The sequence below is a fragment of the Apodemus sylvaticus genome, chromosome 1, assembly GCF_947179515.1.
Source record: "Apodemus sylvaticus chromosome 1, mApoSyl1.1, whole genome shotgun sequence".
Taxonomy (NCBI): domain Eukaryota; kingdom Metazoa; phylum Chordata; class Mammalia; order Rodentia; family Muridae; genus Apodemus; species Apodemus sylvaticus.
The window spans coordinates 167,613,706-167,685,794 of NC_067472.1; the positions used below are offsets into that span (position 1 = coordinate 167,613,706).

Below are 72,089 nucleotides of genomic sequence, written 5' to 3' on the forward strand. Positions count from 1 at the left end.
TCCTTCTGTTTCTATTTTGTGAAATAATTTGAGAAATACTTGCATTAATTCTTCTTTGAAAGTCTGGTAGAGTTCTGTGATAAAACCATCTGTCCCTGGGCTTTGTTGATTGGGAGACTTTTAATGATTGATTCTAATTCATTAGGGGTTATAGAACTGTTTAGATTGCTTATCTGATCTCAATTTAACTTTGATAAGTGATATGTATGGAGAAAATTATCCACTTATTTCCGATTTTTCAATTTAGTGGAGCACATGTTTTATTTTTTTATAGTGTTATTATACAGTCGTGCATATCTTGGAATTATAATTGAGTTTTGCCCATTAACACAATAGATCTCTTTGAAGTCCCTTTATCCACAGACTTCTCTTAGATTTTTTAAAATGGTACCTTTCATTAGGTAGGAGAACTTAAATTATTAGTCTATAGAGTTTCTCTAGTCTGCACTTTGCTGACTGGTCCTCTGTGTGGACTTCAGTTTGTTCCTCTGACATTAGAATGCCCTGAAAATTGGCATCAGAATCCAGGACTGGGTCAGACGGAGGTTCCACACCTTTGCCAAGGCTAAAGTGATCTTTGTATATACTGATATTCCTTCTGCCTTACAATCATTTTTTACAAGGATGTTTGTCTAGACTTTATAAAACATACACTATCTCATGTCTCACTTTATGCCCATTGATACCCTACTGTGTAGCTAACTCCTATCACACAGTAGACCCTATTCATCTAAATTTCCAGGTTGCGGGAGTCAGTAGGGAGCACACGTTTTTAAAGCATGTTCTTATGATTCTCTGGATTTCCTCGGGGTCCATTGCTATATCCCCTTTCTCATCTCTGATTTTGTTCATTAATGTTGATATTCTCTCTCTGCCTTTTAATTCATTTGGATAAGAGTTTGTTGATCTTATTGGTTTTCTCGAAGAACCCACTCTTTGTTTCACTGACTCTGTGCATTGGTGTTTTGTTTCTATTTTATTGACTTCAGCCAAGTTTGATTATTTCTTGCTAGAGTTAGATTTTGTTTTATTTTACTTTATTATCCCTTAGAAATGTGTCTGTTTTCTAATGAGAGAGAGAAAGGAAGTGAAGGGGAGAGGAAAAGAAGTGAGAGAAATGGAGGGGAAATAATAATTAAGATATTATATGTAAAAAATATCTATTTTCAGTAAAATGAAAAAAGAAAGAAATTAAAATAATCCCAGCATATATATGAATAGAGCTAATTACTGGTGTAAGAAGCAATGTCTGTCTTGCTATAAATAATATATATAAAAGTATACATGAGCCAGGCGGTGGTGGCGCACACCTGTAATCCCAGCACTTTGGAAGGCAGAGGCAGACTGATTTCTGAGTTTGAGGCCAGTCTGGTCTACAGAGTGAGTTCCAGGACAGCCAGGGCTATACAGAGAAACCCTGTCTCAAAAAAAAAGAAAGAAAAAATCCAAAACAAAAGAAAACAAAAACAAAAATATAAAAGTATACTTTTTTTTTTTTTGCAGAGCATTTTATTTTATTTTTTTTATTCGATGTATTCTTTATTTACATTTCAAATGATTTCCCCTTTTCTGGCTGCCCTCTCCCTGAAAGTCCCATAAGCCCTCGTCTCTCCCTATTCCCTCATCTACCCCTTCCCAGTTCCCTGTTCTGGTATTCCCCTATACTGTTGCACTGAGTCTTTCCAGAACCAGGGGCCACTCCTCTGTTCTTTTTGGACATCATTTAATATGTGGATTATTTCTTGGGTATTCCAAGTTTCTAGGTTAATATCCACTTATCAGTGAATGCATACCATGATTGATCTTTTAAAACTGGGTTACCTCACTTAGTATGATGTTCTCCAGCTCCATCCATTTGTCTAAGAATTTCATGAATTCATTGTTTCTAATGGCTGAATAGTACTCCATTGTGTCAATATACCACATTTTTTGTATCCATTGCTCCACTGAGGGACACCTGGGTTCTTTCCAGCTTCTGGCTACTACAAATAGGGCTGCTATGAAGATAGTGGAGCATGTGTCCTTATTGCATGCTGGGGAATCCTCTGGGTATATGCCCAGGAGTGGTATAGCAGGCTCCTCTGGAAGTGTCATGCACAGTTTTCTGAGGAACCTCCAGACTGATTTCCAAAGTGGTTGCACCATCTTACAATCCCACCAGCAGTGGAGGAATGTTCCTCTTTCTCCACATCCTCGCCAGCACCTGCTGCCTCCTGAGTTTTTTACCTTAGCCATTCTGACTGGTATGAGGTGAAATCTCAGGGTTGTTTTGATTTGCATTTCCCTAATGATTAATGATTTCTTAAAGTGTTTCTCAGCCCTCCAAAGTTCTTCACGTGAAAATTCTTTGTTTAGCTCAGTACCCCACTTTTAATGGAATTATTTGGTTCTCTGGGTTCTACCTTCTTGAGTTCTTTGTATATATTAGATATTAGCCCTCTGTCAGATTTAGGATTGGGGAAGATCCTTTCCCAATCTGTTGGTTGACATTTTGTCCTTTTGACAGTGTCCTTTGTCTTACAGAAACTTTGGAGTTTTATGAGGTCCCATTTGTCAATTCTTGATCTTAGAGCATAAGCTATTTGTGTTCTATTCTGGAACTTTTCCCCTGTGCCCATGTCCTCAAGGGTCTTCCCCAGTTTCTTTTCTATTAGTTTCAGTGTGTCAGGTTTTATGTGGATGTCCTTGATCCATTTGGAGTTGAGCTTAGTACAAGAAGATAAGAATGGATCGGTTCACATTCTTCTGCATGTTGACCTCCAATTGAACCAGCACCTTTTGTTGAAAAGACTATCTTTTTTCCACTGGATGATTTCAGCTCCTTTGTCAAAGATCAAGTGACCATAGGTGTATGGGTTCATTTCTGGGTCTTCAGTCCTATTCCATTGATCTGCTTGCCTGACATTGTACCAATACCATGCAGTTTTTATCACTATTGCTCTGTAGTAAAGTTTGAGGTCTGGGATACTGAATCCCCCTGAAGTTCACTGTTGAGAATAGTTTTAGCTATTCTGCATTTTTTGTTATTCCAGATGAATTTGAGAATTGCTCTTTCTAGCTCTATGAAGAACTGGGTTGGGATTTTGATGGGGATTGCATTGAATCTGTAGATTGCCTTTGGCAAGATGACCATTTTAACTATATTAATCCTGCCAATCCACGAGCATGGAAGATATTTCCATTTTCTGAGATCTTCTTCGATTTCCTTCTTTAGAGATCTGAAGTTCTTGTCATATAGGTCTTTTACTTGTTTGGTTAGAGTCACCCCAAGATACTTTATGCTGTTTATGGCTATTGTGAAAGGTGTCATTTCCCTAATTTCTTTCTCGGTCTGCTTATCCTTTGAGTATATAAAGACTACTGATTTGCTTGAGTTGATTTTGTAGCCAGTCACTTTGCTGAAGTTGTTTATCAGCTGTAGGAGTTCTCTGGTAGAGTTTTTGGGTCACTTAAGTATAGTATCATATCATCTGCAAATAGTGATAGTTTGACTTCTTCCTTTCCAATTTGTATCCCTTTGACCTCCTTATGTTGTCCAATTGCTCTAGCTAGGACTTCAAGAACTATATTGAAAAGATATGGAGAGAGGGGGCAGCCTTGTCTAGTCCCTAATTTTAGTCGGATTGCTTCAAGTGTGTCTCTCCATTTAGTTTGATGTTGGCTACCAGATTGCTGTATATTGCTTTTACTATGTTTACATATGGGCCTTGAATTCCTGTCCTTTCCAAGACTTTTAGCATGAAAGGATGCTGAATTTTGTCAAATGCTTTTTCAGCATCCAATGAAATGACCATGTGGTTTTTTTCTTTGAGTTTGTTTATGTAGTGGATAGCATTTATGGATTTCCTTATATTGAACCATCCCTGCTTCCCTGGGATGAAGCCTACTTGATCCTGGTGGATGATCATTTTGATATGTTCTTGGATTCGGTGGGCAAGAATTTTATTGACTATTTTGGCATCGATATTCATAAGGGAAATTGGCCTGAAATTCTCTTTCTTAGTTGGATCTTTGTGTGGTTTTGGTATCAGCGTAATTTTGGCTTCGTAGAAGGAGTTGGGTAGTGTTCCGTCTGTTTCTATTTGGTGGAATAGTTTGAAGAGTATTGGTGTTAAGTCTTCTTTGAAGGTCTGATAGAATTCTGCACTGAAACCATCTGGTCCTGTGCTTTTTTTGGTCGGAAGGCTATCTATAACCCCTTCTAGGGGTTATGGGTCTTTTTAGATGATCTATTTGATCCTGGTTTAATTTTGGTAATTGGTATCTGTCTAAGAAATTGTCCATTTCCTCCAGATTCTCCAGTTGTGTTGAGTACAGGCTTTTGTAGTAGGATCTGATGATTTTTTTGAATTTCCTCAGTTTCTGTTGTAATATCTCCCTTTTCATTTCTAATTTTGTTAATTTGGATAATTTCTCTGTGCCGTTTGGTTAGTCTGGCTAAGGGTTTATTTATCATGTTGATTTTTTTCAAAGAACCAGCTCCTGGTTTTTTTGATTCTTTATATGGTTCTCTTGGTTTCTACTGGATTGATTTCAGCCCTGAGTTTGATGATTTCCTGTCTTCTCCTCCTCCTGGGTGAATTAGCTTCTTTTTGTTCCAGGGCTTTCAGTTGTGCCGTTAATCTTCTTGTGTATGCTTTCTCGAATTTCTTTTTGGAGGCACTCAAAGATATGAGTTTTCCTCTTAACACTGCTTTCATTGTGTCCCATAGATTTGTGTTATGTTGTGCCTTCATTTTCGTTAAATTCTAAAAAAAATCTTTGATTTCTTACTTTATTTCTTCCTTGACCAAGGTATCATTGAGTAGAGTATTGTTCAGTTGCCATGTGTATGTGGGCTTTCTGTTGTTTTTATTGTTATTAAATACCACTTTTACTCCATAGTAATGTGATAGGAGGCATGGGATTATTTCAATCTTCTTATATTTGTTGAGGTCTGTCTTGTGACCAACTATATGATTGATTTTGGAGAAGGTACCATGAGGTGCTGAGAAAAAGGTACATTCTTTTGGTTTGGGATGAAAAGTTTTATATATATATATATATCTGTTAAATCCAATTGGTCCAAAGCTTCAATTAGTTTCACTGTCTCCCTGTTTAGATTCTGTTTTCCTGATCGGTCCATTGATGAGAGTGGAGTGTTGAAGTCACCCACAATTATTGTGTTAGGTGCAATGTGTGCTTTAAGCTTTAGTAAAGTTTCTTTTATGAATGAGGGCGCCCTTGTATTTGGAGCATAGATGTTCAGGATTGAGAGTTCTTTTTATTGGATTTTTCCTTTGACCAGCAAGAAGTGACCTTCCATGTCTCTTTTGATGACATTAGGTTGAAAGTCAATTTTATCTGATATTAGAATGGCAACTCCAGCTTGTTTCCTGAGACCATTTGCTTGTAGAATTGTCTTCCAGCCTTTTACTCTAAGGTCATTTTTTGTCTTTGACACTGAGGTGTGTTTCCTGTATGCAGCAAAATGTAGGGTCCTGTTTATGTAACCAGTCTGTTAGTCTATGTCTTTTTATTGGGGAATTGAGTCCATTGATGTTAAGAGATATTAAAGAGTAGTGGTTATTGCTTCCTATCATATTTGATCTTAATTTTATACTTGTGTGGTTATCTTCTTTTGGGTTTGATGAAAGAAGTTTAATATCCTGCTTTTTCCAGAGTATAGTTTCCCTCCTTGTATTGGTGTTTTCCCCCTATTATCCTTTGTAGGGCTGGGTTTGTGAAAAGATATTGTGTAAATTTGGTTTTGCCATGGAATATCTTGGTTTCTCCATCTATAGTGATTGAAAGTTTCGCTGAGTATAGTAGTCTTTGCTAGCATTTGTGTTCTCTTAGAGTCTGCATGAGCTCTGCCCAGGATCTTCTAGCTTTCATGGTCTCTGGTGAGAAGTCTGGTGTAATTCTGATAGGTCTTCCTTTATATGTTACTTGCCCTTTTTCTCTTACTGCCCTAAGTATTCTCTCTTTGTTTAGTACATTTGGGGTTTTGATTATTATGTGACAGGAGATAGTTCTGTTCTGGTCCAGTCTGTTTGGAGTTTTGTAGGCTTCTTGTATATTCATGGACATCTCTCTCTCTTTAGGTTAGAGAAGTTTTCTTCCATAATTTTGTTGAAGATATCAGCTGGCCCTTTAAGTTGTAAGTCTTCACTCTCATCAATGCTTATAATCCTTAGATTTGGCTTTCTCATTTTGTCCTGGATTTCCTGGATGTCTTGGGTTACAAGCTTTTTGTATTTTGCATTTTCTTTGACTGTTGAGTCCATGGTTTCTATGGTATCTTCGGCATCTGAGATTCTTTCTTCTATCTCTTGTATTCTGTTGTTTATATTTGCATCTAATGCCCCTGATTTCTTCCCAAGGTTTTCTATCTCCAAAGTTGTCTCCCTTTGTGCTTTCTTAGTTATTTCTACTTCTGTTTTTAGATCCTGGAAGTTTTTGCTCAGTTCCATCATTTGCTTGTTTGTGTTTTCCTCTAATTCTTTGAGAGATTTTTGTGTTTCATCATTCATGACTTCTGCCTGTTGATCAAAGTTCTCCTGTATTTTTTTAAAGTGTTTTTTGCATTTCTTCTTTATTGGCTACAAACTTCTGACCCATATTGTCCTGAATTTCTTTAAATAATTTTTGTGTTTCCCTTGTAAGGGCTTCTAGCTTTTGATCACTTTTCTCCTGAATTTCTTTAAGAGATTTATTTATGTCCTTCATGCGTTCCTCTAACAGCATCCTTACCAGTGCTTTTAAATCCAACTCTTTGTTTTTCTGGTGTGTTGGGGTATCCAGGACTTGCTATTGTTGGAGAATTGGGTCCAGATGCTGCCATATTGCCTTGGTTTCTGTTAGTAACATTCCTATGCTTGCCTTTAGCCATCTAGTTCTCACTGGTATTAGATGGTCTTATTGTCACTGGCTGGTGCTTCAACCTACTGTGGACCTTTAGGGCTATTTCTGTGACACTGGATGACTGGGTTTCCTCTGGCACAGATTAGTGATATGCTGCCTTTCTCTTTTGTGCCTTTGGAGCCCTGCTCAGTCTTGCCTCAAGAAATGTTATACTTTGGTTGTCAAGGTGATCCAGGTGTTCTCAGACTGTTCTGTTATGGAGCAAAGATGGTGTGTGGGGAGTCACTCCCTCTGTTGATTCTCACGTAGGACACAGGCCCCACAACCGACCGGCTTGCAGATAAACTGCCTATGTTCTCAGGTCCTGGGCACAGGCAGACCCCTGGAGATTTGCACCCCAGAGATCTTAAGCTCAGGATAATACAGTACCTAGTGATGTTTTTCTGCCCTGGCAGGCCACAAAGATGGCCACGGGGAGTTGCTCCCTCTGCTGCTCTCCGTGCAGGACACAGGCCCCACAACCTACCAGCTGGGAGATGAACCACCTATGTGCTCAGGTCCTGGGCGCAAGCACACCTGCACCGCCAGAGATCTAAAGCTCAAGGTGATACAATACCTAGTGACGCTCTTCTGCTCCAGCAGGCAGCGAATATGGCCGCGGGGATTCTCTCCCTCTGCTGTTCTCCAGGCAGGACACAGACCCCACACCTGGAGGTCTGGCAGATGAACTGCCTATGTGCTCAGTTCTTGGGTGCAGACAGACCCCTGGGGGTTTGCACCCCCAGAGATCTAAAGCTCGGGTGCTAGAGTACCTAGTGAAGCTCTTCTGCCCTGGCAGGCTGCAAATATGGCCACGGGGATTCTCTCCCTTTGCTCAAAAGTATACATGTTTAGTAACATCAATTTTCTTCTGTTTGGATAGGGACATTACACCTTACCCAAAGCTCTTTCTTTATGACAAAGCAATAAAGATTTGAATTGTGCCATGTCAAATATTCAAAGATTGGCTCATGGAAAGGAAGAGAATGAAGGGAAGAGGAGAGGAGGAAAGAGGAGGAGAGGGGAGGGGAGGGGAGAGAAGGGGAGGGGAGAAATAAGCTGGAGAGGTTACTCAGTGGCTAGCATTAGTAGTTAGCAGCATTTCCCGTGCTTACGAAGGACCCAGCACCTACACCAGCTGATCCACAACCATCTGTTATTCCAGCTCTAGGGTACTACACACCTGTGGTGCACTTACATATATGCAGGTAAAACACTCGTGTACATGAGATGCTTTTTAAAGAAAAGGAAAAGGATATGTTACATATTTGCTCTTCTTTGAAAACTGCATCAAATCTAAGATTAATTAAAAGTTTGAAGATGGAACTAAGAACACAATAGAGAGCAAATCTTTCTGGGGCTATAGTTAGCACTTTAGAACAGACATGAACTGCTTACATAAACAAAGAGTAAATTAAACTGAAAAATGCCAAAAGAAAACTCTAAAATAAAGAACGAACTTGGAACATGAGTAACAAATTATTCAAAATAAGAAACTATTTCTCAAAAAACTATCAGATTAATTTAGTTCATGGAACTTTATATATCTTCAGCAGGATATATGCGTAGCAAAGCAATCTACAACTTTATTTAGAATTTTGCCAGAAGTAGCACCACCACTGTATATTTATTTTATACATTATAAAATAATGTAAATCAACCATTTCTAATGTTGTTAAGCAAGGTATACAAATATAAAATCAAGGGGGTTAAGAAAAAACATAAATTTAAATATAACAGAATTATCAATATAAACTCCTGATTTTTTTTTTTGTTTTCATTTTTGGGGTTTTGTTTTGTTTGGTTTTTTGGTTTTTTTTGGCTTTTTTTTTTTTATTTGTTTTTTTTTTTGTTGTTGTTGTTTTGTTTTTTTGTTTTTTTGTTTTTTTGTTTTTTTTGAGACAGGGTTTCTCTGTGTAGCCCTGGCTGTCCTGGAACTCACTCTGTAGACCAGGCTGGCCTCAAACTCAGAAATCCCCCTGCCTCTGCCTCCCAGAGTGCTGGGATTATAGGTGTGTGCCACCACTGCCTGACTAAACTCATGATTTTTAAATATACTTTTTTTAGTTCTAAGACTCAGTTCTTAAAAGCAATGATATTCTAGTAAAAATTTTGGTTATCTAATAATATTCTCCAATTTTAAGAATTGAAAATCACGTGTATTTGAGTTCTCCATAAAAACCAATCATGTCTGTGTGTGTGTGTGTGTGTGTGTGTGAGAGAGAGAGAGAGAGAGAGAGAGAGAGAGAGAGAGAGAGAGGCAGGCATGAAGACAGACAGACAGACAGAGTCTGAGAGACAGCAAGGGAGTCTTTCTCTTAAAGCCTTATTGAATAAGGTTAAGGTTTGATGGGAAGGTAATGTGGTTTGTTTGTTTTTTTTGGTTTTTTGTTTTTGTTTTTTTTTTTTTTTTTTTGGTTTTTTCGAGACAGGGTTCTCTGTATAGCCCTGGCTGTCCTAGAACTCACTCTGTAGACCAGGCTGGCCTCAAACTCAGAAATCTACCTGCCTCTGCCTCCCAGAGTGCAGGGATTACAGGCGTGTGCCACCACCACCCGACTGGGTTTTTTTTTTTTTTTCAGTCTACTGATTTGAAATGTTAATCACTTCTAGAAAGCAGCACCTAGACAAGTGTTTAGCTAACACAACTACACAACATAGCCTAACCATGTTGACACATAAAATTACCCATTATAGCACATCTCTGACAGTTTAAATCCAGAATACAAAAAAATAAATTAGCACATGAAGGATATTCAGTATCAATGAATATACTTTATATATTTATGAAGTAAATTATCTCACAAAAGATGTTCAATATCATTAAAATATAGAAAGCACAGTTGCATGCCTAGTATCACAAAGCCTAGGTTTGATCCTCAGCAGTAAAAAGAGGAGGAGGAGGAGGAGGAGGAGGAAGAAGAGGAAGAGGAGGGTACAAGGGAGAAGTTTAAGAGATAAAAGAGGAAGGAAAGGAGGGGAAGAGGAAAAGAAGGAAGAGAACAGCTAAAGTCATAGATGACAACTAAATTCATGGCAAGACATCACTGCACACCTATATAGCAACCTAGAACGGAATTACTAGCAGCAGCAAAGACTCCTAGAAATGCAGAATGAGTTTATATAAAGAACTTCCATGTGTTATCGGCCATGATGCTAAATAGTACAGCAACTGTGGTAAAAATTATTGTCATAAAGTCAGATACAGAGGGGCTGGAGAAATGGTTCAGTGGTTAAGACTGCATGCTGCTCTTTCTAGAGGTGATTAACATTTAAAATCAGTAGACTTTGAGTAAAGACAGATTACCCTCCCAACGTGAGTGAGCCTCATGTTGGTTCCATATCAGGAAGCTCAGAACTGCCCATAACTCCAACTTCAGGGGTACGCAAAGTTTCTAGGCTCTTTGAGAACCTGCTTACATGTGTGCATATCACACACAGGCATATACTTAAAATAAATAATAATTTTAAGTTTTATATGTATATATATATATATACTCACCATATAACCTAATAATCTTAAAGTTGAGTGTTTGCTCCAGAGAAATTAAAATTTATGTTCACACAATCATTGTACAAGTGGCTTTCCTCATAAAAACTCGCTCGGAAATGCTGACATGGAACTAATAAAATGGAAACAAAACATTGAGTAGAACATTAGGCAATGATTAGGGCAAGGATCAGGACAATAGCAAGGTAAGTATGGGGTCAGCAAGTGGCTGATCTCTCAGCAAAATCTGAGTCTGAGCAAGGCAAAGATAGAAGCTGAATCCTGTAAACAACGGGAGGAAACAGCAGATGTTCAGAGGGTGTGAAGAGTAACAGCGAGGCCATTGTGGCTGCAGTGGATTGAGCGAAGGAACCGTGAGAAAGGACAGCAGGAAGATAACGGAGCCTGACAAGTGAGACTTCTGGAAAGTCTGGCTGTAAGTCCAGAGACACTCGACTGTTGTCTTTAAGGATCAGGGGGCTATGTTGTGAAGTGGACTAGGTTCTGATGACAGCCAGTAAGCTAGTAAAAGACCCTAAGACTAAAATGAGACACACAGTCCCAGCCAACTCCTTGACTATATCCTTGTAAACCCTTGAGCAGAAGCTCTCATTAAGATGGAACCTGACTCCTGACATACAGAAACCATAGACAATAACTGTGTCATTTGAGCTCCTGCATTCCTAGTAACTGATTATGAAAGAATTGAAAAGCAAATACAACCAGGTAGCAACAAGCTAGTCTGGGACTAAAGTGTCCTGCTAGGGATAAAATTTGGAGATCATCATTGTGGGTCATCTTTGTGGTCCTCATTGTCTGCTCTCTCCAATCCCATCTTTGTGTACTTGTTTCTCTGTGTGTGTCCAGGAAACACCTTTTGCTGAATACCTGCATATGCTTCCTTGGACCAGCAAATGGAAGGTAACAGCAGAAACCAGGAAATGAGATGAGTACTCAAACGCTAATTCTTTCCAAAGTGTCAAGTGCTACAGCACTTTCATGTGGGCAACTGTGACCTGTGCCAAACCTGCAATATACCCTGAATGTGGCTTCAGGCTCCAGTGTCCTGCTATCTTCTAAGAATGGCCTTAATGGAAGCCATGATGCTTCAGGCAGAGTAGCAGGAGCTAAGGCAGAGAACATAATAAAAGATACTGTGGGACACTGTAGAGAGAAGTGGGGCTCTAAGACATTTACCTTTCCCCCAGCAGTTTCTGTTGTCTTACTGAAGATGGTCAGATGCAACGAGACTGATGGAAAATGTACCAGAGACCTGAAAGTACAGTAGTGATGGATCAGAAAACCAGGAGAACCAGAGATGGACAAGCTGGAGAGGCATGCAGTAGTTGCCAGTTTCCCTCCAATAGAATGTAGCCTCTTAAGACTGTTTGGTTCACAGCTGTGCACTGTATCACTGAGAACACTTTGTGGAGCACAGCAGGTACTCAGTGAATAGCTGTCACTTAGAGAGTGCATCCAACCTTATCCCTCCATTTTAGAGCACTCTTGAGAATCCATGAGTCATCTGTTTCTGACTCTCTAGCCACAAAGGTCTGATTGACAGTTGATTGCTCACTGAAACAGCAGTCTGTTGTTTCACTAAGATGTTACAGATCATGCAGAGGGCAGTGCTCATCTTAATACATTCTCTAGCTGTTCTGGTTAGCTTTTGTCAAGATGACACAAACTAGGGTCATGTGGGAAGAGGAAACTTTGGTTGAGAAATTGTCTCCACCAAACTGATATGTGGGCTTGCTTGTGGGGCATTTTCTTAATCAATGAATGACTTGGGAGAGCCATGCCCACTGTGGCTGGTGCCACCCCTGAGAAGGTGGTCCTGGGGTGTATAAGAAAGCAAGCACAGCAAGGTACAGAGAGCAAGCCGGTGAGAAACACCCCTCTCTTGGTTTCTGCTTCCATTCCTGCTTCTGGGTCCCTCTAGGGCTCCTTCCCTGGCTTCATTGAAGATAAACCCAACCTATAAAATAAAATATACCCTTTCCTGTCCAGGTTGCTTTTGGTCAGTGCTTAATCACAACACAAAGCAGCTGACTAGCCTGATGACCACATCACAAACCAAGGAACCGAGAGGTAGGCAAGTCAAGAGAGCAAATTCTAATGACAAGATAAGAAACACAAGCTCCAAAGACATTTACCTTCCCATTCATACTTACTTTGTATCTTACTTTACACGACATTCATTCTTATGTCTACCTGAACTTGTGGGTTACATAGGGATAGGATTTACTAAAAACTACAGTTGCTAATGGCAGAAAATCCTTTCAGCTTTTACATGGACCTTCAGAAAGTGAGTGTGTTCCTTAAATTGGGGGATCCTTCATACCTGTCCCATTGGAAGACAATTTAAAGATATTTAGGCCCTGGCACAAGCCCTTTCTACAACAAACTATTTTTTATTGGCTATTCTATTTATTTACATTTCAAATGTTATCCCCTTTCCCATTTCCCCTCTGGAATCTCCCTAACCCATCCCCTCTGCTCTCTCACCCACCCACCCATTCCCACCTCCCCACCTCGGCATTCCCCTACACTGGGGCATCAAACCTTCACAGGACCAAGGGGCTCTCCCTCCCATTGATGCCGGACAAGGCTATCCTCTGCTACATATGAGGCTGGAGCCATGGGTTCCTCCATATGTACAACAAACTATTTTAAAAAGCAAAATTACCAAGAGAATCTATACAAGTCATATATCCAGCAAGAAGTGTGGGTAGACAGTTCCTCCCATCATTCACACAAACACCATTCTCTCCTCAAAGGAACGTGAGAGAGCTTGTTCTAAGCCACATATGAGGCCTGTGGCTCAAGAACGCAGGTTAGAATTGCCCCACATATCATGTTCCAACTTAGAAACAGCTTTGTGAGATTTCTACAGCAACAGAATCACAGGGAGGGAAGAAAGCCATAAATAAATTTTAAACCGGCCAATGGAAACCTCAGTTAGGCAGGTCACATCCAAGCAGGAAATCACTGCTCTAGGCCTCAGATGTTCTCTGATAGCATTCTTAGTCTTTAGGTTGTTGGTCGTGCATGGCCTGTTAGGATACTAAGACCTAATGTTAAGGAGGTTAAGTCAAGTACAGAGATGTGTGGTGAACGGTTAATAGGAAAGATAAATGTAGCCCAACACAATTTGGCTCTAGTCTAGACCTGTAACATTTGTACTTTCCACAGTCAGGGTTCTAAGCCATCAGCCCCGTGCAGCTTTTTTTCTGGTAACTTCAGTTCACAGTGCTCATTACACAGCCAGGGAAGCCCCCAGAAGAAATCTAAATATTGCGGCATAAGGCTAAGGGGTCATGGGGACTTGTGATGTAGAATCAGAGTCATGCCTGTGCATGACTTCTCTTAGTGCTACACGACACACAACAGCTCTGGCTAGAAGGAAACACAGGTAATCCCATAATCTAAGCCATGGCGGAACCTACTCTTTCAAACTGTGAGCCAAAAGAAAACCATCTTTCCACTCACAAGTTGCTTTCTGTCAGGTATGTGGTCGTGGTAACAAGAACAGTTTCTAACAAAAGTGGCTCAAAGCAAAAGACCAGTGCTCCCTGCAAGACCATAACAGAAGTTGTGGCTTTTCCTCCACATCCTCCTCAAGCTAAGCAGGGTTGCAAAACCAGGCAGCACATGATAGACGCATGCATTCAGTCTTGATACATCAAGGTTCTTGACACCTTTCACTCACATCCTTCTGTCCTATGGAGGCCCTGGCAGTCTGGACTGAGCAGGGCTTTTCAGAGATAGGAAGCCATCCCAGGCCCTGGAGTCGGCCTCTGTTCTCCACCCAAGCACTGTTCCTATTTCCTGCACTAATGTTCTCCATGGATTCCAAATTGACCTGCTCTCTTCTAATATGTGTGAGCTGCCATCTCGGAATCACTGCGTATAAAGATCTCATCACATACCTCTGTTGTGCCCTGTGTAGTGGACACTACCCTGGCAGTATGGCTGCTGGAATGATGAAGGATTTGGACTCTAATGCAGACTCCTAGGTTGAAACCAGACTATACCGTTTTTTAAGGTGAGGCCTGTGTGATGATTTGTATATACTCAGTCCAGGGAGTGGCACTATTAGGAGGTGTGGCCTTGCTGGAGTAGGTGTGTCACTGTGGGTGTGGGCTTTAAGACCCTCATCTTAGCTGCCTGGAATTCTAGCATTCTGCTAGCAGCCTTCAGATGAAGCTGTAGAACTCTAAGCTCCTCCTGTACCATGCCTGCCTGGATGCTGCCATGTTCTCGCCTTGATGAAAATGGACTGAACCTCTGAATCTGTAAGCAAACCCAGTTAAATGTTGTCCTTATGAGAGTTGCGTTGGTTGTGGTGTCTGTTCACAGCAGTAAAACCCTAACTAAGACAGCCTGGAACAACTTCTGAACTACCTTGCATCTCTACTTTCCTACAGGTAAGATGGGGGCAATGACAAAAGCAAATAACTAATTAAAGTTTAAAATGATCCCAAGTAGTCACTGAGTTGGCAGAAATAAAGACCCTGGTTTGGGTTGGCTGAGCATCACTGCCTGGGGTGGGCTAGCAGAAAGTGCAGTTGTGTTCTGGCTGTGGGGCTTCTGAACACTCAGAAATGCCTTCTCCATCTGCACCCTAACCCTGGCCAGGGTTCCCTTCTTATCCTTGTGATTTCAAGGCACAAATTTCTTGGAGAAACCTTTCAACTTCCTTATCTCATCTCCATTTCCACATCCACGCTCAGCACCATTTCATGTCTCGCTCCATCCAGGACTTCAGCCATGACACCAGCTAGATATGCATCACCCACTGTGCCCTGCTCTGTCCCACATCCCTGTTGCTCACCATCTTGTAAGGTAACTATTATGTCTTCCTGTCTGAGTGTTATGATTTTGCGTGGTAGTAAGAACTTCATTTCTTTGCGATGGCAAGGTTGAGAATTTCATATATGAGTGCAATGTATTTTCATTATTAAACAGCTCCCTCCACTGCTCCTACTCATTCTGTGTCCCCCACACATTCCCCATCTCTGGTTCATGTCATCTTCTATATGTGATGGTTTAAATGAGAATGGACACCACAAACGCATATTTTAATGCTTCATCAACAGAGTGGAACTCTTTGAGAAGAAATAGGAGATATGGCCCTTTTGGAAGAAATATGTCACTTCGGTATGGATTTTGATCTTTCAAAAGTTGACACAAGGATGTGTGTGTGTGTGTGTGAGTGTGTGTCTGTGTGTCTGTGTGTCTCTCTGCCTTTCTGTCTGTCTCTGTCTCTGTCTCTGTCTCTGTCTCTCTGTCTCTCTCTCTCTCTCTCTCTCTCTCTCTCTCTCTCTCTCTCTCTCTCTCTCTCTCTCTCTTTCTCTGTCTGTCTCCCCCTTTCTCTGCCTGTTGCCCAACTGCAGATCAGGATTGTAAAACTCACAGCTACTGCTCCAGCACCATGCCTGTCTGCTGTGAGACAATCACAGACTAGCCCTCTAAAGCTGTAATCAAGCCTCCCAATTAGATGCTTTCTAAGAGTTACCTGGGTCATGGTGTCTCCCCATAGCAATAGAATAGAGCAGAAACTACACAGTTTTTTATTATTTTTTATACATGTGTAACCTGCTGAATCCAAAAAGTGTAGGTATAAGGCTGACTACTTAGACATGGGCAAAATGTCTTGGAGTCTTGTCCCTGTGAAAAGCCCACCCCCATAACTCAGCAGCATTGACTGCCTGTAGTTCTTCAACTGTGGGGGTTGCCTTCCCTTTCCTCTCCTGCAGTATTGACTGGTACAGTCTTATGCAGGTCTTGAAGCACTTTATTTCTGCATCAGCACATTGCTAACATTCTTCCTTGTGGTTTTCTGTAGATCCCAACCTGACTGTGTTTCAGATACGCAGCTGACCAGGATCCACATGACCATCCTGCCCTCATATTCCTGCCTTGTAGCTCACAAAATTGCACCAAGGCTCCTTAGGTTGTAGGTTCAAACTTACAGCTCATTCCTCTGTAAGCTTATTGTATTGCTTGTCCTTCCCTGACAACCACTGTATAGGCATCATAACTTAATTTACTGGCACTCAAAATAGCTGACTCAGCAACCCCTCAAGCTGCTTCCCCAGAGTGTTCTGCCGGACATTCTTGAGGATGAGGAAGCCTTTCTTGGGGAATTTTGGGGTGTCAGGCCACAGAGTGTGGCAGGGATGAAGAGCTTAACCTGAACATCAGATACAGCTGTGGCTGCCCTGCCACACTTGACAGCTGTCTGTTCTCTCAGTATCCTGTAGGTGACGTACCTCAGGGATCCCTCAACATGGATTTATTTTATTCCGGCTTCTCATGATTTTCTTTGAGAAAGCATTAGTCTAAAGTGGAATGCTTTGATCCATCTATACAAAAGAAGAACAAAATGTTGTGCTTTCGAAACCATTTCTTTTTTTTTCTTTTTTTTTTTCTTTTCTTTTTTTTTTTTTTTTTTTTTTTTTCCGAGACAGGGTTTCTCTGTGTAGCCCTGGCTGTCCTGGAACTCACTCTGTAGACCAGGCTGGCCTCAAACTCAGAAATCTGCCTGCCTCTGCCTCCCGAGTGCTGGGATTAAAGGCGTGCATCACCACCGCCCAGCTTCAAAATCATTTCTTATTCAGCACTTTTGACTTTCACTGCAGGGAAAAGTCCCTTACCAAACCACAAAGTTCTATTTATAGTTGTTGTAAACATGACAGTAGAAACTACCATTCCTTATTTTTCTCTCAGACTCTGTTCTCAGAGCAATCATAGTTCATCTTGTGATTGGCAGTTGCTGCAGGTGGATAGCTTGTTTCTGAGTGAATGAGCTCTGGGATCTCATTTTATCTATGAATCTTCAGAATACAGTGTGCTGAGGATGACCTCCATGCTGAAGTAGAAATGACCCAGGGGGATTTGCATAAGCTCTGTGGAGACATTTGTCCCTGACACAGAGGCCACTAGTCTGTAGGTTGGGAAACCAATCTTTACCCTTGAAAATTGTTATCTATTTGATTTTTCCCCAGATCAATGTGAACCCTACAAACATTTAAGTCCAATCTCAATCATTGTAATCTTGTAATCTCCGTGTTTATTTCAAAATAAAGCATATACTGGAAACCTTTTATTACTAGTTCACACATTTATTACATGGTTTGAGACTATAAACATTTCAAGACTCAGCACCAATTTTCTATGACTCTTACTCAGTCTAAATGGTCAGATTGCCAAATCTTAATTTCCACATCATCTGCCCAATCCTCCTCTCCTCTATATAGCTGTTTTCCCTAAGCCTCTGCTCCAATGGCCTCCCCATATCCAATCCAGTCTCTTGCCGATATGTGTCAATTCCATGCTTGCTACATTCAGATTCCACAGTGTGTTCTTATAGTCGAGTCTTTGCACACACTCTTGGTGCCCTTGCTCCACTCACCACTGCTCACTCACCAGACACAGACCACCTGTTTAAATCTCTCACCTGTGGGCTGGAGAGGAGGACATGTCTCAGCTTGCAAAGCATTTCCCTGACATGCGCGGGGTTGATACCTAGCATCACATGAATTGTATGTGGTAGCATATGCCTATTATCCCAGCATTGGAAGAAAACGACAAGAAAATCAGAAGCTCAGGGTTATTCTCAAGTATATAGCAAATTTGAGGCCATCTTGGAATACATGAGATCCCAACCCGAGAGAGAGAGAGAAATAGGGATAGATAGATAGATAGATAGATAGATAGATAGATAGATAGATAGATAGATAAGGTGGGTGGCTGGGTGGGTAGATGAATGGATAGATGATGGATGGATACTTGGATGGATGGATGGATGGATGGATGGATGGATGGATGGATGGATGAATAGACAGATGATAGATCTTTTAGTCACTCCTCAGTATATCCGGTATGCATAGAACCTCATGGGGTTGGATTATATAATTGTTTACAGAGACAAATTCTAAAATAAAAATAAAAATGAATGTTTGCTGATCAAAACTATAAGCTTAGCTACTAATATATTGAGGAATAAATAATTTAACAAGCAATTGCTTCCAAAGAACAATGTTTGGAAAGACTCGCCTTTCGTTTGATGCAGGTCTGTGTTATTTGGAAGAAACTGGAAATGTGCCGACATCACTGCTTTAGCAGAGAAAAGGAGAAGCCAGGCCAAGGGAAGTATGAAGCAACAGCTAGAGACTTTGCTCCATCCCTACCAAGCGCTTGAAGACACGGCTCATTTTTGCTTGGCATTTTTGACCAGGTGGCAGGAAACTCCAAGAAACAATCATTTATAGGAAGGGGGACACAGTGGGGTTGTGATGAGTGCAAGTTGAGAGGTAAAGGCATAGAAAAACCAGAGATTAAGAAATGTCTCAGGAGGAACATGACGTCACAGATCTTACACTCCCACTTGCCAATAGGACTCTGAGCAGGAAACCACAGGGCTGTCTGGGGTATTGATAAACTTTACTTCCTTCCAGCTTTTAAATGCACTTCTCCAGAGCAAAGAAATATCCTGTAGTGACTGTATCTTTCCTTCCACACAAGCCAGCTTGCTACATCCAGCAAGAAGAATGGGGGAAAGGTAAGAGTCTATATAGAACTTATTTCTGGATCTATTGTTATATCTTTTGTGTGCTTATATACACATAACTCCAAACTGGGGCAACATATTCAAGTTGCAATGAGGACCTTCAGAGGAAAAGATAAGTACCCTGAAAATCCCTTTTGCTGACTTTAGTGCAGACAGGCTGGACAGTGAGTGGTTGGAAGTTGCTAGTTAATATTCATGAGACTCTATCCTGATCTCCCTACCACTAAAGCTTTTGCTGCTAACCTGCTCAACAGATGAGCTCAAATCACAGAACCTTCTAGCCAGAGAATGCGCGGTGTTCCAGCAGACTTGAGGCAACTTGAGTGCACATCCTCTTGCTCAGTCGGGTTGCAGATGTCAGCCAGCAGTCTTGCCAAACAACAGTCCAGCCAGCTACCCCACCCAAATCCAGAGCCAAGAGAATTATTGCCCGTCTCTCTAGAGAAACAGAAAGCATGCTCTGACTGCTCAGAGCCAGCAGTAGCTGCCCATTCAGAATGAAAGATTAGGCACCGAGGGACGGGGGAAGTCTGTCCCTGCCAAAGAACACCAGGAAAAATGAGAAAGAAGTGTCTGTCCCCACAAATGTCCAGCCATCAGGAAAAAAAAGTAGACATAGCGCAAGAAATTGTGAGTTCTCTGAAAGACACTAACAAAGCTACCGCAGCATTGATTTTAAAACAGAGAGAGAAATGATAAGAAATCCAGACCAGGCCAATCCTCCTTAAGAATGTCAGTGACATTCAAAGATATGAAGACGATCAATTAACTAAGGTATGAGAGCAACATAGCAGCCAAATAAGCAACCATCTCCTCACTGAGACACAAATTTGAACAACTATCTTTTTCATCGGGATATATTAATCATACAAAATAATTGGTTTTGCTAATGATATTTCATATGTAAACACAGTGCCTGGATGGGATTCACACCTTCACCACCCTTTCCCCCCCCACCCCCACCCCCGTCCTCTTACTCTTCTCCACCATCCCCTAAATAATCCCAAATCGTACTGTTATGTGGGGTTTTTTTTTAGTTCTCCAACCCCCTCGATTTTCCTCAATCTAAAATAATTTCATTGCTCACACACATGTGTGTATAGGTTAGAAGTTAAATTTGGTATCTTCCTTGATCACACTCCTCCCATACACACACACTTTATTAAAGAGTCAGGGTCTCTCACTAAACCTAGAGCTAGCCGATTCCAGTTAGTCTGGCTTGCCAGCTTGCTCTGGGGTGAATTGCTGTGATGAAACCATGACCAAAGGTGACTGGGGTAGGGAGGGGCACCTTGGGTAGGAAACGGTTTATTTTGCTCACAATTCCACATAACAGTTCATCATCAGAAACTGTGAACACAGGACCTCAAGCAGGGCTGGGACCTGGAGGCTGGAGAGGATGCAGAGGCCATAGAGGGAGGCTGCTTAGTGCCTTGCTCCTCAAGGCTTGCTCAGCCTGCTTTCTTACGGAACCCAGGACCACCGGTCCAGGGCTGGCACTACAACGATGAGCCGGACCCACCCCCCTCCATCAGTCATTAATTAAGGAAATACCCTACAACTGGATCTTAAGGAGGTATTTTTGAGGTTCCCTCCTTTCAGATGGCTCTAGCTTGTGTCAAGTTGGCATAAAATTAGCCAGCATAGCTTGTTTCTGCTTCCCAAGCGCTTGGATTACAGGGGGCTGACACATCTCTCCAGCTTAGAAGTAGGTTCTGGAGATCTGATCTCCACTCCTCATGTTTGCACAAGTACATTATCCACTGAACCATCTCCCCAGCCACCACATGTTTTGAGACGGTGTCTCTCAGTGAATGTAGAACTCAGAGATTGGCTAAACTAGCTCACAAACAAGCCCATTGTGATTCACTTGTCTACACCCCCGGCTCTGATATTACAGGCACTCACAAATATGCATGGCCTTTTACAAGAGGACTGATGATCTGAACCCAAGCACATGATCCATTGAGCCATGTCCCCTCAATTTTTCCTCTATAGATGAATAAAACTATCATGTGGGAAGGGGATGTTTACTTTACCCATACATCTTTTTATGTGCATGTAAGTTGAATCCATAATTTGGCTATTGTGAATAAGACCACAATAAACATAATTATAACTGTGATGGTTATAATAGTTATAATTGTCTCTATTGTATGCTGACTTTGATTTCTTGAGCTATGCACCCAAAAAAGCAGCTTACATGCAGCCTACGGCAACTTTAGCTCTATTTTTTGAATGATAGCATGCTGATGCCTTACTGGCTACAATAACTTATATTCCCTCCAGTAGTTAAGGGATCTGTTTTCACTGTGTCCTCACCAGCATCCGTTGCTGTTTATTGCTATTTTGACCAGGATGATCATTTTAATTGATTTTTGTGCAGCATGAGAGATGGGGGTAGTTTCAATCTTCTACCTGTGGATTTCCTGTTTGACAGCATTGTTTGCTGAAGAGGCTATCTTACCTACCTTTGTTGGGGGCCAGATATAAGTAGCTGTGTGGTTTTACAGCTGCATCATCTAATCTACGACACTGGTCTCTATTTTCCATTTCTTGGACTGGTATCTCTCTCGGGTCATTGGTACAGGTCGTCATCACCATTTGAAACCAGACACTGTGATGCTTCTAGCACTGCTCTTGCTCAGGGTTGCCATGGTCACTTGTGGCCTTCTGTGCTTCTGTACAAATTGTAGGGATTCTACTCCTATTTGTGCAAGAATTCAACTGGGCTTTTGTGGAGACTCCCCTGAATCCGTTTTCACATTACTGATACAGGCAATAGACAGAGGTGGGTCTTTCCAAAGCTTTAAGTGTCTTCTTCAGTTTCCTTCCTCTCAACCTAACTATTTCACTCTTCCATTCTTGCTGAGCCTGCCTGTACTTACTCCTAGGAATTTCCTAGGTCACTGATTATGACGATTGCCCTGATTTCTTCTTCAGTATTATTTCCTGTGATGGTTTGAATATGCTTGGCCCAGGGAGTGGCACTATTAGGAGGTGTAGTCTTGTTGGAGGAGGTGTGCCACTGTGGGGGTGGGTTTTAAGACCCTCTTCATAGCTGTCTGGAAGCCAGTCTTCTCCCAGAGGTCTTCAGATGAAGGTACAGAACTCTCAGCTCTGCCTGCACTATGCCTGCCTGGATGCTGCCATGTTCCTGCCTTGATGATTATGGACTGAACCTCTGAACCTGTAAGCCAGCCCCAAATGTTGTCCTTGCAAGAGCTCATGGTGTCTGTTCAGTAAAACCCTAAGACATTTCCTGCTGCCAAATAAGAAAACTGCTACATTTTAATATTGTCTGGAAATGTATCCATTTCTTCTAGATTTCTCCAATTTATCAGATAACTCTTCAAAATATTCCCTAGTAATCCTCTGTCATTATGCCTCCTCTTTAATCTCTAACTTTATTTGGCCTTATCTCTGTCACTTTAGGTTTGTTTGGCTGATCTTATTGATGCTTGCTTAGGTTCTCTGAGTCCCAGTTCCTTTTACTGGTTCAGTGTATTGTGTCTTTGGTGTGCACTTCATTGACCTTTGCCCTGATCTTTATTGCCTCCATCAGCTAGGGTTTGTCTTGCTCTTGGTTTTCTGACTTTGGGGGTACATCATTAAGTTGTTTTAGTTTGCTCTGATTTTTTAACAAAAGCACTCCTAGCTATAAACTACCGATTAGCATTGCCTTTACTGTATGTGAAACTTACTTATATTCTGTCGTGGTTTTCACATGATTCTTGGATTTTTTTTCCAAAATAGCAAATTTTGTTATTTATTTTTCCAATATTATTGTTATACTTGAGATTATGATTTAATTACATTTCTTCCTTTAATTTTTCTCTCCAAATCCTCCCACATATCCCTCCCCATCCGTCTCTTTTTTCCCTGTTATTTCATGCATATATGTATCTATGTGTATAGGATATGTGTATACATATCCTATATATACCTACATACATAGGAGATATATATACATATCTCATATATATGTACATATATATGTATATATACATATATGTACATGCATATATATATATATATATATATATATATATATATGTATACACACACACACTCCTAAGCACAACCTGTGTAGTCCATATAGTGTCCTTTGTATGTATGTTTTAGGGCTGACCTTTTGGCGCTGTTATCTTCTATTTCCTCCCTAGTTTCTTCATCCTATAAAGGTTTCTATCTCCATATTTTTTTAAGTCTTCATAGTTTCTTTGCTATTGGTTTCTTGGTTTATACCACTGTGATCTTGTAAGATAAAAGAAATCATTTCAATTTATTTTATATATGTAAAGGTTATTAAATTTTTTGAGAATTTAATACATGAGTACTATTTTTACATCATTTCTACCTCTCCCCACTCCAACTCCTCTTGTCTCCTCCTCCCATGTACTCCCCCATAAAATCCATAACTTTGTAACACACATGTATATATGCATGCATGTATACACATACACATGTACAACATGCTAAAATCATTTAGTATTGCTTGACTGGATATGTGTTTAAGACTGATGACTTGGGATTGGATAATCTATCAGGGGACTTATCCCTAAAGAAAACTGATTCTCCCCCTCTTTTGAGAGCCATTGACTCCCTGTAGTTCTTCACCTAGAGTTGCATCTTGTGCGTTTCCCCCATCCACGTTGGCATGTCAACTGATGCTGTCATTGTGAAGTTCTGCTTAAGCAATCGCATCGCTGAGATTTCATGGGTCACCTAAATTGTGATCTCCTGTAGAGAGATGCCCATTGTCTGTTGAGAATCTCATTCCACAACTATCACACGGAATATTCTCTAAATGTAAAGTCTCTTTGACCTATGGGATAGTTTAACTCTAAAGTGGGTTTGTTAGTACTTTGTCTGGATAAAGTATTTATTGGTGAGAGTGGAGTGCTGAAGTCAGCCACTATTTTTGTTCCTGGGCCTATCGATCATTTTATATGCAGTTATTTGCTTTACAAATTGTGTGTGCCAACATTTAGCGCCTATGTATCTTTAATCCTTACAATTCTCCTTTTTTCAGTTTTTTATTAACATATTAAGTACATACTGGATTTTACTGTATCGTTTTCATAATGTACATATTGCATTTTCATCAAGTTCACCTCCCTTGCATTCCCTCATCCCCCACAACCCCCGCCGATCTCCTCCTTCTTCCCAACTCCTTGTTTTTCCCTCTGACCCCTGTGTCTTCCTTTTGGGTCACTCCCTTTACTCATATGCAAGTCTTTGTCTCTACTGCCTACTTGACTTAAGCTGCCTCCTCTGGAGATGGGTGTGGCTGCTCCCGCCTCCTTTCCTTCACTTTCTTGGCCCTTTGTTTTCATCCTTCCCCTCTCAGACGTTGTGTTTGCATGGAGGGATGCTTCCTGCAGTCAAGCAGCGGCTTTATCTTGCCATCTTGTCTTCCTAAAGGAAGTTAAGACTGTTCAGTCCTGGGTTATTATTGAGCGGTATGTTCTGAAGCCTGTAATTTGATGTCATCCTTTTACTGGTTGCTTTTAATGCCTCTCTCTCTCTCTCTCTCTCTCTCTCTCTCTCTCTCTCATCTTTCAAGCTTTCTGGTTTACTCAACATGCTACTCTTACTAGCTTCCAACTATTCGTCTATTCCTCTTGTGCACTCCTTTCCTTCTGGGCTCTGGTGTCTGTAGCTATCTTTCTTCCTCAGACGTGTCGGATCTCTCTGGAGTCCGTAGTGTTCACTTGATGGCCATGACCGCTTAGTTGTACCTGTCTGGGGGTTAGGTGTTATTTACCACTCTGTCACTTTTGATGAATAATATTGTCACCAATAGCAATTTTGGTTGACACGAGAGACACCCAGCACTTCTGTTTCTTTTTATCAAGTGCATGGCTGTAAGAGCATGTGTTTCTGAATTTTGAATTCCAGGCGTAATTTTGATGTGCTTTGCTTTGTAAGTAGGTTAAACTCTTGGGTTCTGGGGTTTGTTCTCTTAACCATGCCCAGAGCTCTTGAAAGTTGCAGTTATGTCCGTCTGCCTTTTCTTTATTGCTTCATGGATGTAATATTTCCTTGACCTTGTCTTGAGTCCCTGCTCATCTTCTGCATGGTGAAGCCTGCTGCTCATCCTACTGGGCTTTTATTTAACTTAATATGTTTTTTTTTTTATTTCAACATTTCCATTTGGGCTTGGGTCTGATTTTGAGTAGTTTGGGGTATTCTTTCTTAAGTCTCTTTTTTTCTTGCTGAACTTCTCGTCCTTGTTTCTGATTTTTCTCACCAAGTTTTGTTGCTGCTGCTGCAGCTGCTGCTCCTTTAGTTTTGTTTTGTTAAGACAGGGTCTCACCATGTAGCCCTGGCTGATCTAGAACTTGCTTTGTAGACCAAGCTGGACTTGAAGTAGCACCCTCTCTTCCTCCGTTTGTTCAAATATACCATGAGGTTGTTCACAATCTTTAACACTAGGCTTTTGAATTAGTTATCCGGCATTTCAGCCATTTTGGTCCATTTATATCTGGTTATGGGGACTAATCGGTTCTTTAATATACCTCACCACCTTACTTCCCACACCCCTTGCATTCGTACCCTGAAACTTGAACTCCAGAATTTAGGCCGTAGCTGTCCCTTGTGTTTGGCTCTATTACCTCTTTAGCAGTTAGTACTTTCTGCCCAAGTAGATCCAGGACCAAGATAACGATCAACTCCCTAGACCCACACTGTTTCTCAGACTAGACCTTCACATCCAATGGAAGTGCAAGATACATTTGGGGCGTGGCTATGTAAAAATGTTTGATGTTGTCTCTCAAGCCAAAAGGCTTCACTTTGCAGCTTCTCCTTGGCAACATTAAGCACGGGGGGGGGGGGGGGGGAGAGGGGGGAGCCTTCCTGCAGTACCTGTTTCCAGGATGCAGAGACCCTCTCTCTCTCTCCATAGGACCCACTTCTCCTGGTAGCCTTGCAGCTGATCGGTGGAAATGCGGGAAGGTTCCAGATAATTCGCTACCTTCCCCCATCCATCCTCATGTGGAATGCCTATTCATTCACCACGGCATCTCCATGAGACTGGGAGAACTAGGCACAAGATTAAAATACCTGTTTTTAGTATTTTTAAAGACACCTTTGAAGCAGAACGGGGAACGTTGCCTGTATCCCCTCTCCCCACACACCACATGCTAGAGATCCCTGCTGCTTCAAGAAAGTAAAGTAAGTTTGAGTCCGGATCTTGTACCATGTGCTTTATTATGACACCTAGTGCCCGTCAGAACCACACATTCCCTTCCCCTAAGCAAGCAGCTGAGAACTGAGCCTCTGGAACTACGCTAGCCCAGGGCTAAGGGCTATCTCCCCTGTCTCTGCCCCACCCCATAACAGAAGACTCCACCCACTGGGGGGTAAGGCAGGGAACTGAACATGTGACCTAGCCTTACAGACTATCGGACCCACTACAGTGAGATCCAACTCTAGACAGAGCTAAAACACCTCATCCACAGCCAGCGTTTTCATACTGATTCTCTAACCCCACCCTGGCATACCACCGAGACTGTCCCCTAAAGGGACAGGTTTGGGTTTCACTTGCTCCAGCAGCAGCCTTAGTCTGGGCTTTGGTGAGCCCCAGAGATAATGCAGATTCCTTCATCCATTAGCTCTCTGGTGTAGCTGACTTCAGCATATCCCACCATCCAACTCCTAACCTCAGACGGCACATCACTGTCCCAGCCACTGGCTTAAGACAAAGCAGAATCCTCAAGGTATTGCCTTAGAATTCAGTGGGAGCTAGAAAGTCCGATGCTGGCCAGAGCCACATAGATGTCTGTTCCCAGGACAGAGACCATTGTGAAGCCTCTGGACCTATCCCCACGCCAGACGGGAAGAAAAGTGGCCCACTGTTGGCTGGGTTCTCCCCTGGACCGCTTCACCTATATCTGAGCATGCTATTTTTAACCATGAATTTACCTCAACAAAAGGAAGCCCGTAACAGAAATATCCTGTTCCTCCCAAGTGCTTGGGGGTGTCGGTGTTTCCTACCACAATGCCCACTACACCCCTCTCCCAAACCCAGGCAGTAATGACTGTGGGGAAATAAAAAGATGTGAAATCGACACCAAACCATTGTATGAAGGCTATGGGTACACCACAGCGAGAAAGAGTGCTACAGTGCCTGAGCACATAGTGGTAACCAGAGGAGGTGCTTGCATCTAACACAGAGCCAGTCTGAGACGTCTGAAGGCAAACTTCCCTTTTCCCTTTTTATGTGGTCCTCTAGCACCTTTTAATGCCACCTATGAACTTAGGGCAAACATGGGCTTGGAGCGCCCTCTAGTGGTGAAATAGTGACAACACCCCCAACAGCAAGAACGCTACAAACATCAAGTTTGGGAGCTCAGAGTAAATGAGCAAGCTGCTTACAATCTCTGAGTGCAGAAAGTCAGATGGTGAGCACTAAATCTATAACCCGTTCCTGGAATACGCATGTGGTATGCTTGCCAACACGATCAAGAGATTCCAAGGAGGCCTGAGGGCGCTATGTGTATTTAGCGAGCACAAACCTCAGCTTCAGTCCCCAGCACTAGAAAATATGAGGTCATGACCTTCGCTAATGAACAAAATAAAGGAAGGGAGGTTCTGGGAAGATCATTCCGTTGCTAAAGTGCTTTCTGCATAAGCATGAGACACAGAACTCAAATACCTGGTATCTCACATAAAAGCCAGGCGTGGCACATAACGGTAAAGAAATCAGAGACAGGAGGGTCCTTGGGGGCTCGTGGGCCAATTAGTCTGACTAAATTAGTGAGCTGTAGGCTCAGTGAGATGCTCTGTCTTAAAAACTAAGCTATCAAGCAACTGAAACAACAACAGACATCAATCTCTGCCCTGTGCCCATGCACACACACACACACACACACACACACAGAGAGAGAGAGAGAGAGAGAGAGAGAGAGAGAGAGAGAGAGAGAGATTGCCACATATACACGCAAAAACCCAAAACCCAAGAGACAGCTCAGCCCTACTGAGTGTATAACAGGAAAGACGGCTCAGCCCTACTGAGTGTGTAACAGAAGAGACGGCTCAGCTGGTAAGAGTGCACCCTGTTCTTGCATTGGACCCAAGTCAGGCAGCTGAAAATGACTGTAACTTCCGGGTCAGGTGATCCAACACACTGTCCTGGCCACAATGAGAAACTACACTCATGTGGAGAGAATGTAAAACAAACATTTTTTAAATAAATAAATAAATAAAAAGAAAGAAGACAAAGTGTGACAGCACATAGTATAATCACAGTTTGGGAGACTGAGACAGAAAGATGAGCTCAAGGCCAACCTGAGCTACACAGTGAGTCACAAAGAAGAAGAAGAAGAAGAAGAAGAAGAAGAAGAAGAAGAAGAAGAAGAAGAAGAAGAAGAAGAAGAAGAAGAAGAAGAAGAAGAAGAGGAGGAGGAGGAGGAGGAGGAGGAGGAGGAGGAGGAGGAGGAGGAGGAGGAGGAGGAGGAGGACGAGGAGGACGAGGAGGAGGACAACGAGGAGGATGACAAGGAGGACGAGGAGGACGAGGAGGAGGACGACGAGGAGGAGGACAACAAGGAGGAGGACGACGAGGAGAAGGACGACAAGGAGGAGGACCACGAGGAGAAGGACGACAAGGAGGAGGACCATGAGGAGAAGGACGAGGAGGAGGAGGACGAGGAGGAGGAGGAGGACAAGGAGGAGGAGGAGGACAAGGAGGAGGAGGAGGAGGAGGACAAGGAGGAGGAGGAAGAGAGAGGGGGAAAGAGAGAGAGAGAGAGAATATATTTAAATAAATGATGGATAAATATTCCCCTGCTCAGGAAAATAGGAAATATCTGTGTACAGAAAACACAAAGGTCTCCAGTGAACTTCAATACAAAGAAGGGATTACCAAAGCATGACAATCAACCCATCAACAGAAAAAAAAATTCAAAGGAGTTTTTAAAGGCATTATAAATGAAGAAATCCCAATAAAACAGTCCATGAACTTCTTGGGAGAAACCCTAAAATCCAGAACACAGCATGAAACATTTAACTACTGTAGTAAAATAATAATAATAATAATAATAATAATAATAATAATAATTGGTGAGCAAGAATACCATGCCAAGCGTATCTGTCATTCATAAGTGATGTGGAAATAGAAAACATTCCTGGATACACAAGACATAGTCCAGAACCTCTTGGCTAACGTTATGGAAACTGCTAAACGGGAGTTCTGGAAACTGAAAAAACGGGCTGTTATTAATCATGTAAGTCTTACAAAGTCACAGATAACAGAGCCCAGTTATTAAAAGGACATAGGTCGTGGCAGTTAGCTGCTCCTCAGTGGCAATTTGACTGAACTTCCTGGGAGGTGTCTGTGGGCGTGTCTGTGAGAACATCTCCAGAGTGGTTTAAATAAGGAGAGAAGGCTCACCCTGGATGTGGGCAGCATCACCCTGTTACTTGAATGAGATCTGAGAGTGGACTAAAAGCAAAGAAGGGATAGAGCAGTCCTCGCTCTCTACTTCCTGACTTAAGACCCTGTGATGTCCAGTGTACAAGAGAAAAGGCAAAATGATTACCGCTACATTAGTTTCTTTTTGTAGCTAGTACCTGAGGTAACATTCTAAGTACCTGTGTCCATTTCGGCTCAGAGGGTTCAGCCCATGGCTGCTCAGCTCTGTGTTTCTGGTCCCACTGTGATGTGAATGAACATCAAGATGGTGGAACTGTACAGCAGGAGAGCTTCAAGCCTCAGTGTGTAATAAGCAAGGGGAGACAGACAGAGAAGACACCAAAGAAAGCTGTGACCCCAAGAAATACACTGCCACTGACCTATTTTATCCAAACAGGCCCCAACTCCAAACACAACCATCATATGGAGTCCACCAATGGTTTAATATTCTTATTGTGTTCCTTCTCATCAGTTAATCTCTGGAGGTGACCTTCCACACACACGGAGAGATAATGCTTCAGGGATCTCCCAGGCGTTTTTAACATAATCAAATTTAAAGTCAAGATGAACTATGACAGAGTCTACCCCTTCCCCACCTGACACCCGAAAACATCACTTTAAACCACAAGGTCTTACTACTGAGCCTCAAATGACTTCCGTCTCTTACAACGAGAAGTCCACCCAGTCCTCTACTCTGTCCAACTGCAAAAGTCCCCAAAGCTTTAGCAGATCCAACATTATAAATTCAGACTCTACTGAGACTCAAGTTGCACTTTCAGCCATGAACACCTATAAAAATATAAAAATTATATAATCCCATCACACTGCGACACAAAGTGAACATCGCCATCCCAACAGGGATACATGGAGGAATCGAAAGAAAGGATTGTATCACAGTAAAAACAAAACCCAGCAGGAAGCATGCCATGACTCCATGTCCAATATCTAGGGCTTATGGTATCATGATCTAAGCGCCAACAGGCTTGGCCAGCTAAGCTCCGAGAGTCTTGGTGTTTGTAGCCCACTTGGCCTCTCTCTGGTATTTGTGCCTTTCCTCTGCAGAATTCTTTACCTGTGGCATCTCCAACATCCTGGGATTGCCATTGCAGTTTAGACTTTACCCTAAAGTAAAGTGGGGGGGAGGGTTCCTCTGTAAAAATGCCACCCTACTATACATGCCAGACTTTCTAGCTTTCCTTTGGAATGTCAGTGGAAATTTTCACAATCCAGTATATACTCTGGATACAACACAAGACAATGGCTATGTCTAATAACAACTCAAGCAGTATCTGGACTTCCAAGGGTCATGATTTCAATAGCCTCTGAGAACCTCAGCAAATGAACCTGAGAAAGCATTTCCACTGGTGTAAGAATGTCCTGGGGTCCCATTGGTCTCACAGGAAAGTCTTTCAAATTAGTGTACTAGCTTGCACCCTTGAACATGCAGTGAATAGAGTATGGCCAGAGAATCTTGAAATGCCCTCAGGAATATTTCTATTTATTGCCTTAGTATTTCTTGTTTGGTTGGTTTGGTTAGGTTTGGTTGCATTGGTTTTTTTTTTTTTTTTTCAACTCCACACAGACCTAGACAAACCAAGAGAGAACTGAGAAAATGTCTCCATCAGATTGGGTGGCACGCAAGTCTGTAGGCATTTTCTTGACTAATGATTGATGCAAAAGGGACACACGTTGTGGGCTGAGCAACCCTTGAGTATCAAACTTGATAACTGGTTCCCCATGTGATGTAGAGCATCATGGAATTCTGTAGAGATTCTGTGGTGTATATAGTGTTGTAGAGCATCACGGCAGGAATGTGTAGTTATAGCACCCTGGTGGGATTGTGTAGTGATGCAGGGCATCATGGTGGAATTGTGTAGAAGGGTAGAGTACCATGTCATCGTCTGGAGTGCTGTAGAGCATCACAATGGGAGTGTGTCATGATGATTAGCACCAAGGGAGGAGTGTGTAGTGATGCAGGCATTATGGGGAGAGTGGGTCATGGTGAGTGATGTGAGAAGACAGAGCCTTGATCAGCGCTGCAAGAGATCAGGGATGAGTATTAAAATGGCTCACACGTCATGATCAGAAGATTATTCCTTTGTCTGATTAAGTCCTAGGGTTTTTTATTCAGCCATGCTAAACAAGGATTCTACAAACCCAAGTATGCTAATCGACAAACTAAATATAACTTGTTCCCTTTGAAGTTACTGGTTCAATATAACAAATACCTCAGGCCTTGAAATTAGCTTTGAACATTTCTAAGCTCCCTAATTGGAAGTAAAAGATGTACTGGAGCCGGGCAGTGGTGGTGCACGCCTTTAATCCCAGCACTTGGGAGGCAGAGGCCGGTGGATTTCTGAGTTCGAGGCCAGCCTGGTCTACAGAGTGAGTTTCAGGACAGCCGGGGCTACACAGAGAAACCCTGTCTTGAAAAAACCAAATAATAATAATAATAATAATAAAAGTGTGCTGGGTTTCCATTTGCTCCCTTTTCTATTCCACTGGGATCTAGGACCTGGCGTCTCTTAGAGAGCACAAGGAGGAAGCCTGTGTGCATTCACTCCAGGTGCCTGTCTGCACCCTCCCTGTGCTCACCCCCCCCCCCCCCGTGCCTGTCTGCACCCTCCTCTGGCCTGGCGGCTTCTGTGGATTCCAGAACTCATACAGAAGGCTTCCAGACTCTGTTTCTTCCTGGACAACTGCTATTCCCTCCCAGGTTAACTTCTCCTCACTCTTTCTGTACTTTCTTTAAGATGGGGGGTTTCTTAATCTACAGTATAGACTTCCATCTCAAACCTGGCTTGAATATTTCTTCTCTGACTTTTCTCCCATCCACATATAATCAATACACCATGGTGATGATTCCAAAGGACTTCTCAAAGACGAGGAGGTGGGTTCCAGGGCTTTCTTAATAAGTTGCGTGCCCTCTGCTAGCCTGTATCACCTCCCCCGAAACACAAAAATCATTATTCCTAACAGGCAAGCTAAGTCTGAAAATCAATTAATGGTCATTTAAAAAGCATATTATAAACATCTGAAAATCTCATAATAAAACTCATCATCTAATAAAGCTAATATATTGTGGGGTCTGCTTAAATCCAACATAAATCCGACATAACTCAAATACCATGTCAATGCAGATGACAAAAATTTATTGTAAGCAAGCGGATTCTGGTCTATTGGAACTGTAGAACAGACTCAAGAACTGAACCATGAAGCAATATTGTACAGTTTATTTAAAGAATGAAACCTTAATGGTAGGGGAACAGAATGGGCTGTAGCACTGTCCAATCATGTTTTAACATAAGGGGTTGAGCAAGGGAGTTTTCACCAATCAGGTTGAGAGTAAGTTCCTGGACCCAAGAATAGAAACTTAGTTAATGCTGCCAACAAGATGGAGACGTTGCCCTTGAGGTGTCTGGGCTCAGGCAGCTGTTCCTTTACAAGCTGTCCCTGAGATATCTGGACTCTGACAACTATTTCCTTATAATAGAAGCTGTTTTAGCTTTTGGGAAGTCCCCAACTCCTCCTAGGTCCTGAGACCTTGAATTTAGTTTCTCTCTATGACTAAATGGAGTCTGAAAATGAAATGGTAGTGGTCACAATAAGTTTCTTTTGCTTGTTACCAATGAATATGTGTTAATAAAATATGTCTTTAACAAAAAGTGTGTTCATACGGAAGGCCTCATGTCTTCTTCGTGTTCCCAGCAGCACCGGTGCAGGGTTTCTAGCCCTGAACACCTCAACCTCGCCAATGGCAGTCCCGACAACAAATCCAATGGACAAAACCGTACCGGGAAGTTTCAACAGCAGGACCCTGATCCCAAACTTGATCATCATCATCTCTGGACTGGTCGGGCTGACAGGAAACGCCATTGTGTTCTGGCTCCTGGGCTTCCGCGTGCGCAGGAATGCCTTCTCGGTCTACATCCTAAACTTGGCCGTGGCTGACTTCCTCTTCCTACTCTGTCACATCATTGATTCCACGCTGCTGCTCCTCAAGTTTTTATACCCCGACATTATCTTTCTCCCGTGCTTTAACACCGTCATGATGGTTCCCTACATCGCGGGTCTGAGCATGCTCAGCGCCATCAGCACCGAGCGCTGCCTGTCTGTCCTGTGCCCCATCTGGTATCGCTGCCGCCGCCCAAAACACACATCCACTGTCATGTGTGCTGCGATCTGGGTCCTGTCACTGTTGATCTGCATTCTGAATAGATATTTCTGTGGCTTCTTAGAAGATACCAGGTACGAAAATGACAACCGGTGTCTGGCATCGAACTTCTTTACTGCCGCGTGCCTGATCTTTTTGTTTGTGGTCCTTTTTCTGTCCAGCCTGGCTCTGCTGGCCAGGTTGCTCTGTGGCGCTGGGCGGATGAAGCTCACCAGATTGTACGTGACCATCATGCTGACCGTTTTGGTTTTTCTCCTCTGCGGGTTGCCCTTCGGCATCCACTGGTTCCTGTTAATCTGGATTAAGATCAATTACGGTGTGTTTGCTTATGCTCTTTATCTGGCATCACTCGTCCTGACAGCTGTTAACAGCTGTGCCAACCCCATCATTTACTTCTTCGTGGGCTCCTTCAGGCATCAGTTAAAGCACCAGACCCTCAAAATGGTTCTCCAGAGGGCGCTGCAGGACACTCCCGAGACAGCCGAAAACACAGTGGAGATGTCAAGCAGCAAAGCAGAGCCGTGATGAAGAGCCTCTGCCTGGACCTCAGAGGTGGCTCGGGGGCGAGCACTGCCTGCTGCACTTGACCACTGCCCACGCTCCTCCCAGCCTCGGGAGGGACTCGACATGCCTCAGTACTCCACCAGCATCTCCAACAGCTCTTAGTTTTTCTACCTCTCCTGAGTAAAAGCATTAATCAGAAAGTATCACGTCTGCATCCTTCTTGACATTAATAAAATTCTCATGCTAACTTCCTCTGAGGCCTTCTTGCTGTTTCTTTGCAACTTTCGTTGCCATGGGAATGGCCCAGGTCCAAAACCATGACTGTTTTGTCTGTGATTGTTCTGTGCCTCAACATAAAGACAAAGGAGCCCCGTGGTTTCCTGTGAAGCATCCTCAGACCCTCAACAAAAATTGTTTTACACCCATCCAATCACAGCGCTCACCATGCTGATAATGACCTTAGGTCTCCTGTCCATCCACGGAACAAAAGCAGGTAATGGAGTTACAAAATGTCGCTGGTCTGATCTTATTCCATAGGAAATGTGGGCCCTGCTGGGCAGGGTGGTACAAGCCTTTAATCCCAGCACTTGGGAGGCAGAGGCAGGCATATTTCTGAGTTCAGAGGCAGGCATATTTCTGAGTTCGAGGCTAGCCTGGTCTACGGAGTGAGTTCCAGGACAGCCAGGACTATAAAAAAGAAACAAAGAAAGAAAGAAAGAAAGAAAGAAAGAAAGAAAGAAAGAAAGAAAGAAAGAAAGAAAGAAAGAAAGAAAGAAAGAAAGAAAGAAAAGAAAGAAAGAAATGTGGACCCTGTTTTTTGAACAAGGCTGTGAGATTTGACATTACTGTATCATAGCCAAAATATAAGAACCATATTGATTACTTAAGACCTAGAAATACATCCTCTCTACCATGAATATAATTGGAATGAGCACATACTCTTTGTACCTGACTGACAGATGCCTGGCATTTGGAGAGACTGCTGTGACATGTTCTTTTCTATATGTGGAGATGTGTCAGGCACAAATATTCCCGTGACAGTTTTAGCCATAAAAATAGATGTGATTTTTGCCCCTGGTATCAGGGGCTCCCAGCAGTATAGAAGAGGTCTCCTTACACAAATCTGTCATAAAAGAGAGAGTAACTTGTTTATAAACTATAGTTACAATCATGCAGTTGAGGTGGGTAAGGTGGGGATGGTTTCCTGGGATGCTTGGAATCTGAATTGATGACTCTACAATTCTAACCACCATAATAAGTTTTTTACGGCAGGCGTGGGAAGATAAACAGTCAAGACACAATAAAATGGGAGAAGGGAGAATTCATTGTGATATTTTGTTAATAATAAACTTAAGATTCTTCAGAGAATGGTTATCAGCACATTCACACACACACACACACACACACCAACGCTGACCTGCTGAGGGTAGGCCTTGGAATGTGAGGGTGTAAGAACAGCAAGGGAAGAATCAGACACGGGACACCATTCAGTTTCATTTCATGAGAGGCAGGACAGAGAGGTAGCACATTTGGGTGTGGCTTGACCTACTCTGACAGCCTGTGTCTCTCACAGGCTTTATTTATACATAAAATCATTTCCTCGGAAACTTTATTCATTGATTACACAGCTCTTCAAAATGTATTTACTTCTAACGTCTTCTTTGATTGCATAGGATATTGAAAGAGCAACAAAGAAAGCAGTCAGCAATTTTATGAGAACTAAATTTTTATGAGAACTAAAAGTTGTGATAAAAATCAATGTCCTTTTAACTCAATATCTTCTTCCTTGAGACTGGTGTCATAAAGCCTTTTGGTTACAGAAATACTAGACAGGGTGACTCTATTTGAATTGGATTCTGTTTCATTTTGACACTGAATTAATAGATCAAAAGATATTTCCTACTACCTGTTATATCAAGCTTGGCTTTCTGCAGAAGTTCAGTCTCTCTGATCCCTGTTTAATTCTTCCTTTCCTTCCTCTGTATTACTTTTATATTTGGCATTATACCACCGTCCTTTTTCTTTGTGTCTTAAAATGTTGTGCAGCCCTCACTTAAGCAAAGGCTGTTTGTTCTTTGTTTTTCTATATAATATCAGAAAATTTCTACTCTGACAAGTCTGTTCAGGACAGCAGACAGCTCAGTGAGTCAAAATATTTCCTCTGTGTCTCTGTCATGAACCTTGCTTCAATACGATTCCTATCTTTATCATAATTCTGTAAAGAATAGGAGAACATCAGAATTCCTAAAACTACTAACTCCTGCCTGCAGGAAGGTACCAAGGCTTGTCATTAACTGTGTAATCACAATCTCCTCCTAATCATATTACTTCCTTATTTATGAAGCTGAACATAAAAGCCTAGTGATTCAATTACAGTTTGCCAGCTTCTAGAATGTCCCTACATTTTTCTTCTTTAATAATTTTTCCCCAATCCTCTGTCTTGCTGGGCGGTGGTGGCGCACACCTGTAATCCCAGCACTCTGGAAGGCAGAGGATTTCTGAGTTTGCGGCCAGCCTGGTCTACAGAGTTCCAGGACATCCAGGGCTACATAGGGAAACCCTGTCTCGAAAATACAAAATCAAAAAAAAAAAAAAATCCTCTGTCTCACACTTACTAATAATGTTCATTAATGACCTAAGTCATAAGTTCTAAGAAAGCTCAATTTTCTGCATAACTGTTCTTCCTGGGGAACTTCCATTAATTTCATTCTTCTTGGCACCAGTCTTTTGTTATCCCAGCTCTAGCTTTCGGAACGAGGCCTTTAACCATGAGGAACATAAGTATTTGAAAAAGATGTGTAGCAAATTTCCACCAAGGACAGCAAAGGGTCAGTCCAAGGTCATACAAGCATTAGGACTTTGTCAAACAGTGCCTTCAGGACACTTGGCACAGCCATGTGTGGGTGCATGCATGGGTACATGTGTGCACGTATGTGAGTCTGTCTGTGTATCTGTGTGCGTGGTGCCTTTCACACTTTCTTTAAGTTACCCCCACGAGTTAGCCTGGGATTGAGCACACAGGCCAGGATGGTTAGCCCTGGGATCTCCATCCTGACTCCCATCTTGCATCTGTTTACAGGCCTGCACTACCACACCCTGCTTTGTATATGGTGTATTAGTTACTTATCTTGTTGTTGCAACAAAATATCTGATCAAAACAACTCCAGGCAGGAAGATCTCTTTTGGTTTATAGTTCAAGGCCAGGGCTAGCCTGACAAGGCAGTCGTGGCAGCAAGAGCATGAGGCTGAGCTTACACCACACCCTTTGTCAGGAAGCAGAGAGCAATGAGTGTTCAATGCTCATCTGGAGTTCTTCTTATTCAGTCCTGGACCCCAGCCCATGGAGCAGTGGTGCCCACCTTCAGGGTGGACTTCCCACTTCACTTAACCTGATCTAGATAATCCCTCACAGATGTTCCCAGAGACTGACATGATCTAGACAACCCCTTGTCTTCTAGGTGATTCCAGATCCTACCCAATTAGCATTAACTACTAATGATAACACACGGATTCTGGAGATCTGATCTTAGGCGCTCGCACTTGCAAAGAAATTACCTTACTGGCCCAGCTCCCTTCCCAGGTCCATCCTAGATCTCACTATTTCAAGTGTTCTGGAAATGGACCCACACTCAGCACAACGTCCTTAGGATTCATCCAAGCTGCAGCACGCACCAATAATCCATTGATGATTATTCTTTTCTGTGATAGAGTAGGATTCTATGATAAGGTCACACACATGGTTTCATGGGTCACAGGTGGGAGGACGCTTGAAATGTTTTCAGACTAATAACAATGAGTCCAGTGTGTTTGTCTGGATTTTTAATTGAACATCATTTTCCATTTCCTGGGACATGTGCCACGATGGAACATTGGGTAGAATACATATTTAATTTTCCGAAAAAAATGCCAAAGTACTTTCCATGGTGCTAAACTGTTTTACTTTCCCATTGGCAGTGTATGGAAACTCAGACTTTCACCAAATCCTTGCCAACATTGGAACCTAAAAGTAGTTTAGCCATTCTCGGAGGAGTATAGAAAGTGCAGACTAGCTCCTCAGGAGCCTTCTCCCCATTGCTTGTAAACAGACCAGTTTCTGTATCTCTGTGCCCTGATGTCTTCTCTTTATTGTGTTTCTTATTTTAGCCTTCCATAATTGTTTTATTTTCCTAGAGAGTGAAACACTCCATCCTTCAGGGCAGCTCATTAAGAAAGAATGTAGCCTAGTGTAGTGGCACAAGCCTTTAATCCCAACATTTCAGAGACAGAGGTAAATATATCTATGTGAGTTCAAGGACAATATGGTCTATATAACAAGTTCTGGGACAGCCAGGTCTACACAGAAAGATCTCAAATCCCTGTCTCAAATTTTATCCTCCCAACCCCTACAAAAAAAAATTTTTTTTAAAAAGAAAACAAACAAGAGTTTCAAGATAGCTTTAGGAAGACCCTGAAACTGATCAGATTTGCTAGGCCCCTCCCTCCTCAAGAACATACAAACAGTAAAGACTGCTAAGAATGCCTGTCAGACAAGCCAAAAAGCAAATAAAGACTCTGAGACCAGACCAATTGCTTGGAAGAAGCAGAGGCCAGCCTGAGCTACCTGGAACAGGCTCAGACCAGCTGAGGCACCTGGAAAGGACACTCTCCAGGCTGGGGAGCTGCCTACAGATCCTGCAGTGAACTCCAGGGTTCCAGGTTTTGTGAGCTGACACCCATGCTGGGATAGCTATGGTGACACAACTGTCGGAGTCCTTCCTGCTGCTGTAAGTAACCCTTCATCGACATTCCTATAGGTAACGCCCAACAAAACTCACTGTCTCCCCAAACTGGACTTCGGTGCTTTGGTGGTATCCATCCTTTGCTTTGTCATATATTCCCTACCTGGACTGAGTAGATGTGTGTGTTTCACGTCCTCAGGAAAACTCTGCCACAGGATAACAATTCCATGCATATATTGGATTGTAAGTGTAGCCACTTCCCATCACCCTCTCCTAGCCTCATCCCACCCCGGGTACAACTCTCACTGAATGTGACCTACACCTCCCTGAAAGTCACAGTGTCTTTTTGTGCTAAAGAAATGTTCTGAATGTGGTTTTAACTTGTCAGGTTTCTGTTGCTTCCCACAGCCTCCTTAATGAAATAGAGATCTTAATTTTAATCAGTTTTGGAATGTCAAAGTTCAAACATCATCCAGGCTCTGTGATGAGTCTCGTGCACAGGAAGGAGGGCTCCCTTATCCAACCAGGAATCACTAAGACACGGGTAGCCAGACGGATCCTTCTACAACAGCTGTGTCTCACTTGAAATGTAAACAAATAGAAAGTAAAAAATTTGAACGAAATAAAAAAATAGAGGATTAAAATAACTATAAACATGAAGAAAACAGAAACAGAAAATAGGTATTAAAATTAATTTTCAATTTATAGAAAAGAAAAAATGTGTCTCACAATCCCCAGGGGTTACCTGAGAATAGGATCGCTAGAGCACCTAAGAATGCCCCACCATGCTGCCCTTTATAAAGTTCTACAGAGCCGATCACCATGGGAACCGAGTGCCAATCACAGCAGCTCTCAGAGGGGCGGGGGCATACAATTAAACAGTATCCAAAACTTAGCAATAATATTAGGCTACCTGCAGTGAGAGGAACAGAAAGGTGAGTCGCAGAGTTAAAAGTTTAAGTATCTACACTACCTGAAAGAAGCAGGGTGATGTACAGCTGCTATTGCTTCCCAGGAAGCTATAATGTGGGTTCCCTGGTTCTGTTGCCTTTTCAAACACTTCCCATTGTGTGATTCCTGAGGAGACTCTGGGAAGAAACAGAGGAATAATACCTCAGGGAGGGGTTATTTACAAGAACAGACAGGTTAAGGAGAAATGTCAGTGCCTACAGAATCCCCCCAAAGAGAGCAGTATGCAGACTGCATGTTGACTCCTGGCTGTGAGGCACAGGACAGAGCTGGCTCTGGACAGTGTCCTGCCACCTGTGGCTGCAGTAGCAGAAGAGGTGAACCAGGCTGCTGGGGAGGCCCTGCCAGGGCAACAGCCTCACAGAAAAGAGACGGGGAATAAGAAAGCCAGATCCCTCTCCTCCTGCTTCCAGAGCCCCGCGGTGTCACCAATCCAAGTAGAAACAGAAGAGAAACGGTCCAAAGGATGGGGTCCACGGTGCCTACTCTCTGGATGCCAAACGGCAAAGGAAGATGACAATGAAAGAATCCTCATCTCCTGTCTTTTACTGGTTTGTCCCCTGGAGTTTTCCATGCTTTGAAAACGGGATTTTAAAAGGTAAAGACATATTCATTGTAATAATGACTTTAATTAGGGCCTTTCTAAACATGAGTTAGAAACTCCAAAGCACCAGACGCAAAGACTTTCTCAAAACTGCTCCCGCACCCAGTCCCAGAGGGGAACTAGCATCTTTGTGATTCTCCATGGCTCTCAGCCCTCTCAGTGCTGCAGGGACTTAGGGGAAAGGAGGGTGGACTGAGGGAACATTCCCTTTGTTGATCCCATGACCCAGAAAGTGGTTGCATCCACTCATCTTCCATTGGTTACATCATTGTTCAGACGCTCAGATAGCATGGTAACATCAACATCAGGAGGGAAAAATGGGGACTCGGCATGGTGACATGTGCCTGTGATCCCAGCATGGGGTGGGGGGGGGGGGAGCAGGAGGACCAGTAATTCAGGGCATCCTCAGCCAAATAGAGAGCCATTTCTAACTTAAAATTCAAAATATCACAATCAAAGAAGAGGAGAGTGGGCCATTGCGGTGGTGAAAGTACTTTCCACCAAGCTTGATGACCTAAGTGTGATCCTCAGAACCTCCATAGTAGAAGGAAAGAACCCAGTGACCCCCACAAGCCATCCTCTGACCTGCACACAAGCACTATGGCGTGTGAACACACACACAACTAGAAGGGGAGGAAGAGGAGGGATGCTGGGATGTACTTGCGTCTTCAATTCTATGTTCACATAAAGTATATTTTAGGTTCCCAAAAAAGGGATAGAAAGAAATGAGAGACAGGAGTCCAGCAGACCCAGAAGCTGTCCTGAGATCACTCTTGAAAAATGACCCAAGACAGTCCCTTTGTCTCCTTAGTTCTCAAAGTCCTCCTGGGCTAGGTGAGGACATTGAAGGCGACATTCTCTAAGGAGGATGCTGAGTACTGGGGAGAAGGAACAGATAAAACAATGTCTTGGCCTTTAGAGTTCTGTGTTTGAGAAAGAAGTTATCTTCCTGAAATTCATTCTCTCTCTCTCTCTCTCTCTCTCTCTCTCTCTTTCTCTCTCTCAACATGTCTAAACTGGTAAGTGTTTTGAGCAGAGACAGCACACTAATGTTTTTCCTCCGATTTCCCTGCTTGCAACAACCAAAGTCGTGGGAGCTTGTCTCCCTGAGGAGCTCGTCTTTCTGAGAAGCTGATGGGTGAGATCACCAAGAGCATCTTCTCCTTGTGCTCCAGGGAAGATGTTTCCTCCTTTCACCTGAGGGCTCCCTGCCCTGAACTGCAAAACTGTGGGTGCCTTGGGGGGCGGGGCATCGCCACCTGAGTTCCCTATGTGATTGGTTAATCTTGCCCTCTGTGTCTGTGCCACATTTCATTTCATCCACACTTTTCTTGCTCCCCTCAGATATAACTTGGGAACTAACAGTCTGGGTTTTCTTCCCCTCATCCACCCGTAGTCAATGCACAGTGGAGAGGAGGGACAGAGGACAGAATGGGGTGGTTTCCAATCGCACACTGCAGAATGGAAAGGAGCTAAACTCTCATCCCAAGCCCTGCAGAATGGAAAGCGTACTAAATCTTACCCCACAGGATCTTGAGGGAATCCAAGGAGAGTATGCCTGGTAAGCAACCCACTGAAGCTGTCACCAAGCTGAGTGCTAATCCTCTGGGATGTGCATCAGGCTGTGCTGGCTGGGATGTGCATCAGGAAGTCTTTACAGCCCATCTTTCACACAGAACCTTCTCACAGAAAGAGCTTCCATCAAAGAAGAAACCACGGTGAGGGCTCTTCTGGGATGCCGAGTAGAATGGCCTCTTATTTCTCTACAGCTCACAGCCTACAGCTCCTCCAGGGCTTTCCTATGCTTCAAATATGTCTTTTCAGTGGCACTCGAGACCTCTCCCTCCTTACGGCTTCCTGCTTTATGCACAAAGTGCTTCACTCAGGCACAAATCCTACTCACTGTGCACATAAATGCTTCTAAGTGCAGGCAAAGCCATACTGGCTCCTCACTTCAGAGCCATTTTTTCTGCTCACCATCAGTTATCTGGGTGCTCATATATAACTCTAAATATGTACAGAGCTGTACATAGAGAAAGAAGGCTGCTGGATTCAACCTCATCACACTGTATGTCTGAGGGTGCCGAAGCCTCTTAATCCATCTTCATTCCCCCCTTTACCTAAACCATCGAGCACCACATTGTTCCTAACCCATGAATTTATTTATTTGCTGAACAAAGACTGAAACCAACTGAACTACCAATCAAACTAAGCACTAGAGAGATCAAGCTCTGTCCTGCTCCCTGGTGCGGTAAAAACCATTTCTATGTTCAGTTCTTCTTCCCTTTCTCCTAGCAAGAGGTCACAGCCTTAAATCAGTAAGATCTCCTTCACCAGATCCCCCAGTGGGTCCAGAGAGGCTGCTGCCCAAGGATCTCTCTGCCCATGGAAGGTCTCTGGGGAACACAGACCCATGATGGGATTCTGGGGTTCCCTTCCAGTGGCCAAGAGGACTGTAAGACCCAAGCCCAGTCTCCAAGTGGAAGAAGACAGATTAGACTGGACTTCAAACCAGGTAAGGATCCCCCAGGGGATAGACCAGAAGAGCCAAGGAAAGCTTTATCACTCCTCGGGAGACTGCATCTGAAGCTTGGTGGGAGGTTGGTGTGACACTGCTTTCCAAGGAAAAGATAGATTGGTCTCCAGAGAAACAGAAAGAGTAGAAATTTTAAATGGGAATGTATAACTTCGGAATAAATGCACAAACGCTTGTAATGGTCCCACAGTTCTGTAGCTATGGGATCTGATCGGGCTCCAAACTATGCTTTCCCCCGTGGTCACCTCATCTAAACCTCCTGGAATAGTAAGTGACCAAGCACAGGGACATACATGTGGCCCTAACATAAGACCTCTTAAGTCACTGTGAGGTGGCCAGGCAGGTGGGCACTTGCTTGAGGGGCAAGCTGGTCTTCACCACTCCACCCCATGAACCACACGGGGCTAGGCATATGTAACCTCCCTCCAGCTCCTGGTTAGGACACTCTTCTCATCGTGGGATCTGCACAGTCTTACAAATCATGCTTGACAACTTTAAAAGAGGATTTACTGCTGACTAAGGAATATGGATATAGCCCTCCAAATTAAAGACTGTGAAATCATTTAGACTTCCTTTGATGGTTCCTGGCTATATGAGAGCACTCTAGATTTACCTCTGATTACCAGAGTCTGAGAGGTTTGTATGGGATGACCTGGTCACCTAGACCAGTTCCCATGTGTTGATTCATGATATCTGTTGGCCCAAATACCCTCTAGGATGGCTTTGCTACCAGCTCTTCCCAGCCCCAGACCATATTGGCTGCAAAGACAATTAAACCTGAAGACATCAAGGAGGCACCTCCATCCACTTCCCCAGAGGATGGAATTTTCCCATGATGCCTTCTCCATACCAACTTCAATTTCCAGTGCTACACAGTGCTGAGGTACTCACAAGACCACCTAGTCCTGTCCCTCTAGCGGCATCCACCCGACACCACGCTCACCAGCCTCTTTGGGCCAGCCGGGTCCTCCAGACTTTGGTTTAGTATGTCCCAGTGATGAGCCTAGTCCAGTGGGAATTCCACTGAAGGAACTGCTAGCCCTTCCCTCATATGTGAAAATGGAAGCTGTGTTAGCCAAGACACCTACTTGCCTAAAGAAAAGGAAGAACCCCACCACCACCACTGCCACCCATGACGGTGGAGAAATTTAAAAAGAGATTTTTCTTTTCATAGCAGGACTTCAAGGACAAGCTGGCCCCCAATCCAGATATGGAAGCTTTTACAGATGGGAGTTAAGCCTGCAACGAGGGGGAATAACCCTTCACATCAAGAGACTCCACCCAACAATATATCCAGAAAGGAAACTGTTTATCTCAGGGGCCAAACCCTACAGCTCCTAGAAGCTGTCTGGACATCCCATCCTGGCTGTGGCAGGGTGCTGTTCCCAGGCTCACACAAAGAACCAAGGTCCAGTCCACAAAGACATGGCCCAGAGTCCCAGCCCATTACCTGACAGAAAGTATGTCCCAATCACTGATGAATGGGTTACTAAAAATCAGGAAGGTTGGCAGATGACCACGGGTAGGAAAGTATTAATTCCCGAGATGACATTTCCCAGCCTAGTGTGACAAGCTCAGGAAACAACCCATCTGGAAAAATCACCCTACAAGAATTGTTGGAAGACAACTACTGAGCATGAGGTTATCAACATTGACCCAACAAACGAGCAAAGCCCATCTGCAATGTACCAGAAACAGCTCCAAGCAGGGACCCAAGGCCCTCACACTGACTTAGAAGCAGGAGTCCCCAAATTTGAATGTCTGGAAGTGAACTTATTGACACCAACCCAGCAGAGGGCACCAATGCTTGCTGGTTATGATGTGCTTTTTAGGCTGGTTAGATGCTTTTCTTACCCACACGATTTACTTGGAACTTGTGCACATGGCCCCACCCCCAGCCATCAGACTAGCTAAGACAATCGCCCCGCCCCCCCACCCGCAGCCATCAGACTAGCTGAGAGAACAAATAGGACTTTAAAACAGCATCGGCCAAAAGTTGCCAAGAAAAAGGCCTCCCTTGGCCAGAAATGCTGACACTTGTACTGTTTAACGTGCATTGCATGGCCTCTCGTTTTGAGATGATGTTTGGCCACTTCTACTGCTCCCAAAGGACTCAAAGGACCGCCCAGGGTGTGGACATACCTGCCTCCAATGGTTCTTGAAAGGGGTGACTGGCACTGCACAAAAAGATATTGTCCACTCTCTCTGCTCTTAGAGTTTCAGGTCTCAAGCACTGGATACACCACACCCACACTGAGACTGCTGCAGACCTAAGCCAAGAATGAATTGTGCCAGCCCAACCCAGCCTCTGAAACTGACAGCCTCAAAACTACCTCAGAATGGAGACAGCTCCAGACAAGGTCTGAGAACAAAAGAATGATTATGGATCGTGGATCACCTATTGGTCTTATCTTAAATACAGGTCATGCAAGGACCACACCATGAGTAGAGCTTGCAAAGGAGATCCCCTTCCCCACCCCCAGGGAGACAAGGAGTTAAGGCCATAAAGGGACTTTGGTTAGTAAGGCAGGGATGGGGGAAGACCAGAAGAAATAATACAAAAAATGGGAACTGGCCTGTAGTGACAATTTTGAAATTTTAGTTTAAAAAACAAACACAGACATATTATAAGAATATGATTTCATTTTAATCCCAGGTGTGGGATATGGGCTGCCTAGGAGTGATCGCAGCAGCTGACTATGATTTGCCTCGTGCTCTAACAGAGGTGTGGTTTTTACCAACCACAGATATTTTCTGTGATTGTGTGGCATTTGGAATTCTAAGGACTTTTCAAAGGACGTATAAATGCCAGGGCCCTGAGAGGTGGGGAGGGGGGTTGTTGGTTAGTTTGTGGTTGTTATTGTTTTTTTATGTAAGTCAGTCATACACACACACACACACACTCACAAGAATAAGAAATTAGATAATCTGACAGCAAAAATAAAAGTTTCCCTCAAGAAACTCAATGCCCCTAACCAGCAGGGGGTAGTCTAATGATAATTTCATCCCCTTTCTGACTTTATTTCACTCCTGACTTTATACTCAGGGATCTCTTTCCTCTCCTCTCTATCTTTTGTTTTTCTCTCTCTCTATTACCTGGTGTTAGGAGATTGAAAAGGCAGAAGAAAGGGGACAGAGAAGGGAAGAAGAAAGAAGAACCCACAAAGTAACAAAGACAGCTTACACTGGCCATTTTTAAAATCCCTTCATCTGGAAAAGGACATGTCTTAAAATGCTGGCTTTTGTAAACGCCAGCCCTGAGCTCCATTCCCCAGGTCGGGATTTCCAGATTTGCTTTCATGCAAGCAGGTTACTTACCCTGGGGTAGGAATGAATGACAACGCAAAGGGACAAGTGTAACCCGGACATAGGAAAAGTCCAATGTGTGCAGAGTGGAAAGGGCTGTGCTAAACTAAGAATAGTTACTGTTAAAAGAACGGTAGCTCCTACTGGGACACAGTTTGCCTCCCCAGGGGTATTCACACCTGACACCCAGGAGCTGTGGACTCCTGTCCCATGTCTTAGATGTGCTCCCAAGAAGTGAGGTCCAGCAATACTTAATATTCCTTGGATTCAAGAAACAAGAGAACGCCAGTCTTGTATTCAACAAGCTTAACATTGTCAGCTCTCTACTCAGACCAAGAGAAGCTGAACAATTGGTCAGGAAAACACAGTCACTCTCCAGCATGAAATAGATTCATTGATAGCCATGTTCTTCCAAAACCCCAGAGGACTGGACGATTAGTACTGGAAAGGGTAACACGTCCATGGTTTTAAAATGAGAAATGTTGTCATTATTCTAATCAGTCAACAATAGTATGGGGAAAATGCCAAGGTGTTGTTATCGGAGTAAGGGTAACAAAAGAAAGTCAGTGGAGCACAATGTCGGTGATTCACCAGGAGCACCAACCCATTTCTTCAACACGGATTCACACGGTGTGAAGAAGGGCAGGAGAAGAGAATGAAGTAGAGTACGGTAGAAAAGACTGATTATTAAATACTGATTTATTGATTCGTTCAGTGATTTATTTAACGCATTACTTGTATGGCCTATTTGCTAAGCATGACTTCAATTCGCTATTTGGAACATGTAGTGGGTTGGCCCAACGGGCTTGTTTTCTAATGCTATCCCCCAAAACTGTTTGCCCCAAAGAGAGTCTGCACATAAGACATGGAAGGACTCTGTCCCAGTTAATTCTGATTGGTAAATAAAGATGCTGACAGCCAATAGCTGGGGAGGAGAGACATAGGCGGGGTTAAGGGTTGGCAGGCAGGAGAGGTAGAGGAGGAAGAAGCTGCTAGATAGACCAGTGCAGGAGAGAAGAAAGAAGAGCCGCCTTGGGTTAGCTGAGCCGTAAGTGGCCACGAGGACTGGCCAGCCGAGAGTGTCCCAGATGAAACAGTAAGTAATAACTTGGCTTATAGAAAGGAAGGTCGATTCTAACAGCATGGCGGGGTAGGCAGTTCAGAAATATAAAGGCTGTGTGTCTTTCATCTGGGAACATAAATGATCCAAGGTGAGTAGAAACCCCGTGCCAGGATTTTTTTTTTTTTAATATTTATTACTTCAGGATCAGAATGACCTGGAAAAACAGCTAAAACAACGGGTCGGTGCCCCTTCACAACCTGCCGACTCCACATCTGCTTCTGTAAAATCGAGCTTGCTTGCCCGCCCCACAGTGTGGTTTTAGAGTATAAAATGGGAATATAAACTGGGCTTGGCATCGAAGCCTTTCAAGAGCTGTCCTGACTTCTGCCCACCATGACAGTTCCTGTCTTCCACTCTCACTGGTGCAGGAGTACTTATTCCGGAAAGGTTCCCACGCCAGACCAGACCAGCCTCTGTAGCTCGCAGTTCAGTGCTGGTCTCCGTCTGTGGCTTGCTTTAGAATTGGCTGGTCACTGTTGTACTAGCTTCAGTGTCTTCTTGGCAGCTCCATCTGGTTCGTGCTGTGCAGTTAACAGCGGCACCAACCCTGAATTTACGTCCTCATTGGGATGGTTAGCGGCAGCAACAGCGGCAGACACTCCAGGTAGTTCCTTGTAAATAAATGAGGGGAGAACTCATCACCCAGGAACCAAGGAACCCGTCAAGAAGCAGACTGGACCAGTGAAGAGCCTTTACCTTCCCCCATTAGATATGTCTTTAGTTTTTTGGATTTTTTTTTTTCTCTCGAGACAGGATTTCTCTGTATAGCCCTGGCTGTCCTGGAACTCACTCTGTAGACCAGGCTGGCCTCGAACTCAGAAATCCGCCTGCCTCTGTCTCCCAGAGTGCTGGGATTACAGGCATGCGCCACCACTGCAGGATTAGATATGTCTTTACCAGTCAACACTGTGATATTTGTCTTTCAGTCTGGCTTATTTTGCTTAACATAATGATTTCCAGCTCTGTCTATTTTCCTGCAAATGTCATGATTTCATCCCTCTTTACAAATAATAAAATTCTATGACATGTTTATGAAAGCAGAAGGGGTTGCTTATTGAAAAGGAAGAAGGAAGACAGAACAGTGGAGGAAGTATATTTACTACCTTTCAGGGAAAGCAACAGCTTTAAATTATTAAGAAGCAAAACATACACGCATAGATAGATAGATAGATAGATAGATAGATAGATAGATAGATAGACAGACAGACAGATAACAGTAAAATAAGCCAAGTACAGCAGTGTACCTACAATCCTAGCACTTGGAAGGCAAAAGCTGGAAAGCACCAGTCTGAGCTACTTAGTGAATATTCCTACACCATGTAAAAGGTGTTGAATTTGCAGTGAGAAACCTTTCTTTCTACAGAGAAAGATCATAGGCCATGGGGAATTCCATCAGCATTTAGGGAGCAGAGAATTCCACTTTCTCGAGTATATTTCAGGTAATGTAGGAAATGGAAACACTTTCAAATCCACTGTGTGTAATCTGTACTTCCATGGTGCAAAACCAGGATAAATAGGAGGAATCAAAAAGGAAGGAAGGAAGGAAGGAAGGAAGGAAGGAAGGAAGGAAGGAAGGAAGGAAGGAAGGAAGGAAGAAGACAGGAAGAGAGGAAGGGAGGGAGGAAAGTGGGGAGGAAGGAAAGTTCTTTTTAAGGCCAGATTGGGCTGGTTGTTTCCTGTTAATAAGGAAATAGCTCCTCTTATCCAGGCTTTTTGACTCTTTTTTTATTTTTTGGTTTTTTGGATTTGGTTTTTTTAAGACCACGTTTCTCTGTATAGCCCTGGTTGTCCTGGAACTCACTCTGTAGACCAGGCTGGCCTCGAACTCAGAAATCCACCCAGAGTGCTGGGATTACAGGCGTGTGCACCGCCCAGCTGCTTTTTGACATTTTTACTCGTAGGTAAGTTTTTATATTTTTCTAAGATCTTTCCTATCAATACCCAAGTCTTAAAGCCTTGATGACTGTTTTCCCAGTCCTGATTGGCAATACAATTGAACATGTTTCCAGTGTCCCTGAAGCTCCCCTTACTCCAAAGAGTGTGATTCTAAGGCCGGACAAATGGCTCAGCAGTGAAGAGCACTTGTGGCTCTTGCAAAGGACCTGGCTTTACTTCCCAGCACCCACGTGGTAACTCATAACCATCTGTAACTGAAGTTCCAGGCACTCATGTGGTACACACACACACACACACACACACAAGCAAAACACTCATGCACATAAAATAAAGAAATCTTCTTTTGAAGATGCAATTTCTAATGAGTCTTTGATGATATCTGTGACTTAACGAACCTGCAAATATCACCCATTAGGATGTCCTGAGCAGACACTATCACCTTTTCTTCCCTTCAAAGATCTTGTTCAGTATAACTCTGATCTCCCAGTCTTAAAATAACTCTACACTTCAGAGGGCTGAAGACACAGCTCAGCGTGTAAGAGCACTGGCTGCCTTATAGGGCCAGGGCTCAATTACCAGCACCCATACGGCAGCTCACAACAATCTCCAACTTCAATCCCAGGGATTCTGATGCCTGGGCCTCTTTGGGCACTGCACCCATGGGGTGCACAGACATACAAGCAGGCAAAACATCCACACGCATAAAATTAAAAAATAAAACTATGAAAAATAAAACCCGCTGAGATCATTTAGTGGTGTTTGGGCTGATCGGTTCAGGATCTCATCCCTGGAGAAGACTGATTCTCCCTCTCTTGGCAGCCATTAGTTATATAGAGCTCCTCATCTAGAAGTAGGGCCTTGTAAGAAATTCCCATGTATAGTGTCTTAAACTCAGGGTTAACCTCTGGCCTCCACACATGTATACACGCATATTCATTCATTTATTCACATGCACAAACACACACACACACACACACACACACGTGTGTGTGTGTGTGTGTGTGTGTGTGTGTGTGTACGCAAGTGCGAACATGCACACATACATATATACATATTAGAAAAAGCTAATGGAAACACCAGAAACAAAACATAGATATCAAACATTAAGAATTCTTATGACAGGCTCATCACTAGACTTGAAACACATCAAGAGAGAAACAGTCAGTTTTAAGATAGATTCAAAAGAATTCACACACACACACACCCAAAAAAAAATACTAAGAGACTGAAAGGCATTAGGGCGGGCAGGTTTCATAAGAGCTGAGAGATATAATCTACATGTACCTATGGTCCACAAAGAAGTGAAGGAGAATAGGGAAAATAAACAATGCTTGAGAATGTCCTCCAAAATAATTAGAGGTGTCAAAGAAAATATCTAAGAACATCAAAAGCTCTCTGCCAAAAAAAAGATAAACATATTTTAAAACGCCTACAGATTTCATACAGTCTTAGCGTGTCTGCCAAACAAAATCTTACAGATCGAGCCGCTTTGACAAGAGTAATTCCTTTCCCGTGCTTCCAGAGGCTGGGGAGTCCAATAGCGAGGCTTGTGGACAGCAAAGGCTGATGTGGCCTTCCTTTCTTTGTACAAAAGACAGAAGAGGAACCAGTGCCCTCATATTGTCCTGCAGTGCCAGCAGTCCTTCCCTCGTGATGCCAATCAACCTGAAGAACGACCTAAAGGCCTTATTTCCAGCTACATTCTCATTGAGGCCCGAGGCGGCCATGCGTACACTTGGGGGACATAAGAGTCACTCCTCCACGTATGCTGTACAGAAAAATCAAAGAGAAAACCTTACAAGCTGCTAGAGCACCCACAACAATCCTGCAGAAAGAAACAAAGTGAAAGTAAATATTGTAGAAAACGTCTTATGAGCTATGGAGGTAATAGGAATGGGGTGTATTTTAAAGAAAAGAAAGAAAAACAATGAATTTCAACACTCTGAGAAAATATAATTCAAAGAAGAATAGTATATATTATTAATTCCAATTCTTGCTTTGCATATGGTACTGCATGTGTGTAAAATGTCATTGTGGTAAACAGCTGGAGGATAAACGCATGGGTCATTTTTAAATGTCTGACAGCTTCCTGTGAGCCTGCAATTACATAGCTGTAAAAGGATCTTTGTACCATGCACAAGAGTTTCGAAATCCTGAAATCTGGGTCAATTTAACAAAGCATGGCTGATCCGGGCAAGACATGAATGTGATCAAGGAAACCTCCACAGCCGAGGAGATACACTTGTTCCTGGATTCAGGGATTTCTTAAAGAGTCCATGGTCCCCAACTGTATCTAAAGATTCAATGAAATAAGAAACACCAACCCAAATTCATAGGCTCTCCTGCAGAGAGTCTAAATTTACATGGAGATTTTGAGAAGAAAGGGAATTATTTCAAGAATAAGTTCAAAACTACAGAATCCGTTTTAGACATGGAGGACAAAAAAACATCTCCCAGAGTAAACCCAAGCAGAGCTCTTAGACTGATTGACGGAATAGTGTCAAAGTCGGTCAAGTAAGACTATAGGTTAAAAATAAATAAATAAATAAAAGAGCAGAATACCAGCTTAGAAAAAAAAAGATCTGGAGCTTTATCCCACATGACACACACACAAACACATGTAAAAGCAGAACCTAGAATTTTCTGAAAGACGATGTTTGCACCTTTATGTAGGTCAACAGACTGAAAGCTGTCCGGCCCACATCCCCATGCGTAGACCGAAGCCCAGCCTGCAGTGTGATGTGAGCACTCTGGAATGCCATTAGGCTTTAAATAAGGGTGCGCACCCCACGGTGTAGTTAATGCACGTGGTGGGAGGGGCAGGGGCTTTTCTATATTTGCTTTCTTCTTAGTTTTCAATTCAATAATCCTCAGAGGGCTGGGCGTGAGTGGGTGGAGACTAGTTCTAGTTTCCCACAAGAACAGGGAGCAACACAAGAGTTTCCTCTCACAGGACAGTCCATGAGTGGAGTCCGTAGAGTGCTGTCTCCAGTAGAGTTCCCGAGCCCTAGCCAGCTTCAGTGTCATGAGGCTCTGGGATCTATTAATCATGTTAGGGTTTTAGAGGACGGTGCCATGAAATCAGAGAAAGGAAGAGATAATACAAAAGGGTGGTAAGGCGAACAGAGGCCATGCTGTTAAATGTCGGGGGTGTCTACAAAGTTGGTTAGATTAGACCTTGCACCCTCTAGTTGACAGGGATACATAAAGGAAATATATCCACGCATCTGCGATATCCCAAGCTAGGCAACCCGTTTCCATATGCCCAACCCATGAACACGAAAACTCGGTGCTGATTTTATTCCCACTCCCGCCGCCCCTGTCTGCCCACAGACTCGCTCTCTCGGCTCCTCCCGTTTCTAAACGACCTGAGGTTCTCATCTCAGCAGCTGGTGTGTGAGAATGACACTAGCTGTTCCACCGCTGGGTGAGGACCGCAGCCACACCCAGGATGCCTCTGCCAGTCCTCTGCATCTCTGTCAGGTTCTCCCTATGAGCAGAGGACAAAACAGGGCAGACTCACTCCTCCATTGCTGACGCTCATGCGCACAGAGGCGGAGCTCCCATGAGCCGGAAAAGGATTCACAGCATCTGCATTTGGTTGTGATCTGAATGGGGTGCCACAAACCTGTCAGTGCCAGTAACTGTGACAGTCACTCAAGAGACCAAAAGACGCCAGAGGTCTACACAGTATTCTCTATACTGTTTAAGGCTACGATGGTATTAGTCTTCACACTCCAGAGAGTATTATTAGCACAGGAAAAAGGAGGCGCTGGATAACTATTTGAAACTACGCCTCCATTAAGATAGTCATGGGGCAAGTTTATTGGAGGAGAACTTCAGGTCCTGGGCCGAATTTATGAAAATGTTTATCTTAGCCAACAATGACTGTGTCCGTGTAACCATACACACACACACACACACACACACACACACACACACTTTCATCAGTAGTTTGGGTCTGTTCTGAAATGATGTAACAAATGACATCAATTACTGTAGTTAATATTCTTCTCATACAGGGCTGCGGAGATGGCTCAGCGCTGAAGTTACTGCGGTCCTTCCAGAAGACCCTGGCTTGGCTCCCAATGCCACATAATGATCCACAACCCTCTGTAGCGCCAGTCCCATGGGGTCTGGCACCTTCTTCTGGCCTCCACAGGCACTGCACACACACATGATGCACAGACACACATGCAAACACTTAGGCACACAAAACAAAGTAAAATCTCGGAAAGTTTTTTTTTTTTTTTTAATATTCTTATGATTGAAAAATGTTATCCGTTTCAAGCCCCCACCTGCCACGCGGCACGCAGTCAGGTTGGATGACACCCAGAGGCCACGAAGAGGAGCGGGCAGGTGGTGGAGAGATGAGAGAGGGGGACAGAGAGCGGTGTGTGCACAGGAAGACAGGAGGGACCGGAGCTGTGAGTAGTGAGGAACAGCCCCAGGTGAGTGGCCTGTGCTGCTGAGCTGGCAGTGCCAGGGGCTGGCGGGATATACGGCATTGTCACTTCTATAGCTTGATTTCTATATGTAAATGTTTGTTGCTTTCTCACCTAATAATTTAATTATATTGTTTTATTTTTAAAGGGCAAATAAAATCTTTAATGGATCTTTGTCATCAACGACAAGAACAATTTTTATTCACTCAGCTGAGTACTTTAAGGTTCGTGTGTTATTTTAGTCCCTACCTTGTTCAAAGTCGTCACTTAACCTTCAGAGCAAATCTGTAAATGCATATTTTGATGTTTTCATTTTGTTGACGAGGAAGCCAAGGCTGAAAATGGAAGAAATCAAAACAACAACAGCAAGAAACTTAACTGAGGTCAAATAGTCTATAAATGGCCACATAGAGCATACAGTAAGGAAGATTTATTCCATGCGTCATCATCCTAAAATAAATTCACCACAAAATCAGAAAGTAAAATAATAATTAATCTTGGTTCCCTATAAATATTTCCAGTTGTATAGATGCGATTGTTGGCACGTTGGCTATGCTATGTAAATGCTTTGACTGTGTTCTAAAGAGATACTAGAGACTTGGTGGCCAGTAAAGTCATGTGGAAATGATAGCATCTTTAACCTTGAGACCTAGCATGAGGTGTTGAAGGCGTTTAAGTTTGCTTCCCTTTGAAAGCCATAACCATAACTTTAGTGAGATCCAGTTCTATGATTCTTTCCTGAGGAAGCCTTATGCTACAGGATAGAGAGAAAGAGATCATATGGTAAGATGGGAAGACAGTGTGGAGATATCGGCATTGCTCTGTATAATTATATTGTTAAGATGTTTGCCCAACTCTGGTGATACGACAAACCTCCGCTCTCCTCGTTTGTAGTACACATCAATGTCCACTAGAGGGCACACGCTGCAAATTAAAGAAGGCTGAGTATGATCCAATCCAAGATTGAGATCCTCTATTACAGGTACAGAGATCTTGTAGACACAGCCATGGTGGTAGAAATTAAAGTTATACGCAGCAGTATCAAGCTTGGTCTGGCTACTGGACTGCGGTTCTGGGTCTGAATATTCCTAATGTCCCCAAGGTCTATATTCGTGATTCGATAGACTGGGAATCAGTTACAAAGTCATCTCCCAGAGCTGGTTCCTACCCAGACCTCGGCAGGAGAGGGGTTCCTCCTGCGATGCCTCTGTCTCAACACTAGGCTTAGATCTCATTCACCACTGCAGGGCACTCTCTAGGATCAATTGTATTTTCCCCCATAAGAAGAATCCACTGAAGGCCAATCCTGCTATATGTTCAGACCCCAACTGCACACTAGGGAAACCAGCAGTGGCTACAATAGTTAAGTAAAATGTATAGGATGTGTGAAAGTGGAAAAGAAAATATATACATGTGCACGTGGGCATATATTTATATACATTGGGTTTGCAGGTTTCTTTAAATCACTGAGGGTGTGCCATGTGTATTTTTAATCCAAGCTGGAAATCCTGTCTGCACATATGTCCTATGTTCATTCTGCTCATGGATGTAGATTTTATTTTAGCTCTAATGACTTTGGTTCAAATTTCAGGCCAAGCATTTCTCTGTCATTCCATTCCTAACAGCCTCCCTACCTCTATATCAAGGGTCCAGGGCAGCTCTCAGTGCTCAGGCACATCCGTGGTTCCATTCAGTCTACAGTTGTTTCCACTGTGATGTGCAAGTATCATTACAGCCCTGAGACCCTGGACAGAGTCACAGAATTCCTGAAATTCTGCCTTTGAACATGACCCTGAAAGACACTTCCCCCAGTATATTCCAAATGTTTTAGGACTTTTAAATATTATTATATTAGATTTATTAATTTAATTTTATGTATATTTTGCTTATACGTGTATTGCAACGTGTGTCTGTCTGTCTGTCTGTCTGTCTGTCTATGTGTCTGTACACTTGGTACCCATGGAGGCCAGAAGAGGGTATCAGATCCTCTAGACATTGGAGTTACAGATGATTGTGGACCACCATGTGGGTGCCTGGAACCAAACTCCAGTCCTCTGCAAAAGCAACAAGTGATCTTGACCTCTGAACCATCTCCTCGGCCCCAGGATTTTTTGCTTACAGCTGTACACCCCGTCACTTAGGACAGCTCCTGGAACATAGTTAAAGACTCAGTATTTGCCATTTTAGTAAGCGAGTCTAAACCTCACCTCACCTCCACTCCCATGCTTTAGGAAATCACCATCTGCTTCTCCAGCAGCAGAGAAATTATTGTCTAATGAGATATGCCAGCCCGTTGTTTTTACCCAGAGACAGGCATACCTGGAGGACCTCAGTGTTGAACTCCGTTCAGACTGTCAACACAGCAACTGAGGGGCATCGAGATGGGAAACCAGGGCAGTAAACATCAGCCCTGGCACAGAAAACATAAGCTTTGGTGACAACCACCCTCTAAGCTGTAAACTGGCTTTTCCTTACGGGACATTTGTGTCCACTTTTAAAGTCCTGCCTTGCAGATTAGGCAAAGAGAAAATTTTCTGAATCCTGTGTTTCATGGTGTAGAGTTTCTGCATGGAGGTCAGCAGGGGGCGCACATGCTCCTTAACTCAGCCTGTGCGGCAGAGCCGGACGCTGATTCTGCACTGGAATAAACACTGAGACACATCAAGGCTCTGCCATTGCCCCTTTTTGACAACATAGAGAATGATGTAATATGTATATCCTCAAGCGAAAAAGGAACTTGGCAGTAATGGTACGCGGTGAGAACAGTGTGTATAAATCCTTCCGTTGCCACTGAAGAGACCCAGAGGCAGCCTAAGACCTACAAGTAAGAAATACTACCGCAAGCCCAAAAGTGAGCCTGGCTCACCACAAATAAGAATCCTTCAAAAGGATTCTGTCCTATTGACAATACCTTGCTCTCTGTCTTAGTGGGGGTGGCCATTGTTGTCATGACCTAAGAAACCTAGGGAGGAAATGGTTTATACTTCCATATTGCTGCTCATTATTGAAGGAAATCAAGACAGGACCTCAAGCAGCGGGAGATCCTGGAGGCTGGAGCTGATGCAGAAGCCGTGGTGGAGTCTTGCTCACTGTGGCTTCTTCAGCCTTCTCACAGGACCCAGGATCACCAGCCCAGGGACAGCGATGGGCTGGCTCTTTCCCCATCAATCACTGATTAAGAAAATGCCCTATAGCTGTAACTTATAGAGGTATTTTCTCAATTGAGGTTTTCTCCTCTTAGATAACTCTAGCTTGAGTCTAGTTGGCATGAAACTATTCAGCATACCCTCTAAACCTCTGCTACCCTTGGAAATGGTAAAACTAGAAGAGACTGCGAGAATACCAGGCACTGTGCAGCGATTACCTCAGAAATTAACACAGTCCCTCCTGGATAAAGGACGTCTGTAAGATTCAAGAAGCTACTTACAGTGCTCAGGAAATTCGTGAAACTTACAGGCCTCAGGAATCAGAGAGAGATGTAAGATGCACATGGTCTCGAAGATCCCACGCTGCTTGAGGTCCTGTCTTGACTTCCTTCAATTCCAGATAATTCACAGCGTCTGACTTAAAATCCAGGTTATTTCACTGAGCCTTTGACTCGATGTGGGAGATGGTCTTTAAAAATAACTCATTGGATCAGAACATGGCTTCAAAATCAAGCTCTTGGAAGGTGGAAGCAGGAAGAACAGAAGTTAAAATCCAGGCCCAACTACATGAAACCAGCAAGAAAATTATTATTTTCTTAATATAATAATAATAATAATAATAATAAAAGCATGGTTAAATTCTTGGTGTCTAAAATTAGCCTTTATGGAAGGGATCAGCCATTATGATACCTTTGCTCAAAAGATGAGAGAAGGGAGGAGGGAAGGGTGGAGCCAGAGGCAGAATAGAAGAAGGAAAGAAGGAAGGAAGGAAGAAATGGGGAGTGGCTGAGGATATGAATGAAGGTTCCCATGGCCTGGTCTCCAGACAGCCTCTGCCTCTCCTCCAGGCAGAAGCCTTCCTAACAACTGAAGCTACACTGCATTGTTTGGAGTGCTCATTTTGTTTCAAATCAAACATGAAGAATGAACTCACTCCCAAGACAAAGGGCATTTCCTCAGAGGGCTCAGATAAATCAGAATTCAAGGACAGGGGAGTCAAGGGTGAACAATCCCTCAAAACCCATGCGCAGGACAATTAAGCATTGTCAATAGCTCTACTGGCTTCTGAAGGGCAGGCTTGGAAACCTTGGAGACAGCAGCCAGAAAGACTCTTGGAACCGTCACATTCAAACATTTCACTTTGCAGAAGATTTAGTCCTGAGAGGAAGTACCAGAGTCACAAATGAATGTTCGCAGATGCCGGGGAAATGGAGGAAGCTGCGGTAGGTAAGCGGGGTTAAATATGTCACAGCAGACAGGGACTTTCTTAAGAATAGCAACAGAAGAAACATTGATGGGTGAAAGTAACCTTTGTCCTCAATAATGACAGCAGGAGTAAGGACTGCAGCAAACTGGACACCCCTTGCCTCTAAACACCGTTTGCTACCCAGCTCCACCTAGCTCCTGTTGTAGACCTTCGGGAGTTCGACTGTTTCCTGGGGATTTTTAATATGGACTGGGGACTGAGGGTGTGTCACAGCTGGTAGAGAGCATGCGTACTATCCACAAAGCCCTAGCGTCAATCTTCAACACCACATAAACAAGCACAGCGGCTGGCGCACGCGTGCCGGTAATCCCAGAACTAGGGGTGGAGGCAGGAAGACCGGAAGCTCAAGAGTATACTTGTCTAACAGCAAGTTCAAAGCCTAGAATATTCCAAGCCATTCCAGCCTGGAATACGAAAGACCCTGTTGCCATATAAACAGACAGATGATAGATAGATAGATAGATAGATAGATAGATAGATAGATAGATAGACAGATAGATAGATAATACAGAGACAGGGAGGAGGGGAGGGGGAAGGGGAAGGGAAAGAGAGGGGGAGGGAAAGAGAGGGGAAGAGAGGGGAGGAAGGGAAAGAGAGGGGGGAAGGGAAGAGAGGGAAGGGGAGGGGAGATGGGGAGAGAGACTGTGAGTTGAAAGAGTTAAAATGCTCAGATTGTTTTTTTAAATGATGTCAACTAGTTAAGGACAGAATCTTTGTTTCCCATTTGCCCTCTCATCTGGGGCACCGTGCATATTAAAGAAAGATTCTCCTGAAAAGCCCTAAACTCCAACTTTCACCTAAATGTCCCCTTATTTTGTGACCTCACAAAAGACACTTTTCTCTATATTGTTTTCCATCTGAAATGTGAAAAGGAGGAGGGGGAGAGTGAGGAGGGAAGAGGAGAGGGAAAGGGAAGGAGGAAGAGGAGGAGGAGGAAAGGAGGGAACCTGTCAGATTTCATTAGATGCTATCTGGGTTTCTGAGTCTATACAGAGGGAAACTGGCAAGGCATCGTGGGACAGTCATGATCTCCAGAGGCTGTGCCTGGGTGACACCTGCATCCCACACACTCCTGTCCCACTGCAGCTTCAAACGTGTCCACAGGGGACACAAACGTCTACCCTCCCTGCCAGCCTCTCCCCACCTCAGACCCAACTGCCCAAGTTTTCAAAACTCCACCCTCATCCAAACACAAACCCTGTCTATTCTAGTTCTTCTTAATCTCAGCTCTGGTCACTTCTTTCCATCCAAAACGCCTTCCTCCCAGTCTAGACGTCCATGAACTTCACCCACATTGCGTCAGCCTCTCTCCCTCTCCCTCTCCCTCTCCTCCTCCCTCTTCCTCTCCCTCCTCCCTCTCCTCCCTCTCCCTCTCCCTCTCCTCCTCCCTCTCCCCCTCCCTCCTCCCTCTCCTCCCGCTCCCTCTCCCTCCTCCCTCTCCTTCCTCCTTCTCCCTCCTTCCTCTCCCTCCTCCCTCTCCCTCTCCTCCCTCTCCCTCTCCCTCCTCCTTCTCCCTCCTCCCTCTCCCTCCTCCCTCTCCCTCCTCCCTCTCCCTCTCCTCCCTCTCCTTCTCCCTCCTCCCTTTCCCTCCTCCCTCTCGCTCTCCTCCCTCTCCCTCTCCCTCTCCCTCCTCCCTCTCTCTCTCCTTCTCCCTCCTCCCTCTCCCTCTCCTCCCTCTCCCTCTCCCTCCTCCCTCTCCTCCCTCTCCCTCCTCCCTCTCCCTCTCCTCCCTCTTCCCTCTCCCTCTCCTCCCTCTCCCTCCTCCCTCTCCCTCTCCCTCCTCCCTCTCCCTCCTCTCCCTCTCCCTCTCCCTCCTCCCTCTTCCTCCTCCCTCTTTGTTCTCAGCTCCCTTTGGTCCACCCTTCATAGCACAGCCAGTTTCCTCCATAAAACACAGGTGCCCAGCTTAAATCAGAGGCACCTGATCAGAGGCGTGGTCCTCCGGAAGGAACGCGTGTTTGTGCTGTAAACCTGTCCAAAAGTTATCACTAGAGAGGTCTTGAGCCTGTGGGAGAATCAACAAGTGATGCTGCAGAAGCATTGGTAATGGAATCGCAGTTAAACTGCCTCTGACTGCCGTTTATTCCCGCAGACTGCTGTAGCCCTCAGAGTTGCTCAGAGAAGCCTCTTTCAGGCAGGGGGTGGGTGAAAGCAGAGATTTATAACACCAAAGCACTGAGACGGGGTCGCTGAGTTCTCCACTGCAAGGGGGACCTCTCTATCACTCACGCCAAAGCCCAGAAATGTTTCAAAAGAGAAGAGGGAGGGCTGTGAGAGTGGAGAGGAGTGTTATAAAACGCTGTCACCTGAACATGACGCGGCTGTTACAGTTACAAACACTCAGAGACGGTGGCACCTGCAGAAGACGCACAAACAAAAGAGAAATGAATGTGAGGACGTGGCTAAGAAGAAGGGACTGAGCAGGGGCAGGAGGAGGAGTCAGAGGGATGACAACAGACAGTGTGATCACTGTAGAATGCACACACACAGGGAACTCAAAATCTTAAGCCCACATTTGCCCTCATGGCAAAATCCAAACTCCTCGTATTATTTGCTTGGGTGTGTCTGGGGCAGAGTGCCGGACAGAACAAATTAACTGGGGGAATTTATTTTGATTGACAGCTTCAGAGAACTTCTGTCACAGTAGGAAAGGTGTGCCAGTGCTCACGGTGCTGCGTGCGGTGGGAGTCCCTCTCTGTATGACAACAAGGAAGCAGAGAGAACAATAGAGACCCAAAAGCTGGGCTAGCCCCTTCAAAGGCCAGAAGCCGGGCTAGCCCCTTCAAAGGCCAGAAGCTGGGCTAGCCCCCTTCAAAGGCCAGAAGCTGGGCTAGCCCCCTTCGAAGGCCAGAAGCTGAACTAGCCCCCTTCGAAGGCCAGAAGCTGGGCTAGCCCCTTCGAAGGCCAGAAGCCGGGCTAGCCCCTTCGAAAGCCAGAAGCTGGGCTAGCCCCTTCAAAGGCCAGAAGCCGGGCTAGCCCCCTTCAAAGGCCAGAAGCTGGGCTAGCCCCTTCAAAGGCCAGAAGCCGGGCTAGCCCCCTTCAAAGGCCAGAAGCCGGGCTAGCCCCTTCAAAGGCCAGAAGCTGGGCTAGCCCCCTTCAAAGACCAGAAGCCGGGCTAACCCCCTCAAAGGCCAGAAGCTGGGCTAGCTCCCTTCAAAGGCCAGAAGCTGGGCTAGCCCCCTTCAAAGGCCAGAAGCTGGGCTAGCCCCCTTCAAAGGCCAGAAGTTGGGCTAGCCCCCTTCAAAGGCCAGAAGCCGGGCTAGCCCCCTCGAAGGCCAGAAGCCGGGCTAGCCCCCTCAAAGGCCAGAAGCCGGGCTAGCCCCCTCGAAGGCCAGAAGCCGGGCTAGCCCCCTCGAAGGCCAGAAGCCGGGCTAGCCCCCTTCAAAGGCCAGAAGCCGGGCTAGCCCCCTCAAAGGCCAGAAGCCGGGCTAGCCCCCTCGAAGGCCAGAAGCCGGGCTAGCCCCCTCGAAGGCCAGAAGCCGGGCTAGCCCCCTTCAAAGGCCAGAAGCCGGGCTAGCCCCTTCGAAGGCCAGAAGCCGGGCTAGCCCCCTTCTCATCTACCCCTACTCACCTTCCTCAGCCAGCTCTCACTTCCTGAAGGGAAGTGTTTAAACCACGAGCCAGGGGAGGACCTTCAAACCGTAACACCCTTTAACCCAAGACCCAACGTGCATGGGCACCTCACCATTGGCCTTCCTTTCTGCCAATCAGGACTCAGTGTCCCAGGAGAGTACATAGTCAGCTGATTGAAGTCCAGTAGTGGGCTTACCCCCACCGGCGTGTGACAGAATTGGCTTGGGTCCCCTTTAAAAGTTCCATTGGGACTTTACACAAGACCTCTTCCAAAGGAGCAGTATCGGGGGACCTTTCGTCTGGTTACCTTTCCGTCCATGTTGGTGGTCTCAGACTTCTACCCTGAAGAAAAGAAACTAGCTTGCTTACCATTGAGCTCCCGGCACCTTGCGCTGTCTGGTCGCTAACAGCCAGTGCACGGTTTTATGAATGGGTGAGGAAATGAGTGGATGGACAGACGGACGCCAGGATCATCCCAAGACTCTGCCACTGTCTAGCTACGCGTCTACAGTGAAGGTGCCCTCGCTTCCTTCACCTGTCCTTACAGGCAGTTGCGGGTTGTGAGGGGACATTAAACTCAAGGTGCAAATGTGTTTTAGGACATGTAACATCTGAACGGAGACATCAGTTGCTACCCATCTTCTCTGTGCTTCAGTTTCCTGGCCTGGTTCCTACTCCATAGCCTTAAAGAATGAGTTAAGTGAGTTAGCATATGCAGTGTGCTTTAAATGGTACCTCACGCACTGCAAGCATTATCAGATGGGTGTGGGGAAACGATGAGTGAGCTTTGCAGCCCTCTGGGATGCAGGGTGTGGTGAACATTTGCTCATTTTGGATTAACCAGGTCTTGCTGGTTCTGATAGGATTGTCAACTGCAGTGGGCCCTTCCCTAAGCCAATGAAAGCCTACACCCAGAGTTTGGTCAACGGGCCATCTATTCTCCTGGTCCTGAGAAGCAGAAATAAGAGTAGATTGTTAGGCTCTTGTGCATCCTGGGGGATTGGATTCACCCTCCAGACCTCAGGATCTGCCAAGCTTGCAGCTTTCCAAGCTAAGTTCTTCAGCCTCCCTCCACCTGCGAGCTTCCTCACAACCTTCCTGGACACTGGTCACCTCCGTGCCTCACCGCCAAGGACTATGCACTGTTTCAGACCCAGAAAACAGTCAGGCCATGGTCACTGTAAGACGGCTCACAAGGCATTTCTCTTCCCTGGGCCTCAGTTCCCCACACTCAAAGTGGAGGGCGCAGTGGTGTCAGGTGCTTGCTCCCGATCCGGGGCAATCAGCAGAGCCTCGGGGGCCTCAGAATATCGTTATGGTTCACAGGTGCCACACTGGACATTAAGAGGCAGCCCTTGGGGAAACTGTGGCCTGAATGGCCTCTGGGGAACCTTTCAAATTAAAAAGACCAGGGATCCAGTCTCTCTGTGATGATGCCGCCCTGTGGAAAACCACAGTTTGGGCTCATGTCTCACTATCCTCCACATCCAAGAGGAAAACTCCATGATCCGGTTATTTCTCTCTTGCTGTGATAAGACAAGATGCCCGAGGCAATGTCCAGATGAGTTATTATTTACAGTGCCACGGGTAAGAGCCCATCCTGGTAGGAAGGCCTGGCAGCAGGAACGGGAAGCCAAAAGATTACTGGTCAACCACACACACCAAACAGAGAGAGCACCAGAGCTCTCCAAGCCCGCCCCACACTTCTCCCAGCAAGGCCATCCTTCCTGCTGCTCCCCACAAACAGCCCTGCCAGCTGGGGACCAAGCATGCCAATGCCTGAGCCTATGGGGGGCAATTTTTTTTTTCCTATTCAAACCACCACCCTCCAGTAGCTTCCACATGTTAGCATCGAATTCAGATACTTTCCCAGATCCCCGCACATTCTAGCTCATGAATTCCTCCCTTCCGTGTCTCTCACTCTTATTCCCGGTAGAAAGAGATCCACCCTTGGCACTCAGAATGACCACTTCCTGGTGTAGCTCAGATGAGCTCTCCCCCTCGGAGATTTTCTCTGGACACCTAGTCCCACCTCCATCAAGCCTGTGCCTTCCCACCTCCATCAAGCCTGCCTCTTTTCTTTTCTTTTTTCTTTCTTTCTTTCTTTCTTTCTTTCTTTCTTTCTTTCTTTCATTCATCTATTTTAGTATATAATATTTTTTCTTTTTCTTTTCTTTTTTTTACACTCCAGATTTTATTCCCCTCCAGGTCCACCCTCTGACTGTTCCACATTCCATACCTCCTTCCCTGCCCCCTGTCTCCACGAAGATGTCACTCACCCCCATCCCCACCCCCATTCCCTATCCGGACCCCAGACCTCTAAACTCCCTGGGGCCTCCAGTCTCTTGAGGGTTAGGTGCATCTTCTCTGACTGAACCCAGACCCAGCAGTCCTCTGCTGTATATGTGTTGGCAACCTCATATCAGCTGGTGTATGCTGCCTGGTTGGTGGCTCAGTGTCTGAGAGATCTCAGAGGTCCAGGTTAATTGAAACTGCTGGTCCTCCTTCAGGGTCTCCCTCCTCCTCAGCTTCTTCCAGCTTTTCCCTAATTCACAGGGGTTAGCAGCTTCTGTCCACTGGTTGGATGCAAATATCTGCATCTGACTCTCTCAGCTGCTTGTTGGGTCTTTCGGAGGGAAGCCTGCCTCTTTTCTTTCTCTCTTTTGCCCTTGCCACAGTCAGATTTGTCTTGCTGTCTGTTGAGGTAACCGGATTCATTGCTGGCGGGCATGCCCCACCACCACCACCACCACCACCACCACCACCACCACCGCTGGAATGTTCATCCTATGAGAGCAGGGAACCTGGCTGTTGGTTAACACAGACCAGCCCTGAGCAGTCGCAAGGCACTCAGAGTAAACAAAACCCACAGTAAAGCATCTAGTAGTTCCCACAGTGTGTAAGAAAGCCCAAACAATCAACAGAAGGCAGAGTTTCGATTCTCACTTAGCTGAGCAAGTTTTGCTCTTTTGTTTGTTTGTTTGGATCCAGTTGGGTTGGGTTTTGTTTGTTTGTTTGTTTGTTTGACTGTCTTGTTTTACTTTCTTTTGTTTTTAGACCATGCTAACCTAGAATTTATTAGGTAGTCAAGGCTGACCTTGAATTCCTGATGCCCTGCCTCTATGGCCAGGGTGCTGGGATTACCATGCTGGGCTCTGAGTGAGTATTTCTAATGTACTATGAAATCAGGAACCAAGTAACTTAGTGTTGGCTGACACGGTGGTGCCCTCCATACTCTAAGGCTTTGTCCAATCGTAAGGAAGACGGGTGGAGGTGGGGGTGGGGGGCAGGGTTGCACCATGCACACTCCAACTGTGCACACCACAGTGATCTATCCCTAGCTAAGGTTCTCTTCTGAGAAAGATGGCTAATGACCTTGGTCATCTTTTTACTCTTCAGGCTTACAACTAAGAAATATAACTCTAGGAGTGGTCACCCGTCTCTGGAAATCCATGATTAATACAAAAACTGTGCTTTTGTATTAATCATGGATTTTGTTTCTACTACCGTAATGCCAGGCCTAGCACCGTATTCTTAACATTATTAGTGATATGTGTGTGTGTGTGTGTGTGTGTGCACGCGCGCGCGCATATATATATATATACATATATGTATATATACATGTGTATGTGTGTGTAAAACATCAGGACACTATTTTTTAGTCTCTTAATACGATCTACTTTGTTGGTTTTGGTGCTTGGATAGCACCTAACTTTTATTGAGGTCCCATCAAAAGAAAGTTCATAAAGTTCATTCACCTTCTAGATTTGTGGGCACCTTAAACAGTGACCTACAGTGATAATGCTACTACAATCACCGGCTATGCAAACCCTAAAGGTTCTGTCTTCAGAAAGCACCAAAGACAAAGAGCTGGGGCTACCTCCACTTCTTTACATGAGTGAGTAAAGAAAGGGGAACAGACAGGACGTGTGAGCTATAAAAGCAGTAGCCTACATTGCCCATCGGGTGGATCTATTTCTTCCTGATGCCACTCTATTTTTTTTTTTTTTTTGGTTTTTTTGGATTTGTTTTTTTCAAGGCAGAGTTTCTCTGTATAGCTCTGGCTGTTCTGGAACTTACTCTGTAGACCAGGCTGGCCTCGAACTCAGAAATCCACCTGCCTCTGCCTCCCAGAGTGCTGGGATTACAGACGTGCGCCACCACCGCCCGGATTCGATGCCACTCATTTAAAAAGAATTCACTGCCTACCTCATGTATGTCAGGCAGACAGACACCTATAATATACCAATAATACAAAGAGATAAATATGCTTGCCCACGTAAACCTTATATTCCAGTGAGAAAAGATGGGCATTAAATAGTGACTTTATTGGGATCTGGAGAGATAGCTCAGTGGGTAAGGGTATATGCTGCTCTTACAGAAAGCCTGAGTTTAGTTCTCAGCACCCTTCTCAGGCAGCTCACTCCTTAAGGGACTTTAACTCCAACCCCAGTGGGATCTAACAAAGGGACCCGGCCTCTTCAGGTACCAACACACATGTGTGCATACACGCACATACACATAATTATATGTACTATGTATTATAATGATGAATATATACATAATTATAAACAATAAAAATTGCAAAATTTAGCAGTGACTCTGTCTTCGTTAGGGTTTCCTGGTGTGAGGAGACACAATGACCACAGCAACTCTTATAAAGGAAAACATTTCATTAGAGCTGGTCCAGTGTCGTCATGGCAGGAACTGTGGCAGCAACCAGGCAGATGTGGTGCTGGAGAAGGATCTGAGAATTGTACATCTCGATCTTTAAACAGCAGAAGACTGGGTGCCACACTGGGTGTAGCTTGAGCATATGACACTCCAAAGCCCCAACTTCTCAGTGACACACTTCCTCCAACAGGGCCACGCCTACTCCACCAAGACCACACCTCCTAACAGGGCCATTCCCTATAGACCAAGGATTCAAACACGTGAGTCTGTAGGGGCCATTCCTATTCAAACCACCACAGACTCTATTAAAGAAATCATCTGATTTATAATTCATAAATTTACTCATCTAGAACATATTATAAAACCTAAGAAATGCAAATGAGATATTGACTATTACAATATAGTTTATAAACAAGTAGTGTGATGTGCTAGAAGGTAAAATAAACCAATGCAAAAGAAAGAAATAGAGGCAGATCAGAACAGCCAGCGGGTGCAGGAAGGGCTTAGGAGAGAGAGCAGTCATGGAGGGTACGCTTCGCCAAGAGTCATACTTCAGCAAAACCCAAAGAAGATGAGTTACAGCTACAAGGTGGCTGCTCTCCTTTCTTTTTAGCTTCCAAGATGATCGACCCAAATCTGAGCCTCATTACAGAGCCTTAGAGGTCCCTGAGGACTATGCAATCACTGCCCTTTCTCCCTTGGAGAAATACTGTGGCTGCACACAAGGCTCCCAGTACCAAGCTGCATTCAAACGCTGCTTTACCACTTTCAAGGTACATGGCTTTGTGGTGGTATTCCGTTCCTCAGAGTCCCAGTTCCCTGCTTCAAACTGGAGATATTAATAGGACCTACGTCACAGGGCTCTTTTCAGGACTTGGTGAGATAGCACAGGTGAATTCCTTTGCACACAGGAAGAACTCAATAAAATCAGCTGTAATTACTGAGCCTCACTCAGTCTCTCAACATTTATTTACATTTTCCTTGGTCCAGGTTCTCTACCCTTGCTGATATTTTAACATTGTTTATGGTTTCTGCTTCTGTGGTAAGCCACCTCAGATCCTTTGTGGATTAGGGTAGGTTATAAATAAGTAAGTAAATAAATAAAAATCTGGACAGGAGAGAATATTTACACAGAAGCAAAACATTTCATTACCAATAGACGGAATTGCAAGTGAGGCCAAAAGCAAGAAATATTGATTCTGATTCCTAAAAATCCATCAAAGGCCACTACAAGACATCCTCTGGTTTCTCTTTCACCATCTTTGTCCGCCCTCCCTCCCCTCTCCTTTCTCTTCCCTCTCTTCTTTCCCAAACACTTCTTCCTCCCTCAGAACAGAGCAAATGAGTCACATAAAGTGACTCAATAGACCTCCGAGTCCTCCCAGCCTCCTACCAGCTTCAGTGCCTGGGCCCCACAGATCTTCTGTTCCTCCCATTAGAAGAGAACATAAGAAACAGAAGGGGTCCCTTTCCATGTTGACAGGAAGAAGGCTGGCTTCATGAACTCTCAGACATAGGCTGGACCCTCTCGGGTCAAGAGTGACTGAATGACTGAGCTGAATGGTGACATGAAAGTCCCCGAGGCCCTCAGGGCCTCTAATTCCTGATTGGCAGTAACAGTAACTCCCAAGGTGCTTGTGTAGATGAAAAGACAGAATTCAGGACTACAACACATTATTTTCAAAGTCTTCCATGAATGTTGACTGTCCAAAGTAACCCTTAGAGAGCCAAAAGTCTTCATGGCTTTTGTTTGTTTGTTTGTTTGTTTGTTTGTTTGTTTGGATTTGGTTTTTTCAAGACAGGGTTTCTCTGTGTAGCCCTGGCTGTCCTGGAACTCACTCTGTAGACCAGGCTGGCCTCGAACTCAGAAATCCTCCTGCCTCTGCCTCCCAGAGTGCTGGGATTACAGGCATGCACCACCACTGCCCAGCTCCAAAAGTCTTCATAAGGGTGGATGTGGCAGACACAAGGAAAACAAGCTGGTTGAGATAGGTCCCTACTTGATAGAGACCCTGGCAAGAAGCAAAGGAGAAAAATCATTTGAGCCCTAACTACTATTTTATTTTTAATTATGTGTATGTCTGTGCCAGGGTGTGCCACGGGAGTGAATTTGCCCGTGAAAGCCAGAAGACCGTGTTGGATCTCCTAGAGCTGGAGTTACAGGTGATGGTGAGCACCTCTGATGTGGGCGCTGGGAACTGAACTCAGATCCTTTGCAAGAGCACCGTGTGCCCTCAACCACTGAGCCTCCTCTCTAGCCCCGGAGCCCCTACTATGAGAGGGCCTTTGAGGGGTCTTCCTTGCTTTTCTCTCTGAGGTGGGCATCAATAGCTACAATGACAGCCAGGAATGAGCTCTGCACAGAGTGAGGGGAACTCGGGAGGCGGCCCTGCCCCGCGTCCCTCAGGAAAGACTAATCTCCACCACAGCACACCACAGCAGGACTGACAGAAACCCTCTAGGCCCAGCTGTGCCTCCTCTGCACTGACAGAGCATGAACCTGGGCTGGGCTGACCCTGCTGCGAGACCCCTAAGTCTTCCTTCTCTTTCCCTTCCCTTTCATCTGCTACCCCTCCCCCAGAGCAAAGGCTCCCTATCCTGTGAGCTTGGACTCTGGAACTGGCTAGAGCTTCATTTGAAGAACACACCTCTTACGTGACCTCTTAAGTTATGTATTCTTTCTGGTCCCTTCAAACTATTGGCATGTCAAAAATGCCCACCCCTCACCAAAGTACCCACAAAGATTAAATAAAGCAATACAGTGAGAATATACGAAGCACTGACCCGCACATAGTAGGCACTCAGTAGCCACTCTAATGACACCTGGGGAAGCTCAGATACACTCAGGGAGGGGCAGCAGGTCTTCCAACATGACAACTGCATTCCTGGGCAGCCAGCAGTAAGCCCTGGTTGTCACACTGCTTCCTTCCTTCCCACTGCCTAGAAAGGAAATTCCTAGAGGGTAGGCAGGCCTTCAGACACATATCGATGGATCCTTCTATGCTGGGAATCAGGGAGAGCAAAGTCACTGTCTGGAAGTCTAGAGTGCATGGGGGAGGGGCAAGGAAAGCCCTTTACAGCCCATGGAAAGTAATGGGGGAGCTGAGTGTCTCTGAAAACACAGCTTTAGCTGTCCCTTGGATGAAACGGAGAGCGACTATAGGCTGTCGGATAAAGGACTGACATTTCTCTCAGACCACCACATAGAATGCCCAGGAAGGTTCCAAGGAGGAGGTGACACTTGATGTTGAAAATTGCACAAAGCCTGGGGGGTGGGGGTGGGGGTGGGGGTGGGCTGGCATTCCAGGCTAAAGCATAGCATGATCGATGACCTAGAGATGGTAGAACAGCAGTTTGGTAACAGAGGAAAACTGCAGGGCAACATAAGAAACCCGGAGCACCTCTGGGTACACAAAATGAAGGTTATAACTACCATAGGAAAACAGGCCTGCAATCCTAACCAGGAGACACACCAAAGACCTCGTGCAAGTAGCTCATTAAAGAGGTCATGGGGACAAGGAAAGCCATGTGGTTTTCTGGAGAGGAGAGATTTACAATGTAAAGGTCGTGGGGCCTGAGAGGCTGCCATCTTGGTTCTGGCCACAGATTGGGAGGAAGGAGTGAAGGGCAGGATGTGAAGTTAGAGTCTTAAAGGGCGCCTGCTCATGAAGACCCTCCTGGGCTATAAGGGGTGCTTTGGCTTTCCCTTGAATGCAATGACTGTGGGAGTTCTGACAAAGGATAGATGCAACCTGCTACGCGGTTCTTTCTTTCGTTCTTTCTTTTTCTTCTTTTTTTTCTTTTCCTTTTTCTTTTCTTTCTTTCTTTCTTTCTTTCTTTTTTTTTTTTTTTTCTGGTGCGCGTTTCAAAAGGATCGCTTGGACTGCTCTGTAAAGAAACAGCTGCAGGTGGCCGAGAATGGAAGACTAGTAAAAAGGGTACTGCGGAAATTTAAGCTACGGAGGAGAGCAGTGGCTGAAACCATTCTTTTTAGTAGCCGCGTGCTGTTTCTCATTTTCGCCATGTAAAACTGCTGCGTGTGCAGTCCACTGCCCCACAGAGCCTGCAGTGGGGTGAAATTTCAGGAACCAGCCCCGGAGAAGGTAAGATTGGCAATATGCCACACCTGGGCGGCCTTTGGAACCCTAGTGCCCAGATGAAAGCAAAGTCGATGGGTGCCTGCCCCGCGGCCTAAGTCAGGAGAGCTAACTAACCCCGATGAAGAGAGAGGTGGCCACCCGCTCTTGCTCAACAGAGACAGAAAAAGAAGGAGTGGGAAGCAAGGCGCTTCCTCCGAGTCCTGGAACAGGTCCTGAGCTCCCGGGTATGCAGTGCTTCGCGGGGACAGGTGCCAGCATCCTGACAGGAAGCGCTACAGCACCCCCTGTGCAGGAACACTCCCACCCTAGTTCTGACCCCTTTGTCTAGCTCGCCTCTACCCTCATCTATCTGTCTGTCCATCCTGCTCCAGACAAAATGTGTACAGCCCTAGTGGGGTCCCTCTGGCGGTTGCCGTAGTCGCGCAGCCCCGACCCGGGGCTCCTGAGAGAAGAAAATCATGAATGAAATGGATGCAGCGTTCCCACTCCCCCGCCCTCTCGGTCCAAGCAACCTTGGCATAGGGGCGGCGCCTGTGAGGACTCTGCGCTGAGTTATGGCTGATGAGGGGGCACTGGAGATGGGATCCGATATTAAGGGTCTGTGGTCCGCCCCCCTAGAGCCCTAGGCGATGCCCGAGCTCCCCACCCCCACCCCGCCAAGCCGGTGAGCCCTGCGCAATTCCCGGGGAGCGGCGCAAGCCCGTCCGGGGGCGGGGCGGAGCCCGGGCTGGGGGTGCCCAGCAGACCCTGCAGCTGTACCCGCGACTCTGCAGTCCAGGCGCATTTGGTGGGGCGATTGGGCAGGGAGCACGCAAGGAGAACCGGACTGAGGGCTCCGCGGACAGACCGACAGACGGACGCCCCCGCACACGCAGACGCACCGAGCTCCGCACGGCCCCTGTCACACATAGACAGGGACACACGCAGACACGCACACTCGCGCGCTCACATCCTCCCGCCAGCCTGCTTGTCCGCCCGGCGCCTGGAGCCCGCTCTGGCCGGTAAGTGTGGCGCCTTTGTGTGAGAAGCCGGGAGGCTTTGGTAGGGGGTCCTCTCTGGAGCCGCAGCGAAAATGACATCTCCTCCAACCCACCGGACCCAGGAGCCCGAGTCCGCCCCCGCCACGCCCCCCGTAGGGCGCCCCAAAGACTGGAAGTGGGGTCCCCAATGTAGGGGAGGGGGCTTGTGGCTGGGGACCATAGAGGGAGTGGTTGCCACTCCCGGTGCTCTTGCGTGGCTCCAAGGAGGGATCCAGATAGTGGTTCAGGTCCGAGCTTCTGCGGCCCAGACTAGTGTCTCGGCTGCAGCGCCTCTCCGGGAGTCTGAACCACAGAGATGGGTGATGAAATGGTAGCTAGCCAGCTAGCTGGTCACCAAATTGTGCCTTCCCCAAGACCCTTTAGCCATCGCCACTCGGTTCCAAAATAGAATCCCGGTGCATTTCCCCTCCCCCCCCACCCCCCATCCCCCCCCATCCCCGACATATTGCTTTTTTTTTTTCCCCCTGGAGGAGGCCCAGGCTCCTGCAAAGCTTGGGTCAGAATCCTCATCAAGGATCAATCAGAGAGTGGAGTAGCATCTTAGGACCAGAAAAAAAAAAAAAAAAAAAAAAAAAAACTCATTTGATAGCTTCATTTTCCAGACAGGGAAACTGAGGTCCAGTGAGGTGGTAAGGCCAAGG

The 72,089-nt window shown here is 44.7% G+C and overlaps 1 protein-coding gene across 2 annotated transcripts; it reads left to right on the plus strand.

The window, feature by feature from the left end:
- Positions 1 to 18,841: 18,841 nt before the first annotated feature.
- Positions 18,842 to 34,303, plus strand: LOC127668542 (mas-related G-protein coupled receptor member A). 2 transcript variants are annotated; one of them, XM_052162171.1, is made up of 2 exons: positions 18,842 to 18,944; positions 33,082 to 34,303. In XM_052162171.1, exons 1-2 carry the CDS (start codon positions 18,934 to 18,936, stop codon positions 34,070 to 34,072), a joined length of 1,002 nt encoding a protein of 333 aa, XP_052018131.1. In that variant the 5' UTR covers positions 18,842 to 18,933; the 3' UTR covers positions 34,073 to 34,303. The 2 variants fall into 2 exon arrangements, with proteins under 2 accessions (XP_052018131.1, XP_052018140.1); XM_052162180.1 differs by having other exon boundaries at positions 33,085 to 34,303.
- The last annotated feature ends 37,786 nt before the right edge of the window (positions 34,304 to 72,089 follow it).